This window comes from Bidens hawaiensis, unplaced genomic scaffold (genome assembly GCF_021521415.1).
Source record: "Bidens hawaiensis isolate Kalapana, Puna unplaced genomic scaffold, B.hawaiensis_p1.1 tig00018753_1, whole genome shotgun sequence".
Classification (NCBI taxonomy): domain Eukaryota; kingdom Viridiplantae; phylum Streptophyta; class Magnoliopsida; order Asterales; family Asteraceae; genus Bidens; species Bidens hawaiensis.
This window is the reverse complement of record NW_027492844.1, coordinates 24865-96953: the sequence shown is the minus strand read 5'-3', so window position 1 is coordinate 96953 and position 72089 is coordinate 24865. Positions and strand designations below refer to the sequence as shown.

At 36.7% G+C, this 72089-nt stretch overlaps 1 protein-coding gene across 3 annotated transcripts; it reads left to right on the top strand.

The window, feature by feature from the left end:
* Nucleotides 1–55371: 55371 nt before the first annotated feature.
* On the top strand, nucleotides 55372–68997 carry LOC143556920 (serine/threonine-protein kinase CTR1-like). Of its 3 annotated transcripts, none has more exons than XR_013139464.1 (16): nucleotides 55372–56042; nucleotides 56441–56742; nucleotides 57103–57247; nucleotides 57491–57594; nucleotides 59006–59214; nucleotides 59681–60037; nucleotides 60660–60700; nucleotides 60830–60898; nucleotides 60997–61097; nucleotides 61484–61568; nucleotides 62349–62447; nucleotides 67208–67276; nucleotides 67359–67490; nucleotides 68126–68220; nucleotides 68329–68495; nucleotides 68913–68997. XR_013139464.1 is itself a non-coding variant. In XM_077046131.1 (15 exons), exons 1-15 carry the CDS (start codon nucleotides 55476–55478, stop codon nucleotides 68435–68437), a joined length of 2484 nt encoding a protein of 827 aa, XP_076902246.1. In that variant the 5' UTR covers nucleotides 55372–55475; the 3' UTR covers nucleotides 68438–68701. The 3 variants fall into 3 exon arrangements, 1 of the variants encoding a protein (XP_076902246.1); XR_013139465.1 differs by having other exon boundaries at nucleotides 68329–68518; nucleotides 68913–68993; XM_077046131.1 differs by lacking the exon at nucleotides 68913–68997 and having other exon boundaries at nucleotides 68329–68701.
* The last annotated feature ends 3092 nt before the right edge of the window (nucleotides 68998–72089 follow it).

The window sequence follows — 72089 nt, the reverse complement described above, 5'->3', positions numbered from 1 at the left end:
GCTGGTGATTTCGGGATTTAGGGGCTCTAAGGGCTGCTAGGGTTTGTTATTTTATGTTATTATATAATAAATCATGCATGGGCTTCACACAAATGGATACGGGTTGGGCCTTTAACTTGGTTCTTCAAGAATAGTGCGTAAAAGGCCTCTAAGTCTCTTTCAAAGCTCGATTCTTTCCTCTTTAAACCCGTAACCTACAAAATATAGATTTATGTAATATCATGCTAAAAAAAGTTAAAAACATCAATTATTAGATAAACAAGCGATTAAAACAATGATACATAGCGCGGAAAACTAGTGTGTTTTACAACACATCAGTTTATACCCGATTCCATCCGGATCTCGTGACTTTAACGGTTTAAGGTGTCAGCTCGTCGTTTCGCGACTAGTTCTAACGGGTTTAGATTTATATAATATCATACTATCATTACCTCGAGTCGGGAATCGATTCTTCCTCTTGGTTTCGGCTAGAGAGAGAGTAGGATGAGAGAGAGCTAAGTGTGTGTTTTGGGTGGTGTGTGGAATATGTGAAAATGAGATGATTAATGGGTGATTATGGTTTATATATTATGGGTCATGGGCTTGAGCACATGTTCATCTTCCTTTCTTTCTAATCCAAGTCCATTACCCACATTACTTAACCCAGCACAAGTCCGACTCATAATAACTCCTACTTTATTTTATTATTTCTCCACTAACCCGAGTAAACTTTCCCACCAATATTATATAATATAATTAATATCATTTTTAGAAATTTCGGGATGTTACAGCTAAAGACATGCAATAATAACTCATTGTAATGTTTAGTATCAAATACTATATAGTCATTGGTTCATAAGTTAACATGATCGGCAACCTTAGACCATCCAGTAGTAAATCCATACTTATTTGTATTGGGTGTAGATGTTAACAGGACATTCCATGAGATTCCATAAGCAGTAGTTAAAACCCACTTATAATCGTGATTTAATGTATGATATGTCTTTAGTTGATCATCCCTCAATGCATATTCATTTATCGACAAATAATTAAGAAAATGTATAGAAAATAATTACTAATTTAGTAATATAATCAAAAAAAATAATTTATTTAAAATTATACTAACCATATAGTTTAAAGTAGGGTATTTAACAAATGAGTCAAACACCCAGAAATCCATAAGTGGTTTTTGATGCACAGATATAATGTTCCAACGATTTTGTTCAATTGGAATAAATACCAAATGGTCACCGGATGCAAAGGCTGTATCCTTAATTAGTATGTCCAACTGGATAAGAAAAACATAATTACCTTCAACTAATTGAACTTCAACAACCCATTCGTCCCATAAACGTTAAATAACAACATAATGAACATCACATGTAGCGGGAAATATTTGGAGACATGCATCATACGGTAAAGCCTAGAGTTTTGGATGAAAATTATAGAAAGAATAAAATTAAGTTGACCAAAAGTTGTGCTTTACATTCCTTTTAATAATAATCTAACTATGCTATTAAACCAATAGGCTTTAAGTCAATTTCCCCTCTTTCTATTGGTTGTTGATTAGACTTTCCATGTATATCAATGACTTCTCTAATTTTCATCTTAATAAAATAAATCAATAATAAATTTAAATAAGATTCAATCAATTCTTTTAAAGTATTCTCTTTCATCTTTCATTTAATCTTTAATTGAATCTTTTATAATTATCTTTCAATTTAATAATTATAATTAATAATTAATTACAATTTCTTTATTCTGTATACTATAACTATAATTATCTTTTAAAACTAACTTTATTTTTTAATTTTGATTGATTTCATTCACAAATTTATGCTTTCCGCAAGCTTTAATGTATTTTAGATAATAGATAATAGTTAATTTAGATAATTAATTTATATTTCATCAATATGATCAATATGCAGAGATTACGAATTTAACTTTATTATAATTGGTTCTAATATTATATTTTTGAAAATTTTTGAAATTCACCAATTGACTCATACAAATATGAAAATTTAGGAATGAATTACCCATTTGATTAAGGAATTATTTAATTACGTATTTTCTATATTTTAATTTATTATTATATATTATTTGATTATATGATTAAGTATTTGATTAAGCATCTTTAAGGTTTACTATAAATACGGATATTGACCGATTGACTTATTCTAAATTAAGTGATTAATGATTTAAATTTAAATATATGAGGTTGATTTTAAATTTTAATATTCTCATTTGAGTATTATAAATGTAAATGATATATGTTTTTCATAGCTTCATACAGATTGACCGATTGAGTCATACAACTTTGAACCATTGGAGTATAAATTCTGAATTGTAATCAATCTATGTAAATTAGGAATGAATCACCCCTTTAATTAAGGAATTCATTAATTATGGAATTTGTATATTTTATTAATTTTCATATATCATTTGATTAAGGATTTGATTAAGCATCCTAAAGGTTTACTATAAATACGTCTGTTGACCGATTGACTGACTCTAAATTGAGCAATTATTGAATTAAATATATTGTGTTGATTTTAATTTTAAATATTCTAATTGATAATATTGTAATTCATAATTACTATTTAGTTAGATTAACATTGTGTTAATGTTAATAAATAAAAATCAAATTAGTAACTTATTTTTCCACTCCTTATATGAATTACTTAATTATTTAAATGCTGATTAATTATGTTATGTTGAGTATTTTTATAAGTTTCAAATATATGATTCAGTATATAAATATATCATAATTTATTATAATTTTATATATTAGATATATGGTAATTTTATAAATTAGATTTACGGTATTATAATTGATGATTAATTATATTATTGTAAATACATAAATTAGTAACTTATATTTCTACATTAATAATTTTTAATTCCTTATTTAGATATAGTCTAGATTGAAGATTAAATAATTTATACTTATAATCTAATTTATAAACATTACATTTTTGTAATTTAAATTTTGAAATTCCATTAATTCTAATTCCCTACTTTTCGTCCTTACTTTAAGTTAATTGAAATTCCCTAACTTATTATTATAATTAATTCCTAATATGCATATGAGAATATCATTTAAAGAAGTTTAACCACTATTTATTTTGCCAACTATTTTATTTGGTAGTCAAATGATTTAATGGTCACATCAATTGGGAATTTGGGATCATTCAGTTTCAATTCTTCAAGGACATATATATATAACTCACCAGTCATCTCTCTTACGTAAAGTTAACCCTAATTTCAGTATGGCCGCTCAAAATTCAATTGATTCTATAGTCGTTATTCTACCTAAGGTATTAGGTTTGTGAATAATATCTCTATTGTTTGTAAATCTAAGTTTTTATTTATATACGGCTTTAATCGGTTGATTGTGTTTCATGCAGGATTTTGATTCCGATCTTTGTATTCACTGTTTGATCATCATGGTAAGGTTCGATTTTTATTCGTTTATTGATGTTCTCTGTCTAAATATTTGATTTTTAAGGTTTTAGAATTTATTTACAAGGGTGTTAAAACTGTAACATACCGAATTTCAAATAGAAAAATTTAATATATTATTTATTTCGATGGAAAAGTTTACTCGGGTTAGAAAATAAATAATATAATAATGAGGGAAAGATAAGTAGGTTAAATAGATGGAATTAATCATGGACCAAAAAGGAAAGATGAGCCTTATGTCACACCCCGACCGAAGGCGGAACATGTCGGGGCGTAACGTATTGATTGGACAGTAGCTCGAAAGACACTAATTAAAGTGACAACAATTATTTAATTCATTAATATCAAAACAAGTACACAAATTCAATAAATAGAACAATTACATCATATTTATTGTTTGGATAAATATCCTAAGGTAAAAACTAATATCTTCAATCTTGATCAATGTAAATTACTTGTACCTGTAGCATGTATAAAAATAGAGTTTGTCAACACGAATGTCGGTGAGAATACATAAGTTTTAGTTGAGATACATATATAAATAAAAATCACAATTCATATGTTAATGTTGAGCATCACAATTCCCATAAAAAATGTAAAACAACTAAATAGATGTGGACCCGTTCCTATTGATACGAAATCAAAGTACTTGGGTAAGTGTATGATCATACTAGATGAGGATAGATGAGGATGAGATACCAACCACCAAACATAAAATAAACAATTAAGCACATAGAGAATTATCATAGAGCATGCAATAATCACACATAAACATATATTGAATTGTGTTTTGAATAGATGTGCAAATAAAACATGGGTAAATTGAATAAGGTATACATGCTACCCCCAAACTGTGTAAGAGATAACAAGGGGGTATGTAAATTCACCTTGGAGATATTATAGACGACGAGACGTTCGCGACGTTAAGACGGATTAGTTGGTTAGTCCTTTAAGGAGTCTTCACAAATTCTCCTAATTTAAAGTATAATTAAAAGGAGTATCCAGCAACAAAAACGAACAAGATAAGGAAAGTAAGGGTTTATGACGAATTTGGGATTTAGAGGGCGTTAAATATATATTACATTAAACATAATCAATTTAAATATTATTTCAAGTTACATGTTAATTTTAAATTTATAATCGTCAATTTAATATTCCTTATATGTTTATACTTTATAAATTAAATGAACATTCGTTTTGAAAGTTTTTGCGGAGACCGGTTCATTTATCCTTAAAACTATCCAATTTATTTATTTATAAAAATATTATTAGCTTAGGAAGGGAAATATATATTTATAAAAGGATATCGTTAAATACTTAAGATATATTTATATGTTTAAGCGAAAAAATAAAATAAAATTACTTCGAGTTAAATATGGTGTTTGGTACGTTAAACAAATGAATGTAACATTAGTTTTTATTATATTTATACTATAAGTTAATTTAAAATAAAAGAAACAATAATAAAATAAATAAAAGAAATCAAACCTGGCCTGGGGGAATCTAACATGCGCCCCAGGCCGGTTCACTATTTTTAACAAAGATACACCAGCCAACTAGGCTGGTGGCTGACCTGCATATAGAATGAAAAACATAATTTTTAAACACACATCAAAATCACCCCCAAATCCTTTAAGAACCCTAATTTGAACAATCCCCAAATCGAAGGGTTATCGCATTCTATCGATTAAAATCGACTCTAGGGTTTTATTTAGCATCCAAAACCAAACTAAAATCATATAACAATTACCTAAGAGGATGACGGATTGAATGAAAACAAGATGCAAGGGTTCCGCCACGAATATGAACACAAATATGGTCTTAAATGACTTCCTTTACTGCAATTGGCTTAGGGCTTTGTTTCAAGATAATGTGAGGAGAGTGTGGTACAAGTTAATTTTATTATTATCAAGTATTTATAGGGTAACCATATTGAATAAGGTCGCGGTTCGTTAGTGAGGATTTATGTTAACAATTAGCTGTCAAAATTCAAATTAAGATGTCGATTGAACGCGTAGTTGACCCATTAACGAGTAAATATGACCAATTCCGTGATTTAGGGCTAAATTATTGGACTAGAATTAAAGATCTACTAATAAAAAAATTAAAAGAAAAAGAGAAAGAAAGTTCGACAGGAGGGAAGAAGAAGAAGTAAATATTTTGACCTAATTACAAACAGGTCCCTAGAGTTTAAGCTAATATTCAAAAAGTGTAAACAAATTCATAAATAAAGATTAAACTTTCATATAAACGAACAATATAATTTCAAGAGGCGTGTGGTGACATTAATAAAATAGGGATAAAACAAAACCATCGGTTTAATTGAATAGAAAAAAATTAAACGGGTCCGGTTTTCGAGTCCGAAAATTGACGAATGTTACACCTTAGGTCCATGGGCTTAAGGGAGTATAAATACCCCCCTTAAAGCCTAAATCTTTCCATTTCCATCCATCTTATTCATAATAATCTCTACACACTCAAAAACATACATAAAAACCTTCATATACGGCCGCGAGCTAGAGGGGAAGAATCCAAGGCCAAATCAAGCTAAATATTGATAGATCCTTGATATACAAACAAGATACAAGATCATTACTCATAACCAAGCCAAAATCCGTAGCTTATTAACAAGTAAAGGTATGTTCTTTACGATTAAAGGTTACATTTTTATGAACGGTTTGCCATAAACTTAACCCTAGAGTAGATCGGGTTTAGATGCTTCATAAAAATGCAAAATTGATGATTAAAATTAACTTTATGGACATATGGTTATATACGGCTCATAGATAAGCCCAAGATCTGGCCTAAAACGTTTTAACACGATAAAGGTTTAAACTTTGCGACTAAAACGGGTTGGATCTTGAGGCCGTGGTGATAATGGGTGTAAAACGGTTAAACATGGTGGAGAAAAGTGGTTAAAAACTTATGCTATGAACCGGTAACAGCTAACTAGGCTAAGGATGGGATATTAAGATAGGAAAATGAGCTGAAAGCATCAGATGAGGAGTTCTCGAGACCAAAGTTCTCAGCCATGTGAGTTCTCGGTCCCCTTGAGTTCTCGGTGACAAGGGTTTTCGGTCAAACATGGGATCTCGGTCAAACGTGAGATCTCGGCCAAACCCAAGTTCTCGGCCAGAACGGGTTCTCGGTCGTCATGGTTCTCTGCCTGGAGTTCTCGGCCACACAGTTTCTGTTGGGCTTTGGGCCTGAATCCAGTTGGGCCTAACTTAACTAAGTCCACAAGAATGCTAAGCCCATATCCTAAGTTAACACAAAAACTACCCTATTGTCATGAACTAAACAGCAAGCCCGACCTAGGAAAATACCGACTTAATTAATTATGCGGTAAATTAACGAATATATATATATATATATATATATAACAATTAGCCGTGAACGCAATAGGATCCAGGTGAGTTTCTAGCCCTGTTCCTTGTTATGTTTTCGGTGATGTGTGCATACTCGATGTGATTAGTTAATACACTTACCTTAAGTGGTAAGTGTATGCCTATTATGATATATGTGAAAGTTATGAAAGAATGCTTGACGTTACATACACGATCTTCGGATATTGCATGTACTGTCAGGAGATAGATAGATAATGTGATTCAATATATATATATATATATATATATATGTTGTATGTATGATGTAAGTATGTTATAGATTATGAGTATGAAAGAAAGTATGTAAATTTATAAAATAAAAGGAAAGTATGATATGAAGGAATTGACGGTAAGGGTGGTAGACCCTAATAATATCTATGAACGAGGGTGGTAGACCCTAATAATATCTGTGAACGAGGGTGGCAGACCCTAATAATATCTGTGAAGGAGGGTGGCAGACCCTAATAATATCTGTGAGGTTATAGGGCGAGAGGCTCTTTAGGGGTGGCAGACCCTAATAATATTGGTGAGGTTATAGGGCGAAAGGCTCTTTAAAACGTATAAGTAGGTATGTAAACAAAGATGAAATACGAAGTATGAAAGAAAGAAAGTATGAAGGTAACAATGAAAGTATATTATTACGTATGTATGAAAGAAAGTAAAGAAGGTTAAGTATGTAATATAAGAACGTATTGCATGTTACCTGTATTAACAAGAACTCACTCAGCGTAGCTGACTTTTAGTATGCACGCAGGTGAATAGATTGAGACAGTAGCTTGAGAAGGACACATGGCAGGATTGGACGGAGCTAGCATCTAAAGATTTTGTTATGACGTTTAATATCTATATTTTACGTTATGTTTTAAAAGACAATCTATGGATGATTGTACTGAATGGTTGACTTTTAAATATTCCGCGAAAGTTTTTAATTAACTCTGATTTTAGAACGGCGTTTATGAGTAAATCCAACATCCAAATTCATGGCACCGGTTACGGGGTCTTACAAGTTGGTATCAGAGCTAAGTTCGAGAGATTTAAGCATGCTACATGCTTAGACTCTTAACAGAAAATGAGATTTAAGTTAGAAAAGAAAGAAGATGTCAGTTCAAGAATGTCATGTGTCACTCAATGTCACACCCCCAACTTAGGCCTAGGAGTGTGATCAATAGTTGGTACCACATTTGTAAATAAATCAGAGTTGCGGGTTAATGTGGAAGACTTTAAAAAACATGTGGATTTAAAGTTAAAATATTTACATTACAAAAGACGAGACGAATGTCTCGTTTAGTTTTACTTGTTTATATGTTTTACAAAAACACCATATTTACTAGTTTAAACAAAATTATCCGAGCCATCGGATTCTTGAGCTCCTCGTCTTTCAAGCTCTAGTCTTGATTACCTGCAAAATGTTATAAAATACGTCAGCAACGAATGCTGGTGAATATGCTGACGAGAAAATATTTTCTTTACGTAATTACCCCTCGAGACCACGTAAGCCTCGGCCCATCTTGGCTTAGGAACAATCAAGTTAAACAATCATTATAAACTTGAGTCTCTACACTAGGTCACCTCAGCAGAACACCGCAGCGTTTCGACATAACTTAGGTACCATAAATATACACATGGTCAGTCTCACTCGGACGTAAGGATCCAGACAAACGTAAACTACAGCCTGATGGCTATGCTTATACTCTTATTTACAATGTTTTTAGAGACACGTAGCCCCATGTAAATTTTTACACATAACACGTTTGATTGTTTGAAAACAAGTTTGTAAAAGTGGTTCGTATTCACCTTTTGATAGGGATCGGTTTCCAACACCGTCCGTGAGTTCTTCTCTTGCTATCTCGCACCTATAGTACGAGTATAACCTTTGTTAGTCAGATACACGATCCGGCTTAAGACCTTTAGTCTTATTTATCTCGATGAATCTTTAGTTCATAATCTCTTTTACTTTAAAACCTTTAGTTTTAAATAGTAATTTATAAACCTTTAGTTTATTCTTAAAACCCGACATTTCTTCTTCTTTAAGAAACGTATTCTTTTCTTTATTATTTAAGTATACTCATTATATTTAAATAATATAATTTATAACAAAGAATAATCGTATACATATATATACTCATATATATATATATATTATTTTTCTTTCTTTATTTTCTTTGTTATATATTTCTTTGTTTATCGAGAATAACATCGACTTGGGTATTAAGCCTTTATAATATTTTATTATTATTTTGGTCGGGCATTATGCCTACCTTGTTTGGCTTAGAAATACCCTAGACACTTGGGCAGCTCTTCGACGCCGCTCTATCAACTCTTCTTCTTTGCAAACTCTTTCTCCTTACTTGGCACGCTTTTCGAGACACCAACACTCTTTGGCACGCACTTCGAGATAATCGTCGGGACATCGGGACAGTACCTCCTTCTTGTTTGGATTATTGTCGGGGAATAGCACGTTTATCGAGGTTTCGGGGTACGTTTATCGATGTGGATAAATGGCACGTATTTCGAGGTAGTGAGAAAAGCTAGAGAGAGTAGTATATGAGAATTTGGTGTGAATTGCCCGCAGCCCTCCTATTTATAGCCATTTTTGGACCCTATCGCGATACGCGATGGGTCTCTTGGCAAACCTAACGCCGCGATATAGGCTTGCTGAGTCAGTGTGTAGACCTGTCACGTGTGACACGTGGCAGGCGGCGAGCCACGTGGCGACACGTGGCGAACGTGCTGCCACGTGGCGGCAGACGTTGCCACCGTGTGCCGCGTGGCACGCGTGTCACAGTGTGTCAGACACCCTATCGCGATACGCGATGGGGTACTCTTCTGATCCATCGCGTAGTGCGATGGGTCAGAAATTTCAGAATTTACACTTTAGTCCCTGGAGTTTGGAATTTGGCAGAATTGGTGCCTTGACTTTGGAAATTTGACATTTTTGGCCCGAAATTTATGTGATGTTACATCCTCCCCACCTTAAAATAAATCTCGTCCTCGAGATTGTTTACGAGAATAAGTGGGGGTATTTCTTTCTCATTTCGGACTCGAGTTCCCAAGTATACTCGGGTCCTCGTCAGGAATCCCATTTCACTTTCACGATTTTCAAAGTTCGTGTTATAAGTTTCTTTGTTTTTGAATCTTCAATTTGAATTGGTCTTTCAATGAATTTTAAGTTCTCGTTAATTTCCACATCTTTTAGTGGCATCGAAAGAGATTCGTCGGCTAAACACTTACGTAGATTCGAAACATGGAATACATCGTGTATCCCTTGCATTTCCTCGGGTAGTCGCAAACGGTATGCGACGGTACCAATTCGTTCGAATACCTCGAAGGGTCCAACGAATCGAGGACTTAGTTTTCCTTTCTTACCAAATCGAACTACGCCTTTCCATGGCGAGACTTTCAAAAGAACTTTGTCACCAACATTGAATTCTAACGGCTTACGACAGACATCGGCGTAACCCTTTTGACGATCACTTGCCGTCTTAAGTCGTTCTCGAATTTGAAAAATTTTGTCGGTGGTTTCTTGGACTATTTCGGGTCCAGATAATTGATTATCTCCGTTTTCAGACCAGCACACGGGCGTTCTACATTTTCGACCATATAACGCCTCGAATGGTGCGGTTTGAATGCTCGTGTGATAACTATTGTTATACGAAAATTACATTAGGGGTAAGTGGTCATCCCAACTTCCACCTAAGTCTATCACACAAGCGCGGAGCATATCTTCCAACGTTTGAATTGTCCTTTCGCTTTGCCCATCAGTTTGTGGATGATAGGCGGTGCTAAGGTTAAGCTTTGTGCCGAGCGCTTGTTGGAAGATTTTCCAAAAGTGAGACGTGAAACGACTGTATCGATCGGATATTATAGATAGCGGTACTCCATGCAAAGCAATGATATTGTTTACATAAATACGCGCTAATCTATCCATTGAGTACGACTCATTGATGGGTATGAAGTGTGCAGACTTTGTTAATCGATCCACAATCACCCATATGGCATTATGTTGTCAAGTCGTTTTTGGGAGTTTGGTAATGAAATCCATAGTGATTAACTCTCACTTCCATACGGGAAGTTAGGGTTACTGAAGCAGTCCCGAAGGCTTTTGGTGTTCAGCCTTGACTTTTAAACAAGTAAGACATTTCGCAACATGCGAAGCGACATCTCTTTTCATTCCATTCCACCAATTGTTCGTTTTAAGGTTATGATACATTTTGTCGCTTCCGGGATGCATCATATATTTTGACTTATGGGCTTTGTTTAAGATCTTCTCACGTAATCCTCCAACAATTGGTACCCAATTTTTGTTTTCCCATTCTAAGAATACCATCGTCACCTTTGACTAGCGAGTCAATGGTGCCATTACGTTTTTCGTCGGAGATTTGGTTTTCGTTGATCGCTTGAATTTGAGCGGATTTGATTTAGTCAATAAGATCGATTTGAAGTTCTAGCCTTAACGCTCGGACTCTTTTTGGCTTTTCGTGCTCTTTACGACTTAAGGCATCAGCCACAACGTTGGCCTTACCTTCGTGATAGACAATTTCGCAGTCATAGTCATTTAGAATTTCCATCCAGCGTCGTTGGCGCATGTTAAGTTCTTTTTGAACAAAAATATGTTTCAAGCTCTTGTGATCAGTGTACACGACAAATCTTACTCCATAGAGATAGTGTCTCCAAATCTTAAGTGCAAAGATTATGACGCCTAACTCTAGATCGTGAGTCGTATAATTCTTTTCGTGCACCTTGAGTTGACGAGAGGCGTAAGCGATTACTTTTTTCCGTTGCATCAATACACATCCCAAGCCGGAATGTGACGCATCGCAAAAGACAACAAAATCTTCAATACCTTTTGGCAAGGCCAGTATAGGAGCTTGGGTAAGCTTTTGTTTAAGTATATCAAACTCCTTTTGTTGCTTTGTCCCGCATTCGTATTTGATGTTCTTGCGAGTTAAGGAAGTTAGGGGAACAGCGATTCGAGAAAAGTTTTCGATGAACCTACGGTAATAGCTAGCCAATCCCAAGAAACTTTGAATCTCCGTTGGCGACTTTGGGATCTCCCACTTAGAGATAGCTTCAATCTTAGCGGGATCTACTTGAATACCGTTTAGATTAATGATGTGACCAAGAAATTGCACCTCGTGCAACCAGAACTCGCATTTCGAGAACTTGGTGTACAACTTCTCAGTTCTAAGAATTTCAAGCAAAGTACGAAGGTGATTTTCATGATCGGCCTTAGACTTAGAACAAATAATTATGCCGTCGATGAAAACGATCACAAATTTATCTAAGTAAGGCTTACAGACACGGTTCATCATATCCATGAACGCAGCCGGCGCATTAGTAAGTCCAAATGGCATAACTGTGAACTCATAATGGTCGTACCTTGTTAGGAAAGCGGTTTTCGGAATGTCTTCAGATTGAACTTTAAGTTGGTGATAGCCAGAACGAAGATCGATTTTTGAAAAATAGCTAGCACCTTGAAGTTGATCGAATAGATCATCGATACGCGGGAGTGGATAACGATTCTTGATTGTAACCTTGTTGAGAGCTCGGTAGTCAATGCACATCCGCATAGATCCATCCTTCTTCTTGACGAATAATATCGGCGATCCCCACGGTGATGAACTTGGCCGTATAAATCCTTTCTTGAGGAGTTCGTCCAATTGCTTCTTTAGTTCTTTCATTTCGGTTGGCGCGAGGCGATACGGAGTTTTGGCGATCGGAGTAGTTCCGGGAATAAGATTGATTCTAAACTCTACTTCACGATCGGGAGGAATACCAGGAAGTTTGTCGGGAAAGACATCGGCATATTCAGAAACAACGGGAACATCTTTGAGTTCTTTGGGTTTTGATTCCTCGGTGACGTAGGCCATGAATGCTAAGCATCCTTGATTCAAACATTTGTTAGCCCTTATCATGGAGATTAGGCTAACTTGGCCAGCGTCTTTATCCCCTTCAATTCGTATGGTACGTTCATCAGGGGCTCGAAGTTCAACGGTCTTGCTATTGCAAAGGATACGAGCATGGTTGTCGGATAACCAATCCATTCCCAATACAATATCAAAACCAGCAAGAGTCATAGGTAACAATTGAATAGGCAAAACATAACCGACTAAAAAGATTTTTCCGTTTTCTAGAGCTTCGGAGATTTTAACAATTTCGCCATTAGCGGTTTCGACGCTTAGAGTTTTATTAAGTTTGATTAAAGGTTCGTTTAATAGACTACAAAATTTATAATCTATAAAACTTAGATTGGCTCCAGAATCAAACAAGACTCTAGCATAGGCATTGTTAACAAGGAACGTACCGGTAATAGTTTCCGGTGTGTCAGCCGTTTTCTTTGTGTCTAAGACGAATACCCTTGCATTACCCTTCTTGGGCTCATTCTTATGACCGCTACCACCCGCACCACCAGTCGCGGGGTTATTCTTAGGGCACTCAATGCTAAGGTGTCCCATTTCCTTACAGTTATAGCAGGTCATCTTCTTCTTCCAACAATCTGCCGTAGCATGGCCAGGTCGATTACACGATTCACAGACTCGGGGAGTGAAGTTGCATTTACCCCTATGATATTTCTTACAAACTTTACATTGAGGAACGCTGGGGTTAAAGCTGGTCCTTCGTTGATTAACTCCTTTACCCTTGAAGCGGGTATCTCATCCCCTCCTTGAGTCATGTGTTGTTACGAATTTCTTATCTTCTTCTTTATTGCGGATCATTCCGCCCATCAAGTAACCTGCCAATTCTATCGCGGAGTCAGCAGTTTGTGGCAAGTGTGACCTTACCATGTCACGAATTTCTCGTGGCAGTCCCCAAATATAACGAGTAACTTTGCTAGATTCGGGTGTCACTAGCTGGGGAACTAAGCGACAGTATTCGTGAAATTACGTATTGTACTCGCGAAGGTTCGTTCCTACAACCTTGTGAGCCAAGAACTTTGTTTGGATTTGATCTGTCTCATTCATCGGATAGAATTTCGACATTAGCAACTCTTTAAACTCGTTCTAGGTCAAACCATACATTACCTTCCTTCCCCTACTCATGATTAGTGTGTTCCACCATTCTAGCACTTCGCCTTTGAACATCAAGGCGGAGTATTGGATCTTTTCTTCGTCCGAACACTTGCTTGTAATTACAATTGTCTCCATCTCTTCGAGCCACCTCACAGTTGCAATGGCTCCCTTGTCACCATGGAACTCCTTCGGTCCATAGCATTTAAAGTCTTTGAACGAACATCCACCTATTTTAAGTTTCTTGAACTCTTGACGGACCCCACCATCGGCGTTTGATTCATGTACGCTTTCATCCATACGGGAGGGTCTAGATCGGGGTTTAGAGACAGACTTTCTAGAAGGATGTTCAGATTGTGAATGTTTTGTTTGTCTAGATTGGGATTGAAATTCAGATTCTTCCCTAACAACTTTCTTAATCATTTGTTGTATTTGATTCATATATTTATCGGGAATTGGTTCCTCTTGTTCTTTTTCGAGACCTTTCCCTTCCTCTACTCGTCTCTCGGCTTCCTTTCGGGAAACCTCTCGATTATCACTTTGTCAAGATATTCTTATCTTTACTTTTTATTCTTTTTCTTTTGATTAGAAATTTAACATGTTTTCTTTATTAAACATACATTGTATTTATTTCACATATACATATATCATAAAATGATATATATACTATTACAACTTTTATATATCTTTTATGCGATATATAAGTCCCTATCCTTATTTATATGTTAGATATAACACATAACTATTTTACACGCATAAACTTCATTATTCGCAACATGCCATTATCACCATCTTCTTAGTCCTTCATACACTTCTTCACAACCTTTGTTAGTTTGTTGCATTTGCGAAGAAGTGTTTCTCCCATTTTTTTTCTTCTTTTTCCCATCAACTTCAATCTTCTTTCTCAAATCATTGGTCTCGTATATGGCTCGATCCAGGTGTTCCTCCTGTGACTGGGGAATGTCATTGGGATAACCGTAACGAGGTGGTGGATCACGGTATCCCGTCATCACTATTTCAAAATGATTCATTGGATCCGGGTAGGGGGAAGCAGTCACATCGGATTGGTAGTTGAAGAAAGTGTCGGCAGCCTCATTCTGTTCTTGAATTTCTTTTACTTGTTCTTCAACTGATGGGATCTCGCCAGTGTACGGTGGGAAGCTTGACGATGCTTTACCCTTGAGATCTTGAAGAAATTGCATGTATGGATCAACAGAACCATAACTCGGGGTTTTTTGAGAGTATTTCTTCCACCGGTGTCATCTCTTCATTTGGGTTATCGGGAAATACCTCAGGATCTGTCTCCTCTTCGGGTTCCTCTTCCGGATCTTCTTCCGCATCCTCCTCTGGTTCCATTTCCATTTCTTCTTTGGTTATTGCTGGCACATGGATCTTCTCGTATGGCATTGTCACTCTCATTTTGGGCTTATGAGACGGCCCTCCTTTGTTGATGTGAGAGTTGGCGGTATCCATAGTTGAAGTGCCGGTATGCCACCTCCGTTGGTCGGAGTGACACTGCATCCAGTCCAAAGAAGGTGTTCTTAGTTCCTCTTTGATAGTTTGGTTGCAGAGGAAAGCATACGACGGATGAGGGTTTGCTGGTAAGTATGTTGAACCTCTGGATGGATAATATGGCGTAATCTCCATGGGTTGATACGTCGGAACCTCGGATGGTTGGTACATAGGCAGACTTGTCGGGTGATAACTTGAGTGTCTCGGCGGTTGGTACACTTGATGTGGAGTGATGTCCAAATGGTAGATGGGACTTGATCTGAGGTTGGGATGTTGGCTAGGTCCTTCGCTGGAATTGAAAAATGATTCGAAGTAATCTTAGCTCATGATGTCCTTGGGTAATTTGTAGTACTTCTTTGCTCTTCTTGCTTCATTATCATAATACTTTATTAATTCTTCATAAGACATCCTTTTGATGGGTGGTTTAGAATGTAGAGAGGGAAAGAAAGAGTTACCAGCCAATCTTATCCCTATTCAAATAAACAAGTAAATATTTCCTTATGCTTGGATCGAAGCTTGGGTATTGTTTTACGATACCCAATCGCTAAGATCGATGGCTCTGATACCAACCTGTCACACCCCCATCTTAGGCCTAGGAGTGTGATCAATAGTTGGTACCACATTTGTAAATAAATCAGAGTTGCGGGTTAATGCGGAAGACTTTAATAAACATGTGGATTTAAAGTTAAAATATTTACATTACAAAAGACGAGACGAAAGTCTCGTTTAGTTTTACTTGTTTATATGTTTTACAAAAACACCATATTCACTAGTTTAAACAAAATTATCTAAGCCATCGGATTCTTGAGCTCCTCGTCTTTCAAGCTCTAGTCTTGATTACTTGCCAAATGTTATAAAATACGTCAGCAACGAATGCTGGTGAATATGCTGACGTGAAAATATTTTCTTTACTTAATTACCCCTCGAGACCACGTAAGCCTCGGCCCATCTTGGCTTAGGAATAATCAAGTTAAACAATCATTATAAACTTGAGTCTCTACACTAGGTCGCCTCAGCAAAACACCGCAGCGTTTCGACATAACTTATGTACCATAAATATACACATGGTCAGTCTCACTCGGACATAACTTAGGTCCGGCCCATCGTGGCTGGAGGTCGTGACCAGGTGTGGTGCGATGTGACCACCGCATACCATATATGTAAGGATCCAGACAAACGTATAGCCTGAGGGCTAGGCTTATACTCTTATTTATAATGTTTTTAGAGACACGTAGCCTCATGTAAAGTTTTACACATAACACGTTTGATTGTTTGAAATAAAGTTTGTAAAAGTGGGGTGTATTCACCTTTCGATAGGGATCGGTTTCCAACACCGTCCGTGAGTTCTTCTCTTGCTATCTCGCACCTATAGTACGAGTATAACCTTTGTTAGTCGGATACACGATCCGGCATAAGAGCTTTTGTTTTATTTATCTCGATGAACCTTTAGTTCAAAATCTCTTTTACTTTAAAACCTTTAGTTTTAAATAGTAATTTATAAACCTTTAGTTTATTCTTAAAACCCGACATTTCTTCTTCTTTAAGAAACGTATTCTTTTCTTTATTATTTAAGGATACTCATTATACTTAAATAATATAATTTATAACAAAGAATAATCGTATACATATATATACTCATATATATATTTATTTTTCTTTCGTTATTTTCTTTGTTATATATTTCTTTGTTTATCGAGAATAACATCGACTTGGGTATTAAGCCTTTATAATATTTTATTATTATTTTGGTCGGGCATTATGCCTACCTTGCTTGGCTTAGAAATACCCTAGACACTCGGGCAGCTCTTCGACGCCGCCCTATCAACACTTCTTCTTTGCAAACTCTTTCTCCTTACTTGGCATCCTTTTTGAGACACCAACACTCTTTGGCACGCACTTCGAGATAATCGTCGGGACGTTGGGACAGTACCTCCTTCTTGTTTGGATTATTTTCGGGGAATAGCACGTTTATCGAGGTTTCGGGGTACGTTTATCGAGGTGGATCAATGGCACGTATTTCGAGGTAGTGAGAGAAGCTAGAGAGAGTAGTATATGAGAATTTGGTGTGAATTGAAATGAACCCGCAGCCCTCCTATTTATAGCCATTTTTGGACCCTATCGTGATACGCGATGGGTCTCTTGGCAAACCTAACGCGTAGCGCGATATAGGCCAGCTGAGTCAGTGTGTAGACCTGCCACGTGTGACACGTGGCAGGCGGTGAGCCACGTGGCGAACGTGCTGCCACGTGGTGACACGTGGCGGCAGACGTTGCCACCGTGTTCCGTGTGGCACGCGTTTCACAATGTGTCAGACACCCTATCGCGATACGCGATGGGGTACTCTTCTGATCCATCACGTAGCGCGATGGGTCAGAAATTTCAGAATTTACACTTTAGTCCCTGGAGTTTGGAATTTGGCAGAATTGGTCCCTTGACTTTGGAAATTTGACATTTTTGGCCGAAATTTACTTGATGTTACACTCAAGCAAGCTCAATAATGGTAGAGTGTATGATTGAATAATGAATGTTAAAGAATGGATGTGAGAATATTAGGGATAGGATTAATTGATTGCTTGATTTGATTGACTATTTGAAAGTAGAACCATCGCAAATGGACTCATAAAGGGAAGTGTATAGGACACGGAAAGTAACATGATCAGCTAATCACAGTTGGCCACTGTTATTACCTATTAGCCTTACTATTCTTGTACTAAATAGTTCCTTGAGTGATGACGTTTGTGTTTTCCCTTTTTAGAATACAATGGCTGGAGCGGGAGGAAATGTGGGAGGTGGAGAAATTGTGGGGGCTGGAGGTCGCACTGGACGTCGCGGCAGGCCTCGTCGTGTCCAACAACCTTCGGTCGAAACAGCTTCTAACACCGGAGATGAAGGAAGTGCAGCTGGAAGAAACCCGAACGACAACGAAGGGGTTCAACTGGATCCCGCAATTCAGGCAGCTATTGTTCAAGTTGTAGCTAATGTTGTGTAGAATATGACTCCTGGAGGGTCTCTGGAAGCCGTGAAAGAACAGCTGAAGGAGCGGATGGTGATGGTAGGAGAGATGAGGAAGGAGAGAGAGAGAGGCCTCTTGTGGGGTTAAGTCTGTCAAAGCCGATGACAGGAAAAGAGGCCGAGGTAGGTGCAACTATAAGTCCTACAAGGGATGTGACCTGTCGAAGCTGACTGGTCTGAGAGATGCAATCGCTACTCTCCAATGGATAACCACTATGGACAAGGTTATCCGTATTAGCGAGTTTCGTCCCGACCAAGCTGTCGGTTATGCCACCCAACCATTTGGAGATGAGGCAATGTACTGGTGGGAGTCGATCGAGCAGAGAAAGAGTCGTGAGGAGATAAAGGCAATGAAGTGGGAGGATCTGAAGGAGTTGGTGATGAAGAGGTTATGTGCTGACGCAGAAGTCGAAAGGGTTGAGATGAAGTTTCTAAATTTGAAAGCGGGTAAGATGACACACCGTGAGTTTACCACATAATTCAACCGAATGTCTAGGTTGATGCCCGATATGGTTAACACTGAGGCTAAGAGAATCAAGTGCTATGTGAGAGGACTGCCACAGAATGTTCGCGTACTAGTCAGTGCGAATAAACCTGGTACTTTCGACTCTGTGGTCGAACTCGTGGAGATGGTTTATGAGTACCTAGCTGTGGATGAGGTTGTTGTGGGAGAAGAGAAGAAAGAGAAGAAATGGGTTGTTCCTGCTAAACGACCCGGTACTCAGTTGTGGAATTCCAAGGATAAGAAGCAGAAGGTGTGGGAAAGGAAGTCATGTAAGACTTGTGGTAAGATGCATGGTAGTAAGTGCAAGTGGGGTACTGGTTCTGAGGTGTGCCATAAGTGTGGGAAATCTCATGGTGGGGAGTGCAGGCTAGGGTCAAATGCATGTTACAAATGTGGAAAGGTGGGGCATTAGGCTCATGAATGCAATGCCGAACCCACATGTTACAAGTGCGGGAAGAAGGGTCATGTGGCCAGAGAATGTACTGAAGTTGGTGGTGGTGGAAAGAAAGATGCCGAACCGTCAAGGCCAAAGACCAAAGCCTACATGCTGACTGAGGAGCAAGCCAAACAGATTCCAGACGTCGTGACAGGTACGTTTTTAGTAAACGAAATTTCTGCTTCGGTATTGTTTGATTTGGGTGCGAATAAAAGTTTCGTAGCTACACCATTTAGTAAATTAGCTATAAAATGAAATGTTGTCGAGTGTCTGAAACTTTTATAGTAGAAACCGCTAGTGACACTTCGGTTAAAATAATGAAAATGGTTAAGGACTGTAAAAAAGAGTTAGAGGGACATGAGTTCCCTGTTACTTTGTATGTTATGACCTTAGAAGGGTTCGATGAGGTTTTGGGAATGGATTGGTTGTCTGAGTATGAGGCTCAGATAGTATGTAAGAGTAGGATAATAAAGTTAGTCCTTGGATGGTAGTGCGGTGACGGTTTATGGTGATAAGGAGAGTTCTGGGCTTAATGTCATTTTGATGATAAAAGCCGAGGGTTTGTTAACACGAGGGTGTGGTGCCTACTTGGCGTATGTTGTCAAAGCTACGACCGAGACGAAAGAAATGAAAGATGTTCCTATCGTGCGTGACTACCCAGAAATATTCCCAGAGGATCTTTCGGGGTTGCCACCGAAGCGGGAGATAGAATTCTAGATAGACTTAGTACCAGGAGCCCAACCCGTCGCGAAAGCACCTTACCGCCTAGCCGTCCGAGATGAAAGAATTGATGTCCCAACTGCAAGAACTCCTCGACAAGGGTTTCATTAGACCAAGTGTTTCCCCGTGGGGTGCACAAGTGTTGTTTGTGAAGAAGAAGGATGGAAGTATGAGAACGTGCATAGACTATCGCGAGTTGAGTAAGCTTACGGTAAAGAATAGATATCATTTGTCGAGGATTGATGATCTGTTTGACCAACTGCAAGGTTCAAGTTGGTTTTCACGGATAGATCTCAGATCGGGCTATCATCTGCTGAAGGTGAAAGAGGCAGACATCCCTAAAACAGCGTTTCGGGCGCGGTATGGACACTACGAGTTCCTCGTGATGTCATTCGGTTTAACAAATGCTCCTGCAGCATTTATGGACATGATGAATAGGGTGTGTCAGCCGATGTTGGATAAGTCAGTCATCGTCTTCATCGACGATGTATTGATTTATTCTAGAAGTGAGTCTGATCATGCAGAGCATCTGAGAGAGGTATTGGGGACTCTGAAGAAAGTGAAGTTGTATGCTAAGCTTTCAAAATGCGCATTCTGGTTGAGAGAAGTGCAATTTCTAGGTCACGTGAAAAATCGTGAAGGGATTACCATGGATCCAGCTATGATTCAAGCGATAACAAATTGGAAAACTCCACAGAATCCGACTGACATACGAAGCTTCTTAGGGTTAGCTGGTTACTGTAGGAGATTCACAAAGGTTTATCCTAGATAGCCGCACCATTGACCGGTATGTCCCGAAAGATGGTAGTATTCAGTTCGGGTAAGTTCCAGAAAGAAGATTTTGAAGAATTAAATAAGAGACTCACACAAGCTCTAATCCTTGCTCTACTCGATGGTGACGAGGATTTGGTTGTTTGTACCGATGCTTCGTATCGTGGGTTACGTTGTGTGTTGATGCAGCTAGGAAAAGTGATAGCTTACGCATCTAGATAGTTGAAAGTCCATGAGAGTACTTATCTGATGCATGATTTGGAGCTAGCAGCAGTAGTTCATGCCCTTAATATTTGGAGACATTATCTGTATAGTACTAAGTGTACTATTTACACATATCATAAAAGTTTAAAGTACTTCTTCGAGCAGAAGGAGCTAAACATGAGGCAGAGAAGATGGTTAGAGTTGATAAAAGATTACGACTGCGTCATTAAGTACTACCCTGGTAAAGCTAATGTGTTCACTGATGCGCTAAGCCGTAAGAATGAAGAAGTCATTGCAACAGTGAAGTCATACCAGTTGATTATAAATTCAAGTCTTTTTGAAGAAATCGTCAAAGTGCATACAGAGGTGTTAGTAGATGAGGGGCTAGTGAAGAAAGAAAAAATTTTCGGTCAGCAAGACGAGTTGATGGAAAACACGCATGGGGTGAAGACTAGGTTTGACCGCATGTGGATCCCACGCCATGGAGATCTTAGAGGTCGAATCTTAGATGAAGCTCATAAGTCAAGATACTCGATTCATCCAGGATCCAACAAAATGTACCAAGATTTGAAAAATAGACTACTGGTGACCAGGAATGAAGAATGATGTGGTGGATTATGTTAGTAAGTGCTTAACTTGTTTATAAGTCAAAGACGAACATCAGAAGCCTTATGGGAAAATGCAACCACTTGAAATACCTTAATGGAAATGGGACACATCACCATGGATTTCATAACTAAGCTACCTCGTACAGCTAAGCATCATGATACCATCTGGGTGATTGTGGACCGTTTGACCAAAAGTGCTCACTTTCTGCCTATACGAGAGATTATCTCTTCAGATGCGTTAGCAAGTTTGTTCATAAAAGAAGTTGTATTCAAGCATGGTGTACCGTTATCGATCGTGTCTGATAGAGATACTCGGCTTACTTCGAGGTTTTGGAAGAATTCCATGATGCCATGGGAACAAGATTGAACATCAGTACGGCGTATCATCCTCAAACAGATGGACAGTCTGAAAGGACGATCCAAACCCTTGAGGATATGCTACGTGCTTGTGTTTTAGACTTTGAAGGAAGTTGGGATGATCATATTCATAACAACATTTATCATTCAAGTATCGGTATGCCACTGTTTGAAATGCTTTTATAACCAACCCAAAATCCGTAGCTTTATAACAAGTAAAGGTATGTTCTTTACGATTAAAGGTTACATTTTTATGAACGGTTTGCCATGAAACTTAACCCTATAGTAGATCGGGTCTAGATGCTTCATAAATTGAAAACTTGATGATTAAAATGAACTTAATGGACATATGGTTATATACGGCTCATAGATAAACCCTAGATCTAGCCTATAACGTTTTAACACGATAAAGGTTTAAATTTTACGACTAAAACGGGTTGGATCTTGAGGCCGTGGTGATAATGGGTGTAAAACGGTTAAACATGGTGGAAAAAAGTGGTTAAAAACTTGTGATATGAACCGGTAACAGCTAACTAGGCTAAGGATGGGATATTAAGATAGAAAAATGAGCTGAAAGCATCAGATGTGGAGTTCTCGGGACCAAAGTTCTCGGCCATGTGAGTTCTCGGTCCCCTTGAGTTTTCGGTGACAAGGGTTTTCGGTCAAACATGGGATCTCGGTCAAACGTGAGATCTTGGTCAAACCCAAGTTCTCGGCCAGAACGGGTTCTCGGTCGTCATGGTTCTCTGCCTAGAGTTCTCGGCCACACAGTTTCTATTGGGCTTTGGGCCTGACTTAACTAAGTCCATAAGAATGCTAAGCCCATATCCTAAGTTAACACAAAAACTAGCCTATTGTCATGAACTAAACAGCAAGCCCGACCTAGGAAAATACCGACTTAATTAATTATGTGGTTAATTAACGAATATATATATATATAACAGTTAGCCATGCATAATTAAAGAAGGGGATAACGATTCGGCGAACGCAACAGGATCCAGGTGAGTTTCTAACCCCATTCCTTGTTATGTTTTCGGGGATGTGTGCATACTCGATGTGATTAGTTAATACACTTACCTTAAGTGGTAAGTGTATTCCTATTATGATATATGTGAAAGTTATGAAAGAATGCTTAACGTTACATGAACGATCTTCGGATATTGCATGTACTGTCAGGAGATAGTTAGATGATGTGATTGAATATATATATATATATATATATATATATATGTGTGTGTGTGTGTGTTGTATGTATGATGTAAGTATGTTATAGATTATGAGTATGAAAGAAAGTATGTAAATTTATAAGAGAAAAAGAAAGTATGATACGAAGAAATTGACGGTAAGGGTGGCATACCCTAATAATATCTGTGAAGGAGAGTGGCAGACCCTAATAATATCTATGAAGGAGGGTGGCAGGCCTAACAATATATGTGAAGGAGGGTGGCAGACCCTAATAATATCTATGAGGTTATAGGGCGAGAGTCTCTTTAAGGATGGCAGACCCTAATAATATATGTGAGGTTATAGGCGAAAGGCTCTTTAAAACGTATAAGTAGGTATGTAAACAAAGATACAATAGGAAGTATGAAAGAAAGAAAGTATGAAGGTAAGAATGAAAGTATATTCTTACGTATATACGAAAGAAAGTAAAGAAGTATAAGTATGTAATATAATAACGTATTGTATGTTACCTGTATTAACTAGAACTCACTCAACGTAGCTGACTTTTAGTATGCACGCAGGTGAATAGATTGAAACAGTTAGCTTGAGGAGGACGCATGGCAGGATTGGACGGAGTTGGCATCTAAGGATTTTGTTATGACGTTTAATATCTATATTTTACGTTATGTTTTAAAAGACAAGCTATGGATGATTGTACTAAATGGTTGACTTTTTAATATTCCGCGAAAGTTTTTAATTAACTCTGATTTTAGAACGGCGTTTATAAGTAAATCCAACGTCCAAATTTAGGGCATCGGTAACGGGGTCTTACAAAAACCTTTCTTTGTGTTGATTATATTTTATTTTTGCAAGCTTATTGTTCCCACAAGGTACAATTTTATTCCTCTTTGGTATTGTTTGTGAAATTATTGACTGAGTGCATGTTTATTGTTTGTGAAATTAATGATTGAGTGCAAGTTTACTCAACCATGCTAAAAGTATCAAATTCTCTACCAATCTACTTTGATAGTATTGACCAAAATGAACATGTTTAACATGTTTAGACAAAATGCTCTATTTTAGTGTATTTGCATAGTTTGACCTAGAGAAATCGAACAATCATAAAACAATTCAATTTATTTATTATTAATTTTAAAAGTAAAAATTCAATGTGCAATAAAATGGAATTTAGTTATTTTATAAATATGTAAATGTATACACACAGAGTAAGCTAAATAGTTTGTTGATAATTAAAATAATATGAAACGTTGATAAAGTTTTATCAGTGTAAGTTTTATTATTATGAACAAAACCATTTTATTAGTTCATTTAATTATTGTTATTTATTTTAGATATTTTTGCAACCGTATATAATTTAGGACTTGTAATTGTGGCTGCAGTGGGAAGTACTAGCTCATATATAAAGGCAATGGGTCTACAACATCCTCATTTATCTAAATTTAATTTCAATAATAAATTGTATTATGTTGACCAATAATTATTGATTTAACAATAGTTATACTTTCTATATATGTGAAGCTATTTGAATTTATGTTTTTGCATTTGATTTTGACCAATAATTATATTTTAAATGAAACTTTAATTATACAATATTTTCTTTTATAAAAAAATTAGACTCTCTATTTACGCGAATATGTAAATCCGTATAAATTTAAGTCTTTTCAAATCATATTGAAACTGTTAATATGTTTTTTCATATATATTAGTCAACTTCATTTTCATATTGTTTTGTTTTGCATTATCATTTATTCATATTCTTAAATGTCAAAAAGAAACCATCACCTCATGACACAAAACCTAAAATTAATGGTTAATATTCAAGTTTTGCATTCTCTATTGTTTACTAAAACAATTGAAAAAACATACTCTACATTGTTATATTCAAAATGCTTACTTTTAAGATGCGTGTTTGACCTTTCTTAAAATGATTTTAGAAAAAGTTATTTTTTTGAAAATTAGACTCTTTACATTTCTATAATTATTAACACAAAACTGTTACCATTTTTTATTCAAACAATTTTCTAAACAATTAATCGGATTTTCTTATTTATCAAAATCAAATACTTATTTTGTATTAATTATATTTAATTAGGTTTTGACGTTTCCTTAAAATAGGTATTCAAGTTGTTATTCTTAGTTCATATTTAATCAAATACTTATTTTGTATTAATTATATTTAATTAGGTTTTGACGTTTCCTTAAAATAGATATTCAAGTTATTATTCTTAATTCATATTTATTTTAAGATAAATAGTTAGTGAGTAACATTTATTCATTTTTATTTTTCCTCTTTAAATAATTAATTTGCAAATTTTGTCATGTAAATAATGTTTGTTTGATTTGTTTATTCTTACAGGTTACGGTATGAGTTGTTACGTATAAACTATGTTTTTATTTTCAATTCAATATTGTATTCTAATATATAATGGTGAATTTTAGTAATGATTTGGTAAATCGTACATGTAAACAAATTTGAATTCCTACTCTTTTAGTTTATTGAGTGATCATAACAAAAACATAAAAATGATGGTTTTTCAATTCTTTTATTTCGTCCGAGACATTGGTTCAATGTTTACTTTTATTTAGCTTGGTCTATGTTTGATACGTTAATAATTTTATGAAGACTTGAACTGATCATGTTTATGGTTCGGCTGCATCGCACAATTCATGAATAACTTTTCTACCTTGGTAAAACAATTTATTCCGACCAATTTATGTAAAACAACCCGTTACATTTCTTCAAATATAGATATATGTGTGTTTCTGTTTAATTAACGATTTTTATATTTCCGCCCGTGTAGTACACAGATTAATAACCTACATGCTATTAAACTAATAGAGTTTATTAACACATGACATCTTCTTATTGGTCCAACCATATTGCTTTCATATATAACAACCACTTTTTAAAATTTATTTTCAACTGTATAATTCAAAAACAAATTCAATTAATTAGGAACCCATCTACTTATATTGTGTTTGGGATTCCTTATTTTAGTAAAAAATGACTTCTTGTTAAAAGACCTTATTAACTTATGATTTTTTTAAAAGAAGTTTTTAAAAAAATGTTTAGATTAGCTTATGTGTTGGAGAAAACCAAAATGACTAAAAATGACACTCTTTTTAAAAAAAAAGTGTAATGGGTTTTGAGGGTTGGAAGGGTGTAATAGGTAAATCAAACCCATTAAGTTAATAAGTTAGAGATTCCTAACTTTTCAAAACCCCTTTATTTTGCCTTGCCCATAAGTTAAAACCCATAAGGCCTTATGGTTTGCCAAACACCTTATACACCTTATTAATTTTTCAAAAAGTTTATAAGTTATAAGTTGATGAAATAAGGAATCCCAAACACCCACTTAAACTATTAACACATTTCTATTGGTTGAGTTGACTATTTTCCTAAATATCATTCATCCATAGAATTTCTACATATTATAATAAAACAAAAAAAAAGTTACAATGTTGAAAGCGATATACACTCTCTTCACCCATTTCAATTGGAAGAGCAATTTCAAAATTAATTTACAAAAAACCTTAAATACTCCTTCTCTATTTCATCTGATACACTCCGTCATCTTCCACCATTCAATCATCACAGAGTTTCTACAATTAATGCTATATTTATTCATTCTTTTTGTGTTTTGATTGGATGTGAAATCTTACTCATATTTAAGGTATTATCATATCTAAACTATATACATTTATTCTATTGTTGGATAATCAATATCTTCATCGATTTGTGTTTAATCCAAAATGGGTTTTAAATAATTTAGAGTTATAATATGGAGAAGTTGGATATTGCTACAAGTTTGATTTAGTGCTCTAAAATGAATTGTTGGTTTTAAATGATTTAGGATCTATGGTTTAATCAACTAATTGTGATTGGTTTCCTCCCTATGAAACTGTTACAAGTTAGATATTTTTCCATATATAATGAATATTTTAATCTATATAGTGAAATTGCAATTTGGAATCTAACATTATTGGATTGATTGAATTTGATTTCTTTTAATATATATAAATTGTAGAGAAAATTCCAATTTGCCTCCCTGAAATATATCGTCGTGACACGGAATAGCCACTGAAAACGAAATTGCGCATTATGGACGTCTGTGATATTTGGGCGGAACAATTTGTGCCCTTCCGTCATGTTGAATGTTAGTTGACTGACCAAAAAATGGTGAAATTACCATTTTACCCCTGAGCCTATAATTCATTCAAAAACTAATAATCCAATATCGTGTAGATAGTGGGGTTCGAACCCCCGACCCACGGTTTAACAACAACACCAACCATTTGAACTAAACTAATATTCCTTATAAATATACATTATGAAATATATATTCCTTCTTTTCATTAAATAGTTTATCATCATCATCTCCCTCTCTCCATTATTCCATATCTTTATCATCATAATCATCATATATATATCATCATAATCATCATATCTTTATCATCATAATCATCATATTTTTAAACTTTTCACCCGAACCGAACCCGAAAACAATCAAAACGAACCGTTTTTTAGTAAACTTTAAACCCGAAAACAACCAAACGAACCGTTTTTTAGGAAACTTTAAACCCGAAAACAACCAAAACGAACCTTTTTTTAGCAAACTTTTCACCCGAAACAACCAAAACGGCCCTTTCTAGCGAACTTTTCACCTAAAACAACCAAAACGGCCCGTTTTTAGCAAACTTTTCACCCGAAACAACCAAAACGGCCCGTTTTTAGCAAACTTTTCACCCGAAACAACCAAAACGGTCCGTTTTTTTAGCGAACTTTTCACCCGAAACAACCAAAACGACCCGTTTTTTAGCGAACTTTTCACCCGAAACAACCAAAACGCCTGTTTTTTAGCGACATTTTAACCCGAAACAACCAAAACGAACCGTTTTTTAGCAAAATTTTAAACCTGAAACAACCAAAACGAACCGTTTTTAGCAAACTTTAAACCTGAAACAACCAAAACGGCTCGATTTTTAGCAAACATTAAACCCGAACCCGAACCCAAACCAAAACCCCAACACAATGAAGATAAACATTTTTTATATATATAACACGAACACAAAATACATATATCAAAAACACCCGAATTATAAACTTCGGGATTTTACATACATAACATACTAAATAATTATTCACCCGAATTACAACGGTAGCATACGGAGACGCGACCCAAGATGCCACGTTCAGTTATAGTTAATTTGGTTTGGCCAGCAAATGTGACCAAAAAACTAACATCAAGTGATCTATTACGGAACTGTAATCGCAGATTCACGTCAATCGGGACTCCTAACAGAGCCCGATTGAATTTGAGGGTGATGGCTACAACCATCGTAGCGGAGCCGGGTGCCGGGAGCGACGGTGGAGGTGGCTACGATGGGAGCCGATGGAGGTGCCGGGAGCGACGGTGGAGACGGTGGGAGCCGGTGCGACGGTGGAGGTGGCTACGGTGGATGGTCTTGGAGGTGGCTTCGGTTTTAAGTGGATGGTCTTGGATGAAGATGGAGGTGTGTGTGTGTGTGTATTGAGTATAGAGGAAGGAAGTTGAGAGGGGTAAGGAAAAGAAGGAATGAGGGGAGGAAGTTGTGGCGGAAAATGGGGGGAGCCGTACGGAGGAAGGAGGAAGAAGAAAATACACGGTGGTCGGACTGCCATTTTTCCAGGCAAGCTGGTTTTTTCAAGCTTTTGAAAAATATAATAATCAGAAGGGCACAGACTGACCGGCCAATTTTGTATTTGTAGAAAGTCTAAAACACCCTCCTTCTCAACGGTCATTAATGGAAATAAATGACGAAAGGGCACAGATTGTCCCGCCCAAATTTCGCAGACGTCCATAATGCGCAATTTCGTTTTCAGTGGCTATTCCATGTCACGACGATATATTTCAGGGAGTCAAATTGGAATTTTCTCTAAATTTTATTTTTTTCGAACATCACGTGGTTTCAACACTTCATACCACTTGGGTAGTTTTTATTTTTTATTTTTTGCAGGATAACAGAATCTGCAACTTGAGTTGGTTTATATGTGAAGGTATATAGGAATTTTTTTGCTAACAATGTAACTTGCAAGTTCACATCGCATATTCAATTTCACATCATTGAAGATATTTTTTGTGCATTATGGGTGTTAATTTACCTAATGTCTCGATCTCCTATAATTTCTTCAACAGGTTTGTAACATATCATTTTTTATTATCATAATACTTGTTTGTATTAGTAAAACCCAATTTTGCAGGTCACGGTAACAGGTGCAAGTAGTTAAGCGGAAGTAACAAAGATTTCACCAGGTACAATGCATATTTTCTTAAGATAAGGTATCGAAATCAAGTTGTGAGTCTTTAAGTTTCTATTTAGTTATGGTGGATTATATTGGAATGAAAAGCAACATTGCATAAAATGGGTCTAAAGTAAGGCTGGAAAAACGGGAGGGTCAGTTGAGGGTGGGCGATGAGTTAAAAAGAGGTTGGGTCAACTAATTCTAGGGTTCAGTGGTGGTTTTGGTTTTTTCCCATTCTAGAAAAAAAAATTGAATTAGATTCAACGTTTGAATACGTTTGTTTAAACGGATTATGGTTTCGTGTTTCTTAGTTGCTTGGTTTGGTGGTGAAACGTTTGTTTATTTCTCTCTTGATATTATTATTTAAACTTAAATTCTATTATTATTGTTTGACATTTTCCCTTTAATAATATATATTTATTATAAGGTGACGCTAAGAGATTCGTAAATAGCCAGGAAGGATTGTAACATCCTAAAATTTTCATATTAAATAAAAGAAAGTCGCGCTTAGTTATTGGGCGTAGATACTTAATTAGTATTAATAAAGAAAGGAACATGGACTTGGATTAATTTAGGTGGATTAAAGGGTAATGGGTCTTAGGTCCATGTGCTTTAAGGGATATAAATACCCCCTTAAACCATCCTAAAACCCTAACTCTCATTTCCATCCTTCCATAATCTCTACACACTCGAAAACACACACACACCTCTTTGTTAATCACGGCCGAGAGAGGAAATGGAAGAACGAGATCGTACGAGCGTGATTATTAATATATCTTCCATATACAAGATATACGCAAGATCTAGAGTTCATAACCAAACGAACCTGACAAGGTATGTTTTTTTATCTTAAAGCTTACGTTTTTATAAACGTTTAGCCTTGAACCTTAAAAAGATAATAGATCGGGTATAAACGAAACGTAGAGTTGTAAACTTGATGCTAAAACGAACTTAATGGACCTATAAACATGTACGGCTCGTCTAAAATGAACCCTAGATCTAATTGGAACATTTTAGCTTAAAAGATAAAACTTTATGATTCGTTCAGGTCAAGTTTGGACCATAAACAGTCAAGGGAACGGTTGGGGGCTAAGGCCGAACTATAATAAGCGAATTAAGATCGCTAAACGTGTGTTTCGGATGATAAAACGAACCCTGGCAGCAACAGTTCGCTACAGCAAGCTCGCTGTATAAGTTCGTTGCTGATTAACTTCGCCATACAAGTTCGCTTGCGTTAAGTTCGCCACTTTCAAGTTCGCTCACTGTTATGTTCGCTAAAGTATAAGTTCGCTTACTGATATGTTCGCTAACGTATAAGTTCGCTTACTGTTATCTAGGTCCGCTTACTTCTAAGTTCGCTTATATTGAGACCCAGATACATGGCGACCTGAATATGTGGACATATATGTGTACACACGTGATGGTATGCATTGTATGGACTTAAGAGATATAATACAAGAAAGTTAAATAAAAGGAAAACCATAAAATTGCTAAGTAAAAGTGAGTTAATACTAGACCACTAGATTAGATCAGACGAGTATTGATACGCGTAACTTATATACAGTTAGCATAGCTCAACTAAAGAAAGAATTAACTATTAACGGAGAAAGAAACAGGATCCAGGTGAGTTTCTAGCCCCACTTCCTTGTTATGTTTTCGGGGCTGTGTGCATACTCGATGTGACTTTTTAATAAACTTATCCTAAGTGATAAGTGTATGTCATATGTGATTATGTGAAGAGTATAGAAGATTGCTCGTCAGTATGTGAACGATCTTCGGATATTGCACGTACTGTCGAGTTATATTTAAGAATACGAATGGTATGTATAATGTATGAATGATATGTATGTTATGAATGAATGTAATAATGGGGATGATAATGAAAGGAAAAGTAAGGATAAAGGGTTGCATACCCTAATAATATATGCGAAGGATAAAGGGTTGCATACCCTACTAATATATGAGAAGGATAAATGGTTGCATACCCTACTAATATATGCGGAGGATAAAGGGTTGCATACCCTACTAATATATGCGAAGGTTAAAGGGTTGCATACCCTAATAATATATGCGAAGGTTATAGGGCGAAATGCTCTTTAAAACATAATGTATGAATATGAAGAAAGAAAGTATGCAGGTAAGTGAGTATATTGTACAATAGTATGAAAATATAACGTATGTATGAAGGTATGTAGTTATGGATGTACTGTATGATTAACTAGAACTCATTCAGCATAGCTGACTTTTAGTATGCACGCAGGTGAGTAGGATGAGGCAGCTCGCTTGAGGGGAACACGTGGCATTGAATAAGAGGCTGGCATCGGAGTACTTAAAACATTTATGCTTAATGTTTTGTTTATTTTGAAAGACAAGATTTCGTTTTAAGACAAGTTATGGATTGTTAAGAAATGTTTTATGAAAGTTTTTATATTCCGCGTATTCTTTATTTAACTCTGATGATAAGAACTATGTTGATGAGTAAATCCAACGTCCAAATGTGAGGCACCGGTAATGGGGTCTTACAAGGATTGTCTATGTAATACAGGATGAACCTAACCATGTAATTATTTTTAGTGCACTTTGAGGCTAACAATGGAAAAAGCTATAAAGAATTGTTCATCAGAATGTACGTATTTGTTTGATTTCATATATCTAAAATATTGTATCATTTTTTGCAGGAGTCATTTGAGTTTCTTAAAAGATCATTTGACTGAGTTTCTTAAAAAATCATTAGAGGCAGCCATTGGTTCAATTAAAACTATTGCAGCCAGTCATTTTTGGCAGGTAGTGTAACATCCCGTTTCTAGTTCGGTTAATAAATGAAAATAAGAGTTGTTATGGGTCGGGTTAGTGTTGGGTAAATGGATATGGGTTATGGACTTGGGTTATGAAGAAAAAGGAAAAGACCATGGGCTTAAGCCCATGATCCATAAATATATAAACCTTTAATCACCCATTAATCATTCATTTCACACAAACTCCATACACCACCAAAACACACACTTAGCTCTCTCTCATCTTGCTCTCTCTAGCCAAAATCACCAAGGAAAACCGATCCCGGTCCAAGGTATGATAGTATTTTGTTGTATGAGCTTAAACCCGTTAGATATAGTCACGAAACGACGAGCCGACACCGTTAAACCGTTTAAGTCACGAGATCTGGGTGGAATCGGGTATAAACCGAACCTATGTTAAGCTTAGGGGTCACCCTATGTTAGTGCACGAAATGGTTGTCCGTAGCATTCGAATAAGTTATACATAGTCTAGATTGTTTATTTATTGTAAATGGCCCATTCGCTATGGTTTGTATAGCGAATGAGGTCCATTCGTTATATGCTAGGCTAGTTCGTTAAGGTATAAGCTCATTCGTTATGGTAACATAACGAATGAGAACTGGTTCGTTATGTGATTAGCCTAAACATAGCGAATTAGGCTTATGTTAACGAATGGGAGTGTGCAGCCTATATATAGGATGCTCCCATTCATAATTATGGGAGATCACACATATGAGAGGTGTGAGCTCCTAGATCTAAGTTATATTCTCTCTAAGTTATGTATTTATCCACCATAATGTATTCTTTCTATTTTTATCAATAAACTATGTATTTAACATATCTTAGATTCGTATTGTATAATTGATATATCATAGCGGCTAGATCCGTGACGGGCTTCTACAATTGGTATCAGAGCAGGAGCTGCTCTCGATACTTCGATTAAGGTATGAATCTGAGTTTTTTGTATTTTTCGTGTTCTTCGGGTTTTGGTCAGATCTGGAGTAAATTAGTGTGTTATTGGTGGATTTGAGTGTGAATTCGTGTTTATGGATGGAAGAGGGAACTTCCTGTGTAATTTGAGGTTAAGTTATGGTGAATTGAAGGATATGCCATGGAAGAGCATGGTTATGGTTTGATTCGGTTTATGATGATTTAGTGAGTGTTAAGTTATTTGGATGATGGATTTGTGTTTAGAATTGAAATCCTCATGTTTCTGTGGAATTTGGTGGTTAATTATGGTGAATTGAAGGTTTCACCATGGAAGAGCATGATATGGGTTAAGTTAATTGATGTTGAATTAATGGTTGTTAAGTTTAATGGTTGATATATTCGGAATCGTGGTGAAAATCCGAGTGATTTGTTAAGGTATTGATAACGAATTAAGGTGATTCGTTAACTGTTATAACGAAGTGAAATCTTAACGAATGGGAGGCCATTCGTGTAACTGTTATAACGAATTGGAGTTGGTAATTTATAACGAATTGAGTTGATTTGTTAAGTGTATAACGAATGAGTAACTGGTTGACGAATGGTGATTAAGTTAACGAATTGAAGAGCACGAACTAAGTTAACGAATTGGGGTGTATATTTGTAACGAATTAGAGAAACAATTCGTTAAAAAAAATGGCGGGAAAAATTTTCTTAAGTGAATTTTTTCCTGAATACTCCTCGTAAGCGAGTTTTCATTCTTGAAAATTTTGGCGTTAAAATTTATTTTTCGAAAATTTTCGGTGAATTTTTGGTGGGAAAATCGGGAAAAATTTTTTTTATCGAAATTTTTCTGGGATGTTCCTAATGTATTGGAGACTCTTCGTGCAAATTTTGGTAATATATTTTTCGGCTGACTGTTTATACGTTTCGACTGGCCGAGGGGGAGATCTCGTGTAATTTAAGGAGGAGTGTGTTTGTTTGTGAACATTGAAGATTATTTAAGACCTTGCGGAATTTGTCAAGAAAAGGGGGAGATAAAACTTTCATTTGAGATTATTTGGCTTGTATCTTCCTACATTTGCAAGGTTTCTTGAAAAATTACTGCAATTCGGGTGGTAATTCATGCTTAAAAAGCTACGTTTGACTGAGTTCAAGACTGCAAGTGTTCTTCGATTGGTGATTGATTTGTTAACAGATTGAAACCTGAGTATGTGGGATACGAGTGTCTGTTCGTTTACTTCTTTCTGAGGGACTTGATCCTGACTATGTTGGCTACGAGTAAATGGCGGATTACTTCTGTTGAGGGGGACGATTCTCGAACGAGTTGATCTTATTGAAGAATATACGAGTCTTGTCATTGGAGTGAAGAATTTGATCATTTGAGGTTTATTAATGAAGGTTGGAACTCTGAATCTTATGCCCAAACATTAGTGCATCTTTGCGAACGAGATGTGGAAGAGCTTCAAAGAGTATATTTGGATACACGTTATCAAGAGAGGGAAAACCGAAGTGAAAGATGTTGAATGATCGAGTTGTTCATGAAGATGTGTGACGAGGTTAAACGTAAAGATATGTTTTTCTTTTACCGGTGTTGACGGATAGCTGATGACTTGCTGCTGATTGTTGAAAGATTGAACCATATCATACGCCAATGGATGATCGGGATGATCTCCAAGAGTTGCTCACAATGAGGGGGTGATCTGATATGAAAAGCTACAGGTTGTTGGTTTGCTGAAATGATTTAAAGATTGTCCGTTTGCACAAGCCCGAAAATCATCAGTCAAGGGGGTGTCTGTTAGTGCACGGTTTGTGACTGGTGATTTTCAGTTAAAGTATTCAAGATTAAAGTATTCGATAGCTACGGAAAAGGGGGTGTCTGTTAGTGCACGAAATGGTTGTCCGTAGCATTCGAATAAGTTATACATAGTCTAGATTGTTTATTTATTGTAAATGGCCCATTCGCTATGGTTTGTATAACGAATGAGGTCCATTCGTTATATGTTAGGCTAGTTCGTTAAGGTATAAGCTCATTCGTTATGGTAGCATAACGAATGAGAACTGGTTCGTTATGTGATTAGCCTAAACATAGCGAATTAGGCTTATGTTAACGAATGGGAGTGTGCAGCCTATATATAGGATGTTCCCATTCATAATTATGGGAGATCACACATATGACAGGTGTGAGGTCCTAGATCTAAGTTATATTCTCTCTAAGTTATGTATTTATCCACCATAATGTATTCTCTCCATTTTTATCAATAAACTATGTATTTAACGTATCTTAGATGCGTATTGTATAATCGATGTATCATAGCGGCTAGATCCGTGACGGGCTTCTACACCCTAGCTCAGATCTAGATCGAACGGGGCGAAAAACGGTGAAAAACGAGTTAAAACACGTTTTTTCGGCGAATCCGCGGTTTTCCGGCGACGGCGCCGGAAAAGTTAATACGAGGTAGGTAATGTCAGGGAATGTTCTAACATTCCCTGACTTAACCCTAGTTCGCTAACGGGAATTTAGCGAATTAAGGGTGATTCGCTAACTGATTCGTCCTAGGGAGCATAACGAACTATCTCTAGTTCGTGTCCGGTTCGTTAAGGGAAAAGGGTAACGAATTACCCTTGATTCGTATAGCCAATTCGTTAGAAGAAGATAACGAATTAGATGGACCGATTCGTTACCTGGACTGGTTCGCTATGGACTGATTCGCTAAGAGTCCAGTTCGTTAGAGGGATTCAATTCGTTACAGGAACCAGTTCGCATGACAACCCGATTCGTTAAGAATAATGTAACGAATTGGAAGTTTAACAAAATGACAAGAACAGTCCCTGGACTTAGAAAAAGAATTATTTAATTACAAAGAAGCCCTTGAACTTTTAAGTTAGCTAATTAATTATTGATTCAAAATCCTAATGGAAAATGTGTTAAGACAGTTAATGAAAATAAATTTTTTCCAAGCTGACCTGGCAGCTTAACCCCAGCCAGGGGCTCTGCCCCTTGGACCCTGCTAGGGGCTGCCGCCCCTAGGACCCCGCTGCCAGGGGCGCTGCCCCTGGACCTCCGTTCGTTGTGGGTTATAATTAAACTAGAAATACGATGTGGATAGCGATAGATAATTGATACGTGTGATTGTTATACAGTTAGTCGTGCACAGCTCAAGAAATGAATAACTATAAACGGTGAACGTAACCGAGTTCAGGTGAGTTTCTAGCCCCATTCCTTGTTATGTTTTCGGGGTTGTGTGCATACTCGATGTGATTAGTTAATACACTTACCTTAAGTGGTAAGTGTATGCTTTATATGATTATGTATGGATGAGTGCTTGACGGTGCGTGAAGGATCTTCGGATATTGCATGTACCGTCGGGTGATAGTTTGAAGATATGAACGATACGTATATAAAGTGAATGATTGCTTGTCGGTATATGAACGATCTTCGGATATTGCACGTACTGTCAAGTTATAATGTTATGTATAATGTATGAATGACACGTATGTATGTTATGAAGGAATGTAAGAGATAGCCAGGTACAGAGAAAAAGGGACTGAGCCCTAATAATACTCAAGGTAGAAAAGAGACCGAGCCCTTTATAGTCTCGAGGCAGAAAGGTACTGAGCCCTATTAATACTCAAGGTAGAAAAGGGACCGAGCCCTTTGTAATCTCGAGGCAAAAAGGGACTGAACCCTAATAATACTCAAGGTATAAAAGGGACCGAGCCCTTTGTAATCTCGAGGCAAAAAGGGACTGAACCCTAATAATACTCAAGGCAGAAAAGGGACCAGGCCCTAATAATATCCGAGGCGGAATAGAATAATGTAAAGTAGAATTTAGAATAAAGTATGAAGGTAAGTATGTATATTATGAACGAATTATGAAAGTATGAAGTACGTATGGAAGTACGTAGTTATGAATGTATTGAATGTTGTATGATTAACTAGAACTCACTCAGCGTAGCTGACTTTTAGTATGCACGCAGGCTGATCGACTAAGACAGTTGGCTTGAGGAAGACACATGGCAGGATCCGAAGAGGCTGGCATTTGGAGATTTGTCGTTATGTTTAAAATACTATGTTTTATGCTATGTATTGACAGACAAGTTATGGATGTTTGTAATGAATGGTCGACTTTTATATTATTCTGCGAAAGTTTTTATTAACTCTGATATTTAGAACCGCGTTTATGAGTAAATCCAACGTCCAAAATGAGGCACCGGTGACGGGGCCTTACAAGTTGGTATCAGAGCAAATTTCGAGAGATTTAAGCATCCTGCATGCTTAGACTCGAACAGAGAATAGGATTAAAGTAAGAAAAGAAATATGATGCCAGTACGAGAATGCCATGTGTCACTCAAGCAAGCTAAGTAAAGGTAAAGTATGTGATTAAGTTCACATGTAAAGTAGAATAATGAACGAATGTTTGCGTAATTGCTAAATAAATAATGTATGAATGTTAGCCTAAATTTCTAGGGATAGGAGTATGTGATGATATGTACGCTTTGATTGTTTAACTGTTAGAAGTAGAACTAGCACAAGTGGACTTACAAAGGGAAGTGTATAAGACACGGAGAGTAACGTGATCAGCTAATCACAATTGGCCACTGTTATTACCTGTTAGCCTTACTATCCTTGTACTAAATGGTTCCTTAAGTGATGATGTTTGTGTTTCCTTATAGAATACGAATGGCTGGAGCTAAGAAAGTTGCTAGAAGAGGAGGACGTGCGGGACGTCGTGGTAGGCCACGCGTTGTCCGAGAACCGTCAATAGAAGCAGCTACTAACGTTGAGGGAGAAGGAAGTGCAGCCGGTGGAAATCAAGTAACAATGAAAGGTATCAACTTGACCCTGCCGTTCAAGCTGCCATTGCTCAGGCGGTAGCAGCTGCTGCAAAGAACTGGAGTCCTGGAAAGTCTGCTGAGAAGTCGGGGAAAAGAGTAAGAATGATGATAAGGAGGAGAAGAAGGAATCAAGTGTGGTTAAATTGGTAAAGGTCGATGACAGGAAAAGAGGCCGAGGTGGGTGCAACTACAAGTCATTTAAAGGTTGTGACCCGCCGAAGCTAACTGGCTTGTGAGACGCAATTGCTACTCTCCAATGGATAATCACGATCGACAAGGTTATCCGAATTAGCGAATGCCGTCCCGACAAAGCTGTGGGTTTTGCCACCCAATCATTTCTTGATGAAGCGATGTATTGGTGGGAAACTGTTTAACATAGGAAGACCCGGGAGGAGATCAAAGATATGCGGTGGGATGATTTAAAGGAGTTGGTAATGAAGAGATTTTGTGTTGATGCGGAGGTTGAGAGGGTTGAAATGAAGTTTTTGAGTCTGAAGGCGGGTAAGATGACACACCGCGAATACACCACTGAATTCAACCGCATGTCAAGGTTGGTGCCGAATTTGGTGAACACTGAGGCCAAGCGAATCAAGTGTTACCTTAGGGGTCTGCCGCATAATGTTCGCGTCTTGGTCAAGGCTGGTAGACTGGGTACTTTTGATTCTACTGTAGGACTCGCAGAAATGGTTTATGACGACTTGTCGGCAGAGGATGTGATGGTGAAAGAGAAGAAAGATAAGAAATGGGTCGCTCCAGTCAAGCGCCCAGGTACTCAGTTGTGGAACCCTAGGGACAAGAGGCAGAGAGTATGGGAGAAGAAGTCGTGTAAGACTTGTGGCAAGGCACACAGTGGCGATTGCAGGTGGAGTAAAGGTTCAGACGTTTGTTATAAGTGTGGGAAGAGTCATGCTGGTGAGTGCAAGTTTGGTACGAACACTTGTTACAAGTGCGGGAAGGTGGGGCATTACGCTCCAGATAGTACTGCGAAACCCGCATGTTACAAGTGCGGTAAGACGGGTCACTTTACGAGAGAGTGCACCGATGGTGAGGCTGGAGGTAGTGGAAAGAAAGATGCTGATCAAGTGAGGCCGAGGACTAGGGCGTACATGCTGACCCAGGAACAAGCTAGACAGATTCCTGATGTTGTGACCGGTACGTTCTTAGTAAACGGTATTTCTGCTTCAGTATTATTTGATTAAGGTGCGAATAGAAGTTTTGTAGCTACGACATGTAGTAAGCTAGCTAAAATGAAATGTTGCCGAGTGTCTGAAACCTTCATAGTAGAAACCGCTAGTGACACCTCGGTGAAAATAACGAAAATAGTTAAGAAATGTAAGATAGAATTAGAGGGACATGAGTTCCCTGTTACTTTGTATGTTATGACCTTAGGAGGGTTCGATGTAGTTTTGGGGATGGATTGGTTGTCTGAATACGAAGCTCAGATAGTATGTAAGAGTAGGATAATAAAGCTAAAGTCCTTGGATGGCAGTGCGGTGACGGTTTATAGTGATAAGGAAAGTTTAGGGCTTAACGTCATTTCGATGATAAAAGCCGAAGGGTTATTAAGGCGAGGGTGCGGTGCCTACCTGCCGTATGTTGTCAACGCTACGGCCGAGACGAAAGAAATGAAAGATGTTCCTATCGTGTGTGACTACCCAGAAGTATTCCCTGAGGATCTTCCAGGGTTGCCACCGGAGCGTGAGATAGAATTCTAGATAGACTTAATACCAGGATCCCAGCCCGTCGCGAAAGCGCCTTACCGTCTAGCACCATCTGAGATGAAAGAACTGATGTCCCAACTGCAAGAACTCCTCGACAAAGGTTTCATAAGACCAAGTGTTTCCCCTTGGGGTGCGCCAGTGTTGTTTGTGAAGAAGAAAGATGGAAGTATGAGGATGTGCATAGACTATCGTGAGTTGAACAAGCTTACGGTGAAGAATAGATATCCTTTGCCCAGGATTGATGATCTGTTTGACCAACTGCAAGGCTCAAGTTGGTTCTCACGAATAGATCTCAGATCAGGCTATCATCATTTGAAAGTGAAGGAGGCAGACATCCCTAAAACAGAGTTTAGGACACGGTATGGACACTACGAGTTCCTCGTAATGTCATCCAGTCTAACGAATGCTCCCGCGGCATTTATGGACATGATGAATAGGGTGTGTCAGCCAATGTTGGATAAGTCAGTTATCGTCGTCATCAATGATATATTGATTTATTCCAGAAGCGAGTCTGATCATGCTGAGCATCTGAGAGGTGTTGGAGACTCTGAAGAAAGAGAAGTTGTATTCTAAGTTTTCGAAATGCGCATTCTGGTTGCGAGAAGTGCAATTTCTAGGTCACGTGATTAATCCTGAAGGGATTACCGTGGAACCAGCTAAGTTGAAGCGATAACTAATTGGAAAACTCCACAGAATCCGACTGATATACGAAACTTCCTAGGGTTAGCTGGCTACTATAGGAGATTCATCGAAGGTTTCTCCAAGATAGTCGCACCGTTGACCGGTATGACCCGAAAGTCGATAGTATTCAGTTGGGGTAAGTTTCAATAAGAGGCTTTTCAGGAATTAAAGAAGAGACTCACGCAAGCTCCAATCCTTGCTTTACCCGATTGTGACGAGGATTTGGTTGTTTCTACTGATGCTTCGCATCGTGGGTTAGGTTGCGTGTTAATGCAACGAGGAAAGGTGATAGCTTACGCGTCTAGACAGTTGAAAGTCCATGAGAGTACTTATCCGACGCATGATTTAGAGCTAGCAGCAGTAGTGCATGCTCTCAAGATATGGAGACATTATCTGTACGGTACTAAGTGTACCATTTACACAGATCATAAGAGTTTAAAGTACTTCTTCGAGCAGAAAGAATTGAACATGAGCCAGAGAAGATTGTTGGAGTTGATAAAGGATTACGACTGTGAAATTAAGTACTATCCTGGTAAAGCTAATGTGGTCGTCGATGCGCTAAGCCGTAAGAATGAGGAAGTCATTGCAACAGTGAAGTCATACCAGTTGATTATGAACTCAACCCTATTTGAAGAAATCATCAAAGTGCAATCAGAGGTGCTGGTAGATGAAGGGCTAGTGAAGAAAGAAAGAATATTCGGTCAGCAAGATGAGTTGGTGGAAAACACGCATGGTGTTAAGACTAGGTTTGGCCGTATGTGGATTCCATTCCATGAAGATCTCAGAGGTCGAATCTTAGACGAAGCTCATAAGTCGAGATATTCGATTCATCCAAGAGCTACTAAGATGTACCAAGATTTGAATAGAGATTATTGGTGGCCGGGTATGAAGAATGATGTAGTAGATTATTTCAGTAAGTGCTTAACTTGCTTGCAAGTCAAAGCAGAGCACCAAAAGCCTTATGGGAAGATGAAACTGCTAGAGATACCAGAGTGGAAATGGGAACATATCACCATGGATTTCATAACTAAGCTACCTCTTACAGCTAAGCACCATGATACCATCTGGGTGATTGTGGACCGTTTGACCAAGAGTGCTCACTTTCTGCCTCTACGAGAGGCTATCTCGTCAGAAACGTTAGCAAGTTTGATCATTAAAGAGGTTGTATCTAAGAATGGAGTACCGTTATCAATCGTGTACGATAGAGATACACGGTTTACTTCAAGATTCTGGAAGAAGTTCCATGAAGCCATGGGAACAAGATTGAACATCAGTACGGCGTATCATCCTCAAACAGATGGACAATCTAAAAGGATGATCCAAACCCTTGAGGATATGCTACGTGCTTGTGTTTTAGACTTTGGTGGAAGTTGGGATGATCATCTGCATCTAGCAAAGTTCTCCTACAACAACAACTACCATTCAAGCATTGGTATGCCACCATTCGAGATGTTATATGGAAGACGTTGTAGAACCCCCGTATGTTGGGGAGAAATTGGTCAAAAGGAGATGGGAAGTTTGGAAGTTGTTCAAGAAACTTCTTCAAAGTTTAACCAGATCAAAGCAAGAATGAAAGCTGCGCAAGACGGACAGAAGTCGTATGCTGATAAGCGGCGACGACCGATTGAGTTTAACGTTGGTGACAATGTGATACTCAAGCTCTCGCCTTGGAAAGGAATCATCCGTTTTAGAAAGAGAGGGAAGTTGAGTTCGAGGTACATTAGGCCGTTCAAGATTTTCGATCGAGTAGATGAAGTGGCTTATAAGCTAGATTTGCCCGAAGAGTTAGAAGGAATTCATTTGACCTTCCATGTTTCTCATCTGAGAAAATGTCTGGCTGATAAAACGTCGCACGTGCCATTAATGGACATTGAGGTTGATGAACATTTGAACTACATTGAACAACCAATAGAGATAGCTTATCGCAAGGAAAAGCAACTACGACACAAGGTTATACCCTTAGTGAAAGTGATATGGAAGCACCGCAAAGGATCATATGCTACTTGGGAAGTTGAAAAAGATATGCGCAAGTTTTATCCAGATTTGTTTATGTAATAATTAGGTTTCGGGGACGAAACCTCTTTAAGGAGGGAAGACTTGTAACATCCCGTTTTCTAGTTCGGTTAATAAATTAAAATAAGAGTTGTTATGGGTCGGGCTAGTGTTGGGTAAATGGATATGGGTTATAGACTTGGGTTATAAAGAAAAAGGAAAAGCCATGGGCTTAAGCCCATGATCCATAAATATATAAACCTTTAATCACCAATTAATCAATCATTTCACACATATTCCATACACCACCAAAATACACACTTAGCTCTCTCTCATCTTGCTCTCTCTCTCTCTCTAGCCGAAATCACCATGGAAAACCGATCCCGATCCAAGGTATGATAGTATTTTGCTGTATGAGCTTAAACCCGTTAGATATAGTCACGAAACGACGAACCGACACCGTTAAACCGTTTAAGTCACGAGATCCGGGTAATCGGGAATAAACCGAACCTATGATGAGCTTAGGGGTCACCCTAGCTCAGATCTGGATCGAACGGGGCGAAAATTGGTGAAAAACGAGTTAAACCTCTTTTTTTCGGCGAATCCGATGTTTTCCGACGACAGCGCCGGAAAGGCGGCGCCGTAAAAGTTAATACGAGGTAGGTAATGTCAGGGAATGTTCTGACATTCCCTGACCTAACCCTAGTTCGCTAACGGGAATTTAGTGAATTAAGAGTGATTCGCTAACTGATTCGTCCTAGGGAGCATAACGAACTATCTCTAGTTCGTGTCCGGTTCGTTAAGGGAAAAGGGTAACGAATTACCCTTGATTCGTATAGCCAATTTGTTAGAAGAAGATAACGAATTAGATTGACCGATTCGTTACCTGGACGGGTTCGCTATGGACTGATTCGCTAAGAGTCCAGTTCGTTAGAGGGATTCAATTCGTTACAGGAACCAGTTCGCATGACAACCCGATTCGTTAAGAATAATGTAACGAATTGGAAGTTTAACAAAATGACAAGAACAGTCTTTGGACTTAGAAAAAGAATGATTTAATTATAAAGAAGCCCTTGAACTTTTAAGTTAGCTAATTAATTAATGATTCAAAATCCTAATGGAAATGTGTTAAGACAGTTAATGAAAATATGAACGATACGTATATACAGTGAATGATTGTTTGTCGGTATGTGAACGATCTTCGGATATTGCACGTATTGTCAAGTTATAATGTTATGTATAATGTACGAATGACACGTATATATGTTATGAAGGAATGTAAGAGATAGCCAGGTATAGAGAAAAAGGGCCTGGGCCCTAATAATACTCAAGGTAGAAAAGGGACTGAGCCCTAATAATACTCAAGGTAGAAAAGGGACCGAGCCCTTTATAATCTCGAGGCAGAAAGGGACCGAGCCCTAATAATACTCAAGGTAGAAAAGGGACCGAGCCCTTTATAATCTCGAGGCAGAAAGAGATTGAGCCTAATAATACTCAAGGTAGAAAAGGGACCGGGCCCTAATAATATCCGAGGCAGAATAGAATAATGTAAAGTAGAATTTAGAATAAAGTATGAAGGTAAGTATGTATATTATGAGCGAATTATGAAAGTATGAAGTACGTATGGAAGTACGTAGTTATGAATGTATTGAATGTTGTATGATTAACTAGAACTCACTCAGCGTAGCTAACTTTTAGTATGCACGCAGGCTGATCGACTGAGACAGTTGGCTTGAGGAAGACACATGGCAGGATCCGAAGAGGCTGGCATTTGGAGATTTGTCGTGATGTTTGAAATACTATGTTTTATGTTATGTATTGTCAGACAAGTTATGGATGTTTGTAATGAATGGTCGACTTTTATATTATTCCGCGAAAGTTTTTATTAACTCTGATATTTAGAACCGCGTTTATGAGTAAATCTAACGTCAAAAGTGAGGCACCGGTGACGGGGCCTTACAGGTAGAGTTTTGGCATGCTTTTATTTATGTAATTAAACCAATAATTATATATGTTTGTTTTTTTTTTATTTTGCATATACTTTAATTTAATTAACTATTTAATATAATTTGATTTAATAAATTTTTGTTGTATTATTTTTCTAATTTAATTTGATTTGATTTGTTGCTTCCAAATTTTGAAATGAGTTTCCCTATTTTTCTTGCTCAAAATATATTATGTTGACTTAATAATTAAAGTTTAGAAAATTAAATATCATATTATTATATGAGTAACAAGGTAACTCATTACGATCATAAATATTAAATAATTAATTTAGCACAATCACATTTTCTTTGCGTTTTAGTTTTAATTGTTGTTTCTTAATTTTGAGTTGAGTTTCTAATTTTTCTTAATCACAATTTATTATGTTGACTTAGTAATTTAAATCTCGGAAGTTTGAAATTAGTTGACTTCTAAATTTGAGTTATATGTTTAATGACATGTTTTTCCAAACATTAAATGTGAATTCTTTTCACAAACATTCTTTTTCTTTGTTTTGAAAGTCAAATATATGGGCCGTAATTTATTTTTGACTCATCACCAGTGTATACGCGGCCCTCTGATTTTTATTATGTTCTTATTATAATCGACTGTTGGCGCTGACGAACATATTTACGCGAGCTATGTGGATTTAATTTAGTAGTTGGAAAGTACAAATGCGTTGGAGACTTGGAGATAATTGTTGATAAATTTAGTTCCAAGGTAAGTATTATCTATCCAATTGATAAGTCAAACATTGACATTAAAGTCAAACTTTGTTACTTTAAAAATTAAAAAAAATGCCTAATATATATGATCTTACAATATGAAACTTTTCATTTAATGGTGATACCATATATTCCTCACTTGCAGCAGTTTTATTACAAATTACTTTTCTATTTTCAGGGAGTTTAGTTTATAAACTAATAACTAAATTTAATACGGACGAGGTCGTTTCAAAAGGCTTTTTGAATTAAAAATAGCTAACTTATGTATAGTTTAAAAAGAAATATATATTTCAGAAATATTGTGTATAGCATATGTTGTGGTTTTAAATTACACGTGTTTGTTATACGATTTTATTATTTCCACCCGTGTCGTACACGGGTTAATAACCTAGTATACTATATAATGAAAGATGTTTGAAGTACCGTTAGTTGTTCTTTCAAGTCATAAAGTATGTAAAAGCCTGAATAATCCATCTACAACACATTTTATAACTTTAATGTTAAACAAATAAAAGAAATAGACATAGTATTAGAGAGGAACGAATTCAGATAAAAAATAGTGTATAAATTAGATTTGATAGAATGCTTAAAATAAATTTGATTATCATCAAGTTTTGTGTTTAGGATCATATAAGTTGAATAGTTAACATTAGATTAGTAATAAAAAGGACATACCTTTGAGTTGTTAAGTATTGGATTTGAGGATTTCAAAAATTGAAACATAAAATTACAATTTATATAGCTAAAGATTTTAATGATTTCATGGAATTTGGAATTATAAAAAGGATAATGTAATTAATTATGACAAAATTTAAGTCTCTAATATAAGAAAGTTGAATGCAAATTCTATAATTGTATACTTGTATAATTGTATACATATTTAATAAAGAAATAAGGATAATAAAAGCAGGATCATGATTTAGGCTAATTGATAGGGTTAGTTGATTGTTTTAGACAATCCAGTTAGTTGAATATATATAATTGAAGATAACAATTAGTATATATTATATCTAACAATAAACAAATTGAAACATTAAATATTTGTTGAAAAAAACATTTAATAAACGACAACTAAGTTTTGAATTTGAAACATTAAATATGCTAAAATATAAATGTACTTTTTAAACTATTGATTATAATGTTTAGGAGTCTAAAATAACATATAGCGATTATGTTAATAAATAAGTTATAAAGAAAGCAATAAATAATAGGAATATTTTGTTTAGTTAACGTATGTATGTTAATAGTTTAGAAAAGTAGTGAATAAGTAAATTACATACCCTAATGTTACATAATACTATGTGGTATGTAAAATTAGTATTGCTCATGTTAGTTACATTTGATGAAATTGCATGTATATGTATAGAATTACTAAAGACAATATTAGAGTAACTATGGATAAACACATTTAATTACATTTTGCATTCAATATCAAGTTTAACCATACAAACAGTAAAATTACATATTTCATACACATGTTTTTAAATAGCCTACGGTTATGTCATTAGAAAAACATTCAAATCCATAAACAAAAGGCGCGATAGATGCAAAGAGAAGGTAAAGAACATGCAAAACACACATGGATGCAAAATGATACGGAAATGTCTTATGTGAATCAGTTGATTTCTAAAAGTATAAGCGAATGTGTGTTTCGGTTGTACTCGAAAACACACATACGTCCAATCTCAATACCATTAAGCATAGTAAAAGCCGGCCAATCATGGACCCGCGACATGTATGCCCCTTCATACTATTGGTCCAAATCAAATTGACATTTAATATTTAACTTGGATGCAATATTTGTACTAAGAAAGAAAGTAGTAAATAAATTGGAATATGTTACGAATTTAGTTCTAAGAAAGAAAGTAATAAATAAATTACAGTATGTTATGAATTTATCATTAGAACGTAAGTTTATCACTTAAATGGTAGTGAAGTTTGAATGGTTGTCCTATGGCAATTCTATCACAAGCGTATGCAAGAGAATTATATTAAAAGAAATAGTAATAATATAATGCATATTGTGATATCCAAGGTTTGAAGGCTTGTGTTAAGCACAATCTTCATAAGTAAAAATATTAAACATGAGATTAACTTTTATATACCTTTAATTTATGTGTACTCACCTTAGGTAAATGCAGCTGCGTTAAACAAGGACCACGAAAATTCATGGGAGATTCTTGTTGAACCAATGCAGACGGTATGTGGCTTGCTATCTTTTCTACATGGTTACCTCCTACCTTTTAAAAGTGTTTATAGTTTTGACAAAACAATAACCTTATATTGTTGCCAAATTTATCTGATATTTTTTGGATAAAATCTTGTGTCAAGAAGCCTTTTTAAAAACCAAAAGAACTTAGTAGAGTAAGAGCAGTTACCAAAGAGGGCATTACATAACTCATTAACGTGTTTGCTATGCCAGTGGATGCTAAAACCGAGCTCTTAAAGTTGACCCCAAATAACTATGTTGGAGTTGCAGTTTAATTGGTGGAGGATGCTTGTATTATATCTGATGGATGTGTTTGACTAAAGTTATTCACAATTCACAAGATATGCTCTCTTTTGTACCACATTTTATTCCCTTTGAATACATGTAGATGTGTTTATTTATTTGTTGCATTTTAGTTTAGGCATAATATGGATTTTGGCAACCCATTGATGAAACATATTAGTTGAGGTATAATGGGTGTTGATGCACTACAAACATCTTTTGTCATATTGTTATATTATAGTGTCTATGTAAATATGAACCGTTTGATGTAACGTTTCACATATTTTGATCATTTTGAAGCAAATAATGTTTTGTTTGAATTGTAAAGAAAAGAAATACTTCCATCAATATGACATTAAACTACCCATCCACCTATAAAACTAGTTCAAAATGATGAATCATAGAGGAATCCTCTAGCTCATCAGACAATGCCATTACATATTCATATTTCATAAAATATCTTATCTGTCTTAGAAACCATCATGACACAAGCTTTTATCCCAATTAAGGGTGTGTTTGGGATTCCTTATTTAAGGTGAAAAGAACTTTGTGATATGTAGAAAAGGTCTTTTGACTATTTGATAAGGAGTTTTGAGAAAAGTGTTTGGAATAACATAAGTCAATAAGTTATTTTTTAAAAAGTGTTTGGTTTAACTTATTGATGTAAAATGACCAAAAAAGACATTTTTATACAAGTGAATAAGTTATTTTTAAAAATTGTTTGGGATTGCTTATTTATACCATTTTATACTTTTTTCATCTCTAGCATATTGAAAAAGAAATTACAAAAATCATAAAATTTGTTTACATATAATTTTTTGATTAAACCATAATAATATTACATTCTAAATGTTAAAAAAACACCAAAAATGCACAATAATAACAAAATAATGTCATACTACATTCCGCTTTGCGATTCCATTATTTCTTGCGCAATAGGATCTCTTATCGCTGCCATAAGCATATTATCATCAGCCGTACGATTTGTAGCCGGAACTTCTTCATGATCTTCATCACTAGGACCATCTTCTATGGGATTGTAAGATTCTTGTTGGGTAGTTTCAAATGCTTCATCAAACCTACCGGCCTTTCTAATAAAGTTATGAATAGCCATCGATGCTAAGACAATGTGAACTTGGTTGCATATCTCTCAATAACGCCCACCTAGCTTTCCACACTCCAAAAGTTCGTTCAATGATATTTCGCAATGATGAGTGGTAATAGTTAAATGTTTCTTTTGGTCCACGAGGAGCACGCATAGCGCTAGTATGTCCACGTCAAAAATCCGGTATATGATAACGAATGTTCGCACCTTTGTATGGAGCAAGATACCCTTTAATATTTGGGTATCCGACATCAACAACGTAATATTTTTCTACAAATAAAAAAAAGTTGTGAGTCATTTCAAACAAGTATAATTAAAACCGAACAGAACCAAACCGTTACTAACAAGTATAATCATCTAAAACCGAAACCGAACTGTGGATAATTAAAACCGAACCGAACCAAACCGTTACTAACGGTTTGGTTCCGGTTTGGTTTCACGGTTTCAACTTCCGGTTTGGTTTCAACAGACTGCAGATGGTATAGTCTTTAATCTGCAGCATTGAAGTCAGAAGTTGATCATATAAATATGTTATTAGAAGAACTTAAAAGGAATCAAGAATCAAATATTGAACTTGAGATGGTATAGTCTTTAATCTATGTTGCAGCTCATGAAAAACTTGAAACTGAGTTGCTCATAAAAAATGAATCTTGATTTAACCCAACAACTTAAAAAATGAATCTTGATTTGACCCAACAACTTGAAACTGAAACTGAGATGGTATAAAAAATGAATATTGGAAAATTCTTCAATTCTAATATTAAAAAATATATAAACAGACCGTTCAAACTGTACCGTTACTAACAGTTCAGTTTGGTTATAATTGGTAACGGTTCAGTTTGGTTATAATTGGTAACGGTTCGGTTTGGTTCGGTTTTGGTTTTCGATTTCAAACCATTACTAACGGTTTGGCTCATGGTTTGAGCTAAAAACCGTTCAAACTGGACCGTAAACACCCCTAAATATAGCATTAATAAAATTACTAACCACCCGTTGGATATGGAAACTTAAGCTCCGGCCTCTGTAAGGCTTCATTGAAGATTCACGTGTCATGTGCAGTCCCCTCCCATCCGGCCCAACAAATGTAAAGCACATGTTGAAATCACAAACCGCCATTATATTTTGTGTGACATGTCCCTTTCGACCAATGTACTTCGGTTGGTCGTTCAATCGAACCGATGCCCTCACACGTGTCCCGTCAATAGCGCCAATACAATCCTACATATACAAAAAATAAAATAATTAAAGCATTTGTTAAAGTAACCGGAACATTGAAAACCTTGAACATTAGATTATACCTTGGACATTGGATAATATCGAGGATTATTTAATATATATATGCGGGTACATCATCATTATAGTTTGCGGCTGGCTTGATTATTTTAGTACTCATCTTAAGCACAGACGTTAAAACTTTATAGAAATGCCTATGAATGGTTTCCCTGAAATGATTAAAAGATTCTTGGACAAACCTATTCGTACACCCATGAGCCAAAGTCATCAAAAAGATTCCTACCGACTCCTCAATAGAAACATTACGGGTTTGTGTCAATCTGTATCTAGTAACAAGAACTACGCATAACTGTCTAAAAACTGGCACATCTAGTCGAAATATTTCATAACATCTTCTAGGATGACCATTTAATATTTCATTAATAAACATGTTCCCTGTGCGGTCTGACGTACGACATGGCGTTCGTTCATTACGCAAGTCACGAGCTAATATTATCCCTCTGACAACTAATGCACATAACATTTTGAGTTCTATATCCTCGTCCACCCCATATTCTTCACCATCATCATGCAAATGAGAGTCATCACTATCCATCCTATATAAATATAAAAGATGCATATTGTCAAATGATAACACAAATATAAGTAGAATAACACATAATGTCAAACGATAACACACATATAAGAAGTAGAAATAACACATAATGTCAAAGATAATACAAACATAAAACTTAGAACAACATCACATAATGTCAAATGATAAGATGGAATGTAAATCGACTAATCAGTCTTCAGAAGTAACTTAAGGAGCCCCATCTTGGATTCATGAGTCTTTGGATACATAAAAGCATCACGATTTTGCTTTTCGATTAAAACACGCAATGCACGTAAATACTCATCGGAACCTTCTTCGAAACCAGGAAAAGTGATGACAATGCTCATGCAATCTTCAATTGTTGGGTAGGAGTTATCTGGTGGAAAAGTTTGTGTGCTTTTTGTTGATAAGAAATTTATTACGCCATCTAACTTTTCCTCTAAAGATGAAGCTTTGCTCTTGGTTGAACGCTTGTTGGCAACATCCTTAGACTTCTTCCTTTTACCCGAACTACTTCCAGCAAAACTAGGAAACAAATGCACATCAACACCGAAACTTATTTCATCACTGTCTCCCTTGCCCTCTATATTGCTATCCTTTTGAAATTGTAACGGAGTCATAGCTTGATCTCCTACGGCAACCGAATCCCGAAACAAAGGAGCATAGTGCGTCTCAAATATTTCCAAATTTGCGTCCCTAAATTTAGCAAAGTCTTTATCTTCCTAAAAGATAAATTAGAAACAAGAACTAAGCCAAACGTACACAATACATGTAACTAATTAAAACTAGTTAAAACAGTTCCAATTTTTTAAAAAAAAAACTGGTTAAAAAAACTGGTTAAAAAACCGGTTTAAAAAACTGGTTAAATTTGGTTTTATGCAGCAGCTTCAGCAGGTCATAATATGGTTAAAAAAACTGGTTAAAACAGTTCCAGTTTTTTTAAAAAAAAACTGGTTAAAAAACCGGTTAAAACTGGTTAAAAAACCGATTAAAACTGTTTTTTTTTCAATAATCATCTCCAGCAGCTGCAGCGGTTAAAATTGTTTTTATGCAGCAGCTGCAGCTGTTCACGTTCGTTTATGTTCATGTTCATTAAACAAAAGATGTACTTGTTGCATTAGACAGAACGTTAAACGATCTGCAGCGGTTCACGTTCGTTTATGTTCATGTTCGTTAAACAAAAGATGTACATGTTGCATTAGTGTTCATGTTCGTTAAACAAAAGATGTTCGTTTATGTTCTGCGGCAGTTCACGTTCGTTTAAAACTGGTTTTTTAAAGTTTTTAAAAATCGGTTTTAATAACCGGTTTTTTTAATAAGTTCTAATATAAACCACCTATTGTCCCAGAAAAGGTTCAACATTAAACAATTAATATCTAATATAGTTTTTTTAAATCACATCTATCAATCTCTTTAACATGAACCAATTAACACAAAACCCGAGCAAGTTGACCCGATTAACACCAATTAACAATTAATATCTAATATAGTTTTTTTAAATCACATCTATCAATCTCTTTAACATGAACCAATTAACACAAAACCCGAGCAAGTTGACCCGATTAACACCACTAACTACAAATGATTAAACTTATTCTTTATTTTCTCATCCCACCACTCACGCGATGCATCAATTAAGCTTCTCGTCCCACCAATCCCCGTTTCATGCCTCATCAACCGGTCATAAAGCTTCCATTCTTTTTTCATGACGTCTCATTTGTTTTTAATTTGTTTTTCATCAAAGGTTATGCCCGTTTTTTCATGCATGGTTTGAACTATATTCTTCCACCCAATCTTACTAAAGTGAGTACCGGGTCTATTCCCTTTTCTAAGTTCAAGCAAGCACGCGTTGATAAACTCCTTGAACGTATCATTGTTCCACAAGAATTTTTTGTTTTTCGTAGTCCTAAGCATACTATATCCATGATTCATAAAACAAACACATCGAATATACCAAGGTAAAACATATTAGTGAATATAAGACAACAACTAGAGGTGAAACAAAGAATTGAGCATATAATATTAATCTTAACTAGGTTTGTTTTCAACTACCATTAGTTGCTTGAAAATGATGTTTTGCCTTCTTTCACTCAAAACTCCTACTAATTCCTTTCTTATAATGAAATTTTATAGTCATTCATAAAGAATTGTGTTTTTTGCCATCTATTAAAAGCACCAAAATACCATAAGCACCAAGGAACTGTGTCATTCACAAAGAAATTTTCATTCAAATTTATAGTCATTCACATAATATAAACATCACATAATGTATTAAAGCACGAAAACACCAAACATGTTTCAATCAAACAACTCGCAAACAAATTTAAACACAAATTACATGGAATCAAACATACTTAAAACCGAATTGTACAAACCTGATGACCTGTGTTTTTTCGAATTGGACACCACCGTGTATTTTTTTGATAAAAGGAGATGAGGAGATTCATATATTGTAGGAGCAAATTCAATGTTAGCTAACAGAGGTAGTTGAGAGTGGTTACTCGAATTGATGAGTTGGGTGTATGAATTCAATGAGTTTAGAATAATTCGAATTGATGAGTTGGGTGTGTGAATTCAATGGTCGAAGCAGGTTAGGGTTGATAATAATGATCGATGCAGGGGGGTAGGCGATGGTAAATTGATGGCAGGGGGGTAGGCGATGAATTGATGACAGGGGTAGGCGATGGTAATTGATGGCTGGGTGGAATGGTGGAAGGAGGGTGTAATGGGAAATGTGATATTGATAAATATTGATAAGAAGATAAGTTAGGAAAGTCTAACTTATTATATTTTAAGCTTGTAAATAAGGAGATATTGAAAAGGACTTTTGTATTCCCAAACACTTTTTTAACATCAAAATAACTTATTTTATCATCATAAGTTATATTGAGAAGAAAATAAGGAATCCCAAACACACCTTAAGACCAAGTGTAGTGGCAACGTTGCCACACGCGTTTTGGTGGATAACGCGGGGGGTACACCCCCCCCCCTGCGTTTTGGGATATTTTTTTGGCTGCGTTGTATACAAAACGCGATGAAATGGCACACAAATAAAAAAAAGATCCGTTGGGGCCATTTTTGGAGCCGTTGGGTTTTTTTTTAAAAAAAGTTATATTAATTATATTTATACTATATAAACAAACCAAAATCATTTTTTTAACACATTCCTTCCACTCTTATACCAATTTATATCTTTTACACAAATATTTATACCATCATGTTTCCGAATAACAACCAAAATATTCTCGGTTTCGGTCAATATGCCCGTCAAGGCAACCAAAATCCACAACCGAACCAATCTACCGCCCCGACGCCAACCGTACCCATCCCGCATATGTATGACCCGCAAATGGCCGGGTACGTTGCATATCTACAAAACTCTATGCCAAATGTGTTGCCCGGTTTCCAAAACCCGACGGCAAACATTTTTGCCGTTTCGGGTTCCCAACCCGTCTCGGAGACCCAACCCGAGGTCGAGTTCGTGCCGGAGACACAACCCGTCCAGGAGACCGTAGGCGGTTCGAGCCAACGCGGACGTCCGAGAAAACACGGAAAGAAGTCTGCCGGCGAACCTCGGGTTAAAAAGACAGTGATATCGTGGAGTATCGACGAGTGCGTACTATGTGCTCGTGCTTGGTACGCGATATCGGAAGATGCCAAATGCGGTAGGTTTTTAAAATACATATATTTTTTTAAAAATTTCTTATAACAAACATTAAACTTGTAATGTTTTTATTTTTTTAGCGAACTATCAAAAAATGAGGGTATTTTGGCACAAAATTATAGAGTTGTTCCACGAGCTTGGCGGGGACTCACGTCGAGAAAAAGATTCGTTACTGTCGAAATGGGGCGACATAAACACCAAATGCTTGGCTTTCCATACGATTTACTCTCGGATGAATCGACATAGGAGTAGCGGTGTCTCGGACGCGGAAGTCATGGAAAACGCGTTGACGGAGTATCAACATAAGGTCGGGGGGGCCCTTCAACTACTTTGGCATTTGGAAAGACCACTTGAGGTGTCACCCAAAATGGGGCATGGTGTTGGATGCCGAAGCCGAAGCCGAAGGTGGTCCGCGTAAAAAAAGTCTAAAACATCGTCTTCGGTTGATTCAGACACGCCCCGTTCCGACGCTCGAAACTTCAACCTAAGCGATAATGACGTTGTTAATACTACCGAGATGCCTCGGCCGGGGGGTAGAAGAAGCAAGGCCAAGGGAAGGGTAAAGGGGTCGCTTCGTCGTCGGCAACGGGTTCGAAACCCGAATTGGAAAGTTAATTCATAGAAATGAACTCTCGACTCCAAGCTTTACACGGCCTTGGAACCCAACGACTTCAAGTAAATTTGGACGTCGTCGACCTACTTAGAAGGAATGAAATGGACAAAGACATCGAGGTTTTATCAAATGAGCTATCCGAAGACGACCCGATAGTCCAATCTCTAAAAGCCACTCGACGAGCGAAAATTTTAGAAAAATATAAATAAGTTTTAGTTTTATTAGTTATTTATGTATTTTTTTTTTTAATTTGATGTATTTTTTTTTATTTAGTTTCTATTTGGAAGTTTAATGTATTTTTAATTTTATGTTAATTTATTTAAATGATTATGTATTAAAAAAAACAAATAAAATTAATAATGACTGTGGCGCATAATGCCTGGGGGTGGAGAGTTATGACTGTTTTTGTAAAAAACCATAACTCTGACTGGGCGCCACGTGACGCATAATGCTTGGAAGTGGAACTTTATAACTACACATGCTCTAAGAAAAAAAATCGAATAAAATTTACGTTTACGTGGCACATATTAGTAGGGTAAAACCAAGGGTGTTTGAAGTTTTTAACTGTTTACTACAGGACACCTGCTTTTGGATATACCTATTTTATTTATTAATTATCCTGGTGATGACTACGACTGTGACTGAATTGGTGGTTTGTAGGGTTCGTGACCCAAACCCAAACTAATCAAATCAAAATCAATTTGGATGGCAATGCCCGGCAGACGTACCAATTACACCTTGCTGACTCAGCACCACCCCGACGACCAACCACCGTCATCCTCCATGTTCTCCACCGGCCACGACTCCTCTCACTCCGGCGACAAGAAGCGGACCGACAGATCTGCCTTCGACTGGGACCTCATGAACTTCACCGACCAACGGACGCATCCCAACCGCCAGTCACAGTTCCCCCCCGGTTTGCAGCGCCAATCCAGCGGCAGCAGCTACGCCGAGAGCTCTATCTCCGGCGATTACTTCGTTCCGTCGCTGTCCGCGGCGGTGATTAGCTCCGGCGGTGATCCCGAGGCCTACACGCCGGTGCTGGACGACGGCGGTGGTTTGAAGGCGGCCGGATCTTATTCGTCCAAGAGCTGGGCGCAACAGACGGAGGAGAGCTATCAGCTGCAGCTGGCCTTGGCCTTGAGGCTCTCCTCCGAAGCTACCTGTGTTGATGATCCCAATTTGTTGGATACTGTCACCGATGAAGCCTCAGGATCTAGGTCTTCTGGATCTCTTAATATATCCGCAGAAGTTTTGTCGCATCGCTTTTGGGTAAACTTTTAACCTACATATATTTTATTGTAATTTACTCCTTATATTTAAGATCTTATAGTGAACTAGTTATTGAATGATAAACGTATATACTCTGCGCCTAAATTGCTAACATTATAGTCTAGAGTTGTATATACATATATAAGCTATAAGAAGTCTCAATTCTTGATATATCACAGGTCTAAAAGTTACTAATATGTTTTTATTAAGCTATATGTTGTAGGCATGGATGTATGTTAGTATTTATTGAATAACAAACAATGTTGTAAAATTTATCAAATGTATACTTTTTGCCTAAATGCTTAAGATATTAGAGTCTAGAATTGTATATGCATATAAGCTAGAAGTCTTAACTTGATATATCACAAGTGTAAGAGTTGCTACTATTCTGTTATTAGGCTAATGGATGTTTGTCATACTATGACAAAGTCCCCGACGGATTTTACTTGATAAACGGGATGGATCCGTACGTATGGTCGATGTGTTGTGATCCACAAGAGAGTGGACGGATTCCATCACTTGAATTGTTGAAGTCAATCGACACTGGTAGTGAGTTTTCAGTTGAAGCGATTTTGATTGACAGACGCAGTGATCCGAGCCTCAGAGAGCTGCAAAACCGGATACATAGTATTTCTTGTAACAGCATAACAAGATTGGATGTTGTTGACCAACTTGCAAAGCTTGTATGCAATCGAATGGGGTGAGAATTTAACTTATTATATGAAGGTTGAACTTTGAGAAATGCATGCATCTAGAGGTTGAAACTTCTACCAATGAATGGGCGGATTTGGGTTATGTTGTGTCTAAGGGTAAAATAAAACAATTATCTAGAATTGAAATGGGATGTAAGTCAACTGAGTGTGTTTTCAATGCATAAAAATAGTATTTTGTTCAAAAGGCTGGATTATATTGAAATAATATAATTTTGCAATCATTCTGACACACTAACTACTTCGTAGAAACAATATAAACATTTTGCCGCATCTCTCTCTCCCTGTACACACACACACATACATGCATACACATATCATTTATGATCTGATATCTTTGTCTTCAAAAGGGGTGCAACTTTAACTGGAGAAGATGATTTGGTTTCAATGTGGAAGGAGTGCAGTGAGGATCTTAAAGATTGTCTAGGATCTGTTGTACTTCCGTTGGGCAACCTATCTGTTGGCCTTTGCAGACATCGGGCTTTTCTATTTAAGGTACAAAGTAAATTCATTTTGTTTTAACTAATAACCTTAACGTGTGGGGCTAAAGACATTGCAACATCATATTTGATACTTTATTTTTAAGATATTTAGCATATTAATTACTTTTTCTATGTAATATATTTCTTCAATGTTTTCTATCTGTGCTTGAATGTAACTCGATGTGGTCCACAAGATGCGAATGTGACTATTTTCAACGTTTATCTTACATGCTCTTTTAATAATAATTTGCATCAGATTTTAGCGGACACAATTGACCTACCATGCCGAATAGCCAAGGGTTGCAAATATTGTAAAAGAGATGATGCTTCATCTTGCCTTGTCCGCTTTGGTGTAGACAAGTAAGTGTTGATAACTTCAAGCATGCTTAAACCCTAAATTGCTGTTTACTGTTTTAGAATCTAACTACAACAACTTTATGATTGGGGGCTTGCAAGCTTGTTGTTCTATCAACTTTAAGAAAGAAACATTAATGGTTTTATTGTCTTCTATTGTAAACTGCCAGCATACACTTTTATTACTGTATGACAATATTTCTTTAGAAAAGAGTCACTGAGCATAAATGTGTTGGCACGAGTGTTGCCTTTTTTTAATTTAAAATCCTCTGTTTTCTCTCTCTCTCTCTCTCTCTCAACTTATTTAACACAGTGGTTCATCTGGTTAGGGCTGTAACGAGCCGAGCCAAGCCAAGTTGGACCTGGGCTCGAGCTCAGACTTAAACGAGCTGGATTGACTCGGCTCATTTATTTTAAGCCTGAGATCGAGCTGGGTTTGTAAAAAGTTTAACTTCTAAAGCCAGCGCGTGCCTCGTCAAACAGGCTCGCTATTTCAGTTTTTATAAATTTCAAACCGTTTTTACATATATTGATAACAAAAAGACAAAAAAGGTATTTTTATAAAATACACATAATTCATAATTTATAAATAGAAAATCTATAACATTATTATTTTTGTTTAAATTTTAAAGAGATCAAAATGCAGATTCAAAATATTATATCTATCATTTTTGTTTTTTTTCCAATATTTTACATGTTAGCATTATTTTTATCATATATTAAATTTTGGGATTTAATTTAAACGAGCCAGTTATTAAGCGAGCCACAAACCGAGCTGTTTACAAACAAGTTTTTATAAATTTTAAACCGTTTTTACATGTATTGATAACAAAAAGACAAAAAAGGTATTTTTATAAAATACACATAATTCATAATTTATAAAATAGAAAATCTATAACATTATTATTTTTGTTTTAATTATTTTAAAGAGATCTTAATGCAGATTCAAAATATTATATCTATCATTTTTGTTTTCCCCAATATTTTACATGTTAGTATTATTTTTATCATATACTAAATTTTGGGATTTAATTTAAACTAGCCAGTTATTTAGCGAGCCACAAACCGAGCTGTTTACAAACAAGTTTTTTTCGAGTGAACTTCAAGCAAGCCATGTGCTTTTTGAACAACCCTACATCTGGTTAGCTATCGTGTGGCTGAAAGAACACATCTCTTATTCTTTTCTTTTTGTGCACTTTGCGTATACATTTTCTGTTAAATCTAAGCAGATGAAGTCATGTTAGAATATTTAAAATAGTATAAATGCGTGTTTTGAATACATATCTTGATTTAGTCTATTTAGCTAGGATGCATTTAGTTGCCGTTCTCTTAGTCTTTTGTATTTCATTTGGAGTTATTCCCATCAAAAATAGATGCATAATTTGTCTCATTTTCACAAACCCTAAATCTTATGCAGGGAACTTCTTGTTGATCTAGTTGGGAACCCCGGGAGCCTCTCTGAGCCTGATTCTCTACTAAATGGTCCAGCTACGATCTCAATTTCTTCCCCGTTGCGTTTTCCACGTTTTAGACAAGTTGAACCCGTGGTTGATTTTAGGTCACTCGCTAAACAGTACTTTACTGAGTGCGACTCTTTGAATCTTGTATTTGAAACTCCATCCAGTGGTAAGTTACTTTTCCCCATAATAAATGTTGTGTACTGATTTTTAGTAGGGTGGCGTGGGGTCGGTTTGGATTGTTTTTGGGCTTGAACCGAACCAAAAACCGAAATTTCAGTTTTATAGGTTTGGATTCGGTTTGGTTTCGTTTTTTGAGTCGGCCAATTTGGCTAGAAGTTTTTGGGATGAAAAAAAGTTGGCCTAAAATAATAATTTGGGCCTAATTTTTTTTATTAAATAGTATTTTAGTGGTCAATGGTTATCATACATTTGTGTTGAAATACTTGGGTTACACTATTTGTTAAGTTATAATTTTTTTTTCTATTAGGTTATAAATTAAATCTGGTGTATTTATAATTATGATTCATGGTTAGTTTATTTCATTTGTGGTTCATTTTAGGTTGGCGTTACGTTTTGAATGAAAGGTCATTATGCTGAAAAAAATCAAAATTTTGGTGATGGTGTAAATGCAGGTGATGGAGATAGTGGGGATGCAATTTATTCTAATAAGCAGTCTGATAAAAATCATGTTGATATGAATATTGTTGCACGTAGTCCGAGCAACAGCAATGACGGTTCACGGCTACCTCCTTCTAAAGGCGCCCGCCCCAGAGGGCATGATAGAAATCTACAGCTTCCCAAGGCGTATGCTCAGAATATGGTTAAAGACTCCCGATCACACGTCTTATCAAATGCGAGAATGGAGGCGGCTAGTTATCAAAGGTTCGATGGGGGTCAGCCACGTAGGCCGAATGACGATTTGACCCTTGATTTTGAAGATCTGGACATTCCTTGGAGTGATCTGGAACTAAAAGAGAAAATTGGAGCAGGTAATCTCTTTTCTTTTGGTTGTGATAGCATTTTTATCATGTTTTTTGGAAGGGTAAATTATATTAAGTACTATAGGACATACTCCTGAGTAGGGATGTAAATGAGCCAATGTGGCTTGTGATCTACTCGAGATTGGCTCGTCAAAAGCTTTAATCGAGTATATCATAAACGAGCTCAAGCCTTAAAGAAGCTTGTTTAATAAAGGAGCCCGCGCTTGAGCTTCACTTATAGAGCTTGAGTTGGCACGCGAGGCAAAACGAGCTATTATATCAATAGTGTTTATTTAATATATTAATAATAGTAATAATAATGATAATGATGATAGTTATATATAAAAGTTTCATAAAAGATAACTAAATAACATATATTATGTTGTATATAGAAATTGTAATTAAAAATGTATATAAATTAACTAATATATAATAAACGAGTCGAGCCCAAACCGAGCTGAGTTTGAGCTTGAAAAAACTAGACATGAGCCACACTCGAGCCTTAGAAAAAGAGCTTGAAATGATCCGAGCTTCAGCTCTCTGAGTCCAACGAGCTCAGCTCATATACACCGTATATAGTCGATACTTGTCTGGTTCTGTTTTTCTAAGACCAGTTGCCATGTATTTGCAGGTTCTTTTGGTGTTGTTCATCGCGCTGATTGGAATGGCTCTGTAAGTAATACGCCCTTGTTCATTGTACTCATTCTCTGTATCAGTTTTGTAATTCTTGGTAATAGTATAAGAATGTATGTGTAGTGACATTTTTTTCATTTCAAAGCTTACAAACTCCACAACTTTCAGGATGTTGCGGTTAAAATTCTTTTAGAACAAGATTTTCATCCAGAGAGGTTGAATGAATTCCTGCAGGAGGTAAGTCCTAATGTTATTTTAGTCGATATGTAATTATTTATTTTGTATGCATGTGTTATTTAGTAACTTATAGTTTGTTTCTCCTCTATTTCTGTTAGGTCGCAATAATGAGGCGCCTACGACATCCAAATATTGTTCTTTTTATGGGTGCTGTCACTCAGCCCCCTAACCTGTCGATAGTCACTGAATATTTGTCAAGGTTTAGGCTTTTACAGTTTAATTTTTATGTAAACACTCATTGTAAACGAACCGGATGTGTATGTTCGTGTTCATTTGTTTAACTTTAACCGAACAAACGATCTAACACGAAGTAGACTAACGACTATAAATGAGCATAACTGAGCGAACTTAAACGAACATTCACGAACAAAAGAGACATTTGCTCATGTTCATCCAGTTGTCTGAATGAACAAAACCTATTGCCCATCTTAGTTTGTTTATTAAATAAAAGAACATCCAGCAGAACAGTTCACGAATGGCTTAATGAACATTCGGTCGTTCAGTTCGTTTACAGGCCTACATGGGATTTAAAAGTCATTGTTCGTAAGAGAGGACTAATTTTGTAATATATGTTTTGAACTGCAGAGGTAGCTTGTATAGGCTGTTGCACAAATCGGGTGCGAAAGAGACCTTGGATGAGAGACGACGATTGAGTATGGCTTATGATGTGGTATATACCTCTAGATTTTTCTACAATAGGTGTTCTCAAACATATATTGGTTTTTCTTAAATGAAAAAAAAAAGTGTGTTTGAGCACTTTTAACAATTAACGCATTGATTATTGAATTATGCATGATGTCATTGTGATATAATGAATTAAATAAGCTTGAAATACAATCCAGTTTTCGGAACCAAAATAAGGGTTTTAATCAGTTGCAGAAGAATAATTATGTTGGTTTTGTTATCTGTTGTTTCACAGGGCATTCCCTGTTAATGCATTTAAAACAGAACAGTTTGTATATACACATGCGCACACACACATATTACACACACAGTATTATATATATGTGTGTGTATGTATATATGTGTAGAGAAAACTAAAAAGATACAAGAAAACTACTACCAACAACTCAGTTTTTTTTATATTTGTTTTCATTTCTTTTAATTATAAGGTTAAGAATTGTCAAAAAGATAAAAAAAATATATATATGTAGCTCATGAAGTTACATATATGTAACTCGTACGCCACATATATGTACCTCGTATGAGATACATATGATACATATATATAACTTTGTGGGCTACATACTTTTTTTTAATCTTATTTTACATTTCTAATCTTAGAATTAAAAGAAATTAAAAAAATTGATTGGTTGGTATTAGTTTTCTCGTAAGTTTGTGGTTTTCTTATAAACCCTCCCTTGTATATGTATATAATATATATTTGTGTGTGTGTGTGTCACCATCGTGAATTAATATATTAGTAATGATTGCTTGTTTTCTGGTGCAGGCAAAAGGGATGAATTACCTCCACCGACGCAACCCTCCTATTGTTCACAGGGATTTGAAATCTCCCAACCTTTTAGTAGACAGGAAATACACCGTGAAGGTAAAATGGAGAATTGTTAAGCACACCTATAGCTGTTGTTTTCTGTAATATACTGTGTCTAGATAGTGTTGTGTTACATTGTTTTAATTTTTTGCTGAATAAGGTGACTTGGAATCTAATAGGAGTAGCTTAGGTATTCTTTTATTATTATTATTATAAATAAAAGTCAAACTGGGAATTGCAAATGGTTGAAACAAAACACACACACACACAATAAGTGAACACTTAGCTTTCTTGATTCTCTAATTTTCCAACTTTTAGAGAAAAATGCTCTTTATGAGAACATCTAGGTTAACATAATAAAAATGTTAATCTACTTGATGCAATATTGAATTAGTTCTAAATAAAGAACATGATTCTCTATATTCAGTTAGGGTGTAGTTGAGCTACACTTGGAGAGTTGGTCGCTTCTTGAAAGCAAATTGATTTTATATTTTGTTTAGTATCACTTCTTGTATTCAATAAAAAAAATATTCAGGTCGTATGTAAACGAGCTGGCCCAATGCTTAAGCTTGAGCTCGGCTCGGCTTGTTTAGAGCTGCATTTCTATAGCTCGAGCGAGGCTCGTGCTTAGTTTTCAGGCTTGAGTTTGGGAATTTATTTATATATTATATATATAATAATTATAATATTTATATTATTATATATAACATAACATTATTTTTTGGTTATTTTTGTCATAATTTTATATATAGTAATAAGTATTGTGTAAATACAAGTTGATATGTTAAATAAGAACTTCATAAATAATGTGCTCTTTAAGCCCACGAGCATACTCGAGCTCGATAAGTGAAGCTCGGGCTCGGGCTCGAGCTTGTTTAAGCTTGGCTTGATTTGAGCTTTTAGCTGTTAGGATTAAACGCACACACGAAACTGAACACGACACGAAAGCAATAAACGAACACGAGGATTTAACGTGGTTCGGTCTAAACTGACCTACGTCCACGGGTGGCAACTAGGTATATCTTTATTGAGTGACAAATATTACAAGTACATAATGTTGTTTATATAGAGACTGAACTAGGGTTAGTAAATTATTATGCAAGAAATCTAAACCGGGCCGGGCTTGGGCCCGACCGCCCACACCCGTCTCCTCTTTTGACTTCATATAATAAACCGGGCCAACAAGGCCTACGAACCCAACAATCTCCCACTCGGAGGCCTTGAGTACTCTCGTCTGCACTCCTGATTGTACTTCTGTAATCTGAACATTAAACTTCTTCTAGTTGCCACCGCCTTCTCATCAATTAACCTGAAGGCCCGTTGAAGCTCCCCGGAGCTCCAACACGTCAGTCATGGCTGAAACTGCCCCTGACCCGTTCTCTGTCCCTACCGGCTCCCACTGTAACGAACTACCGGATCCTGAGATAACCTGAGAACAAACACTCTCCATATTCAGCAAGTAATTCATTGGAGAGACTTTTACAGCTGGAATACTGGTTTTCTTAATCCACTGTCGACCTGGAACTGTAACTGAAACACGACCTGTGCTCCCACTGTCACGATGTCCCCCAACTGATTTAACCTTCCTAGCTCGTTCATCCTGAATCTTCACTTTGGCTCTGGGTTTGTTACTTGCAAAACGAACCTTCTTCTGCCCACGAGATTCTGTGAACCGGATTTTGTCTTTCACCAAAACTGGATCCACTCCTTTCGATGACATATCGACCATATACAACGAACCCATTTTCTTGCCACGAGCAACAACGAGATTCCCTTTGACTACTTTCCACTGCCCATTCCCTGGTCATCCAACTGCCCAACTGAAATCAAACGTTTCTTCAAACTTGGAATAACCCTCACGTCTTTCAAAGTCCAAGAAGTACCGGCTGAAGTTATCAAATCAACGTCTCCCATACCCGTAACCTCTAAAATATCATCATTCGCTAGTCGAACCTTTCCAAAATCCCCAAATTTAAGATTCTTCATCGTTTCACTACAGTGAGTGGCATGAAACGATGCACCAGAATCCATCACCCAAGCATCAACGCTACTCTCAACACTACAAACCAAAGCCTCATCACTACTGACCCCGTCATCTGTGTCGTCTTCTGTAACGTTCACCTCTTTCTTACCATTCGGACACTGATTCTTGAAGTGTCCTTTCTCTTTACAACCCCAACATTCAATATCCTTACGAGTCTTAGACTGACTCCTCTTCCTGCTCCCACTGCCTCGCTGTTTTCCCCTACCTCTACCTTCTGTGACTAGCATATTGCCTGATGATTCACCTGAACTTCTGCGTCTTGAATCTTCTCCCAGAATCAGATCTCGAATCCCATCGAAAGTAATATTTGTAGACGAACTACAAACTGCAGTCACTGTTTGCGACCAACTGTCGGGCAAAGAGGATAATAACAAGAGGCCTTGAACTTCATCATCAAACTTAATGTCAACTGACACTAAGCGGGACAAGATCGAATTAAGATTATTGATATGAGTTGTAACTGACCCACCCTCTTTCATTCGAGTTGTCACTAGCTCTCTGATAAGATAGACCTTATTCGCTGCCGAAGGCTTCTCATACATGTTGGATAGTGCGTCCATCATACCACGGGCTGTGGTTTCTTTCATGACGTTAAACGCCACATCTTCCGACAACGATAATGTAATACAAGCCCTAGCTTTCTTGTCTAACTTCTTCCAATCTGCTTCTGACAACTTTTCTGGTTTTTCATCCTCAAGCACTACATCCAAGTCTTTCTGACAAAGTAGTGCCTCAATCTGCATCTTCCACCAACCAAACTTCTGTCCGTCAAACTTCTGTATCGAAAACTTTCCGTCTTCTGGCATAACAATGACTAAAACAAAAAACTGGATAAAAACAGAGACAGACACAACAATGGCACGAGCCTGAACTTAACGGCTGTTCAACTGAACTCTGTTAAACAATCAACCTATTTATACGCAGCGGAATATCGAACTGAAAATCAGAAACCGAAACTTTAAACTGAAACGATAAACCTGACAAACGCGGTTGGCACTGGTTCTCCGTTTCTTTAACGCTTCTTCTGACTTGACAACGATTCTTCAATGAAAAATAGAATCCTGATTCAACTTGTTCTTGGTTTGGTTAGGCTGATCAGCGATAACAGGTAATCAGGCCGGCTTCACTGCTCGGCTACCACACTTATACTTCGACCACAAACCCGTAACGGCAGCTGGTTACTCAGTTCTGTCGGCTAGACTGCTCGACACGACTTTTAGCGGTTGATGCTTCTTGAATGACGATCGAACAAATCGGTAATAGGGTGGCGGCGCTAAAGCCGGCAAACCCTAATCGAACTGATGACCAACAAGACGAACCCGGTGACCGCTGGGTTAATTTGGCGGCTGCCAAAAAACGAAACCCTAGATCAACCCTATCTTCTGCAACTCAAAAAACAACAAGCGTTGGCTTACGGTGGTGTATGGCGGTGGACTGAACCCTAGTCGCGATCGTCGGGCTGGGTTTAGTGGCGGCGAAACAGCGGCGGCGTAAACCCTAACGACAATCGGAGAACCGTAGCGGCGGCGGAACCCTAGCGCAGTAGGGTGGCGGCGGCGGGAGGTTTGGCGGCGACTCGGCTGGTTCAACGTGTTCTTCGCGTGATCCGAACCTAAGCTCTAGATACCACTTGTTAGGATTAAACGCACACACGAAACTGAACACGACACGAAAGCAATAAACGAACACGAGGATTTAACGTGGTTCGGTCTAAACTGACCTACGTCCACGGGTGGCAACTAGGTATATCTTTATTGAGTGACAAATATTACAAGTACATAATGTTGTTTATATAGAGACTGAACTAGGGTTAGTAAATTATTATGCAAGAAATCTAAACCGGGCCGGGCTTGGGCCCGACCGCCCACACCCGTCTCCTCTTTTGACTTCATATAATAAACCGGGCCAACAAGGCCTACGAACCCAACATTAGCAAGCCGATCTCGAGTAGCTCATGAGTGGCTTGGCTCGTTTACACATCTTGCCTCAGTTGCTTCGGTGATGCATAATGGCCATCAAGTTATTCATGTAAATTACTGTGTTTTTCAATTCTGATCGATTGCACTTGCAATGCCATGATCCACGCCTCCATTAGTTTCAATTTTCAGTTCAGATTTGAAACAGATACAGTGAAAATGACGATCAGACGTCATAAGATCATGATGTGATGGCGGTTTTCGAGATCGATTAAGTGTTGAACAAACGGCCATGGCCACAACCTTCTAGATACTCTACATTTTTGTTCAATGGCCTGGATGATTAACATAATTAATCTTCTTCATTATTTACTCTAATGAATATTATATTAATAATTAAGAGTAATTAATGGAGACTAATTATGCTACCTTACACCCAATGAGCAAAATCCAAGAGCATTCAAGAGGCTTCTTCCACAAATTTTACAGATGTGAGAAACCACTTTCCCTGATTTCGTTTGTGGCCGTTCTTTCAGAAGCAAAAACCTACACTGTTGATGACTTATATTTGGACACCACTGATGTTCAACACTTTTTTGATCTCGAAAACTTGTATTACAAAGATGGATTGAAGATTGTAATCAATGGAGACGTAGATTACCGCAACGCGGTAAGCAATCAATCGGACAATCGGGAATAAAAAAACACACAGTAAATCATGTGAATAACTTATCTTTATGGCTGGTAGATTTGCAATAGAAGCAGAATGCATCGTTGCAGTTGGACATACATGTTACATCCATTTCTCCAGAAGCAATTCATTATCTTCATAATATCTTATTTATTTTGTTTTTCAGGTGTGTGATTTTGGGCTTTCTAGGTTGAAAGCAAATACATTTCTTTCATCCAAGACCGCAGCAGGAACAGTGAGTTTCTTATTATTATTCAACCGCCATAATTTTCAAGCATGTTTAACCTAGTATTATGTTTTTTATAAAAAAAAAACAGCCTGAGTGGATGGCGCCAGAAGTTCTTCGTGATGAACCTTCAAATGAGAAATCAGATGTGTACAGCTTTGGGGTCATTTTGTGGGAACTTGCCACTTTGCAGCAACCTTGGGGTAATCTAAATCCTGCACAGGTTTGTACAACCTTTATTTATTTAAACTCTTATTTACTTATGGATTATTTAGATTAGGATTAGCTTCATGTCTACCTTACAAACTTGAAATTTTTTTTATGTACCCAACCAAAAGTAATTTTATCATATATACCCAACTTTAATGAATTTTTACTCATTGGCGATTTTACCATATTCATTACATTTGTTTAAGCCTAAATTTTTATTTGGATTTGATCCATATCGACGATAATCAAGCAGACCGAACCGTCGCCTCTCCTGTTTTGTTCTCTCGACGGAAGATAATCGAACAATCGAATCTATATGTATGGATTAGATTATAATTGCATGGCAATCGAATGATAAGCAATTTAATATTTTGAGAAACTATTGTTTATGGGTAAAAAAATGTAAGTTAAAAATGGGTAAATTTGAAAAGATAAACGTTTATGAAGTTTTAAAGTTTTTGAAAAGTAAAGGTAGAATGGTTACAAATTAAAATATTTTTTAATGAATTGGGTATATCTGATATTTTAACTACTTTGTAAGGGTTTATATGATATTTTAGCTTTGCATAGGTATATATATGACATTATCCAAATTTGTAGGGATGTATATGAAACACCTTTATATAATATATATATCTCTGTTTTTAGGTTGTAGCAGCTGTAGGGTTTAAATGCAAAAGGCTGGAAATTCCTCCTGATGTAAACCCTCAAATTGCAGCATTGATTGAAGCCTGTTGGGCAAAGTAAGTTCAATCAGAACTAATTTTGACCCAAAAGTACATGAGGCCAATTTTAAAACCAAGTTTTGACGGTGTATATTTTAAGACATTAATTACAAATTCATTTTGCAGTGAGCCATGGAAGCGCCCGTCCTTCTCGGCCATCATGGAAACCTTGAGACCGTTGACCAAACCTGCAACTCCACAGACGAGTCAAACAGACGTTTCTTTACTCTTATGAAGATGTGAAAACCGCATCCAATGTTTCATAACTTATATATGGACAAACTATTGACAAAGTAGGAATCATCAGCATAACACTGTTAGTCATTTTTGTCTTAACTTTATTTAACATTTGCTGACTGGATGCACATGCGGCATCAAACTTTGTTAGTCACGGGATTGAAAGTGGTCCCATCTTGATAATCACACAACAAAACCCGTTACTAATGCCATTTGTGCATTTGGTCATCAAAGTATTCACCCGCACGCATTTTTGATCCATTTTTTTTATTAAATAGATTAATATGCTAAATATGATTACAAAAACTATGTTACTATAGTAATGGTGACGTTACTTTTAAGCATTGGAATAAATTTTTTATGATCACATTTCGCCCTTTGATTCTTAGTCAAAATTTCAGATTTGACCCATTTGACCAGTGATGGATAACTAAACCCAATACTGACTTGTCTTTTTATGTTCTCTCTTGCAGGCCGGTTGCTGTATATATATGTTTCAGTTTGTTTATTATAGATGCCAAAATTTCTTATAGGAATACAATTACATGTCATCAATATTTGAGAATGTCCAATAATTCATCTTTCAAAAAAAACGTCAACCCCATTACTTTTGTGATTTGGTCAAATTTACAAAATATTTGCATGAAATTGTTGCATTATACTGTGTGTTAGGTTTCTAATAATAATGGGTTATTGTAAGTATGGGGTGTTTGGGATTCTTTATTTTAATATATTACTTTTTCAGAAAGTAACAAGTCTCGAAGGTAATTCGTCAGGGTGATTCGTTAAACGGAAGCTTAACGAACTAGCCTTAGTTCGTATCCAAATTCGTTAAGGAAAAGATAACGAATTAACCCCAATTCGTTATGACCATTCGTTAAAAGGAGATAACGAGCTAGAAGGTTCAATTCGTTACAGAGGGGTCATTCGCTATGAAGTTCAATTTGTTAAAGGACCAGTTCGTTATAAGGTCCAATTCGTCAAAGGATCGGTACGTTATAAGGGCCAATTTGTTACAAGGACCAGTTCGTTATAATAGTCAATTCGTTATAAAATAACGAATGGGTCATTCGTTATGAAGAACCAAGTAACGAACTAGAAGTTTGATAAATGACGAAACTGTCCCTGTACTTAGAAAAAGAATGATTTAATTAGGAAATAACCCTTGAACTTTATTAAATTATAGAAGATCCCTTAAACGATTATGTAACATTGTGAAAATATCGGGTTCAAATTATCAAATTTTCAAAGTCAAAGGACCAAAACTGTCAAATTTCAAACCTTGGAGTTAAAAATAAAAAATTTGATCCCCTGACCCATCGCGATACTCGATGGATCAGAAGAGAGACCCATCGCGTATCGCAATGGGTTGTCTGACAACGAGACGCGTGGCTCGCCACGTGTCCCGCCACGTGGCCACACGTGGCACAACTTCTGCCACGTGGCAGACCTACGTGGTGACTCAACAAGGCTACGTCGTGATACGCGACGGGCTAGCTTAAGGCCATCGCGTATCGCGATGCCTTGCCTGGTTTTATCTATAAACAGCAAGGTCGGGATTTCACTTTTGCACACCAAATCAGCTCATCTCTCTCACTCTAAAACATCTCTCTAAGATCCTATATTCATACCCTCGATCCACCTCGAAGTTCGTGCCAACCCTCGATCATTACCTCGTTTTCCGTGCCAACGTTTCCTCGAGTCTTGTGCAACTTTCCACCAACGTACCAACCAAGAAGGAGACTTCCATTCCCGACGTTATGGCGATTAGTCTCGTAAAGCGTGCCGACTAGTGGTGAAGTATTGCTGTTCATCGATTTGCGTGCCAAGAGGAAGAGTGACGAGAAAAAGAGTTGAGCAAGAAGATAAAGAAGGTGAAGCAGGTGTTGAGGTGATGCTCGAGTATTTGGGGTTTGTTTAAGCCAAGCGAAGGTAGGCATAATGCCCGAATTAAATAATAATAAAATATTATAAAAGGCTTAAAACCTTAAGTCGAGGCTATACTCGATACCTCGATAAAATAAAAGAATATATAACAAAGAAAAGTAAAAGAAAGAAATTATGAATATTATTATATATGTGTGAATATATATATATATATATATGTGATTATTTGTTATGAAAATATTATTTAGGTAATAATAACTATTCTTAAATAATAAAGAAAAGAAAAATAGTACGTTTCTTAGAGAAGAAGAAACGTAAGGTTTTATGAAAAGAAACTAAAGGTTTATAATATTACTTTTTAACTAAAGGTTTTAAAGTAAAAGAGATTTTGAACTAAAGGTTCATCGAGGTATAGATTATAAAAGACTAAAGGTCTTAAGCCGGATTGTATATCCAACTAACAAATGGTTATACTTGTACTACAGGTGAGAGATAGCAACGGGAAAGACCCTAGGACGGTGTTTGAAGCCGATCCAAATTGAAAAAGGTGAATACGCCCCAACTTTATAAACTTGTTTTCAAACGAGTCAATGTGTTAAATGAAAAATGTTTACATGAGACTAAGTGTCTCTAAAACATTTATAAACAAGGGTATAAACACTGGCCTCAGGCTATCGTGTACGTTTGTCTGGATCCTTACATTTGTGATGGGCACATCACACCTGGTGTAACATCCTACCTTTGGTTATAATAATAATATAAATTTCGTCTATTTTATAGTGGGTCGTTATCGGTTTAGATAACTAGAATATGAGTTGGGCTAGTGTTGGGGTAAATGGATATGGGTTATGGACTTGTGTATGAAAGAAAGAAGGAAAGACCATGGGCTAAGCCCATGATCCATAAATATATAAACCTTTAATACCCAATTTTCATTCATTTACACATATTCCATACATCTCTCAAACACACACTTAAGCTCTCTCTCTCTCTCTAGCCTCTCTCTAGCCGATATATAGAAGAAGAAACGGATCCCGACCCAAGGTATGATAGTATTTTGTTGTATGAGCTTAAATCCGTTAGCTATGGTCACGAAACGTCGAGCCGACACCGTTAAACCGTTTAAGTCACGAGATCCGAGTGGAATCGGGTATAAACCGAACCTATGATGAGCTTAGGGGTCACCCTAGCTCAGATCTGGATCGAACGGGACGAAAAAATGGCGAAAAATGAGTTAGAACTCGTTTTTCCGGCAAAGGCGGTTCCAGAATAGTGGTACGAGGATAAGGAATGTCAGGGAATGTTACCTAACCCTAGTTCGCTAAGGGTAACTAATGAATTAGAAGTAATTCGCTAAGCTGATTCGTCTGTGGGAATGTAACGAATTAGCTTCAGTTCGTTAGGGGAAAAGACAGCGAATTACCCTTGATTCGCTATAGCTAAAAGATAACGAATTAGCCCCAATTCGTTATAGGAGATAACGAATTAGAAGGTCCAGTTCGCTACTTAGACTGGTTCGCTATTTGGACTATTTCGTTAGAGGGTCCAGTTCGTTACCATGACCAGTTTGTTAAAAGAAATGTAACGAATTAGAAGTTTAACACAATGACAATAACAGTCCCTGGACTTAGAAAAGAATGATTTAATTACAAAGAAGCCCTTGGACTTTTAAGTTAGCAAATTTATAACGATTTAAAATCCTAATGGAAAATGTGTTAAGACAGTTAATGAAAATAAAATTTTTCCAAGCTGACCTGGTCGAC

Bases quoted from the DNA above. Each gene is read 5' to 3' on its own strand.
- LOC143556920 (XM_077046131.1), top strand. From the start codon at position 55,476: ATGGCAATGCCCGGCAGACGTACCAATTACACCTTGCTGACTCAGCAC. The intron at 57,248-57,490 runs GTACAAAGTAAA...AATTTGCATCAG, and splicing joins ATCGGGCTTTTCTATTTAAG to ATTTTAGCGGACACAATTGA. The intron at 67,491-68,125 runs GTTTGTACAACC...CTCTGTTTTTAG, and splicing joins GTAATCTAAATCCTGCACAG to GTTGTAGCAGCTGTAGGGTT.